The sequence below is a fragment of the Vitis riparia genome, chromosome 3 (genome assembly GCF_004353265.1).
Source record: "Vitis riparia cultivar Riparia Gloire de Montpellier isolate 1030 chromosome 3, EGFV_Vit.rip_1.0, whole genome shotgun sequence".
Lineage (NCBI taxonomy): Eukaryota > Viridiplantae > Streptophyta > Magnoliopsida > Vitales > Vitaceae > Vitis > Vitis riparia.
The window spans coordinates 12,106,299-12,178,387 of NC_048433.1; the positions used below are offsets into that span (position 1 = coordinate 12,106,299).

Sequence of the window (72,089 nt, forward strand, 5' to 3'; positions counted from 1 at the left end):
CTAGCTATTTATCAACTTATCAATCTCAATTCTGGTTTTGGTTGTAGGATGTGTATGCAATGTGGAACACCCAAGACATACTCCAGTGCGCGAGGAATGGTCTGATCGCCCACTTGCAGATGCAAATAAAGAGACTGACAAGAAGAAGGGATCAACCATCAAAGAAAAGGAGAAGAACAAGAGGATGAAAGGGCAGTCATCTCATGCTTCTTGGAAAAGTGAGACAGAGATGCAGCTCCGGCAGCAGTATGATTAGTAGCAGAACCTAAAAGAGTAAGCTGGATCATGTAACTGAGTTGAATTAGCAGAACCCAAGCGCCCTAGGCACATATGTAATGTCTTTTAACGTTGTTGCCTTCTTTGTGTGGATTTTACTAAAATCTAAACTGGTGCTTTTTGTTGTTTTTGTTTTTTTTTTTTAATCATAGATCAACAATGATGTACAATCAAATTTTAGACATTGCTGGAGTTGAAGTTACCTAGCTTGGTGATTGAAGGCTTTGAAATTTGGTTAAACACCTAGAGGTGAAACAGTGCTTGGTCAACTAGAAAAGTTTGGGTACTCAATCTGTTTTGTGTTCTCCTTTTCTCCTTTTCTAGGAGTACGATCATCGTTAGTTAGGCATGTCTGTTTAAACTGTTTCCTCTTACGAATTATATTAGTCTATCAAAATAGGAATCAATGGGCTTCTAGGGTTGATTATTGAAGACCTTTTTTTACTGTTAATTAGCCATATTATTGGGTAATGATACTCAGAAACTAATGAGACTATTTTCATTTGGTTCTCAACCCTAAGAATATTATTTTATAAGAGTTTTACCCTAAAGGCGTGTTTGATACGAGGAAATAAGGAATAGTAATGGATATCTTATTATTTTTCTCATTCATTCTCATGTTTAAATAACTTAAAAAGTATAAGACAACACTCTATCTAAGGCTAATGTTATTACTGGTCTCAAGTATGTCTCGTTGTCAAAACTTGTCATAGGAAGATGATTGATCAATACCTAGAAAAGCTAGATTGTTTATTTAGAAAGTTAAATGAACTTAAGGCTATGTTTGATTCTTGAAAATTTTGAAGGAAAAGAAAATAGAGAGGAAAAATAGAAGAAAGAAACAATAAAGAATTTTTTTAAAAAAAACAAAAATTAAAGTAAATAAATTATTTTTATATGATATTTCAAATTTATTTCACTTATTTTAACTCCTCCATATAAAAATTAAATAATTTGAAAATACATAAGTTTTTAACTTATTTTAATTATATACATATTTTCATATTTTACATGGTACAACCAAAAAGGAGAAAATAATTTTCTTTAACATTTTTTTTTTCTTCTTTTCTTAGTATTTTATGAGAACCAAACTAACCTAATGAAATCAAAGGGAACCATTGTTAAGATTGTTTAGTTGAAGTTCAACCTCAAATGGTAGCCAACGCCAAGATTGGAGATCAAATCCCCTCAATAGATTGACCATAGGTCAATATGCTCCTCAACCATCTATAGATCCACCTATTGATCTAATTTTCCAAGATTCTATGAAAACTTCAATTTTTTTAGCTTAAAAACAATAGGGAAAGCCTAAACAAACTCCTTATGATTTTGAAAACGTTTTATACATCAATTACAAAGGTGATTTTCATTTAAAAAAGTTTTTATCCAATTTTGAAATTTAAGGTAAGTTTGAGTTCAATTAGATGAGTTTTGAATGTTTAAATAAATGATATGCAATCCTAACTTAGAATACCCATAATCTTACATAAATGAACCTAAAAATAATCTTGATAAATCTTGTTTTTTATTTCCTCTTCAACTTCATATAGTTTTTTTCTTGATTACTCCAAGGGAATCTTCTTGTCAATTACAATTAAAGAACTTTAGAATCAAGCCTTGTTTTGTTATCCTCATAATATGATATTAACCAAACCTTAGTCCAATGCAAAAAACAAGGCAAATCACACGTATCTAGCTCATAAACATAGTAGAGTGAACTCCAACTTGTAGAAATACAAGACTTCTATGACCAAGAACATGAAGAAATAGTTAGTAAATTGTTGGAAACCTTAGACCTCTCCATTACCATACCTTGATCATAGAGGTGTATGCAAACTACCTTAGGCCTCTAGATCCTATGCAATGGAAGCAAAAAAAAAAAACATATTTTTATGAATCTAGGATCAAAAGGAAAAGTATTAAAAAACTTTACCTTTGATTTGGATGTTCCTAAATCAATTCTGCTCGATGAAAATGAAGAACAAAGAATATGAAAGTCTCGCACACCTAAGATCTTCTGCTCGATGACTCGAACCACAATCTTGACACTCTAAAGTGTGGGCTTTAGATAGAGGAATCCTAAGCTTTCTCTTTTTAAAGGTGGAAGACAATTCTCTCTCCAAAAGTGAAGGAAACCCTAACCTCTAAAGGGGTGTTTATAGGGTTCCCCTACTAAGCTTAAGTGACTTGAGCCTACCAAAGATTGGTCACTTAATTTAATCTAAATGGGTTTTAATTGATTAATTAACCATATAAGGTCATCTAATTAATCAATTAGCTTAATTCAAATAACTTGTTCACATCCCTTGTGTAGCCTTACACAATTACCAAAATGCCCTTATGCACAAGAGTAAACCAAAAGTCAATTTAACCCTCATAAACTATGTCACCATGGTATATGAGCTTAGAATAGGAACTAAGGGGGTCCATAGGAGTATTGGCTCCCTCAAAATCCAATTTTGAAGTTGATTCAACATTCCACTAAAGAGAATCAATTATACTTCAATATCTTATATAAATAACAATGAGACGTACCTTGAGTTTGTGACCTACTATCCACTACATGCAGACTCCCCATGAATTGGTGTCCATAATTTAATAAGATAATGCTATCACCTATCAAGATTACATCTCTAATATTTGAGTTATAGATTTCATTTATTATATGATCAATTGACATACTCTAACTCCAAGTAACATATGCCAAATTTCTATTAAAAAAATGCTATGACTATAGTATTTTAGAGAATATGTCACCTAAGGGAACACACTATCTCAATCCATGAGATATCATGATGCCTTTTTTTAGAATACTTTTCCATCAATTGTGACCCAATACATAGAGACATAAGACTACCTTAGGATCTCACTCATAGGTCAAAGCCTTATGTTGACTTTGGTATAAACTCAATATCCTCTCAAAGTTAAGAGTCCATACAGTATAGTAGCTTGGTGAATCATGATAATTAATAACCTTACGTCATGATTCATCGTAGGTCCTATCCAATGCGCATTACATACACTAGTGCACTCACCATGTAAAAACCATCCTAACGGCCAAGACAAATCATCCCTCTAATTAGGAGGTAGTATACTACAGTTTCAGATGGATTGCCCAAATCCATAAACCGACAATGAACAACTCATCACTCTACAAGGAACCTATGATTTGAATCTTCTGTGCAACTCCTAATACACCCAAACTATGTACAATGTGAGTGATGTGGGGCATGAATGCTCAAATAACCAATTAATGCAAATGGGTTAATAAAAGGAAACCAAGAAACAAAAATAAATAAGTTTATAAATACATATATATCTATTACATCATGTTATCCTTTTTAGGGCTTAATTCCAACATAAATATTGTATATATAAAAAATATCTAAGGGTCTATTTGGCCTTTTTTTAAGAACTTATTTAATATATATATATATATATATATATATATATATATATATATAAGTTAAAGAACAAAAAACAGTCTTTTGGTATTTTCTAAAAATAAAGGTGTTTTTTAAAAACATTTTTAAAGAGCAAAAAATAAAATAAAAAATTGTTTGGATAATTTTTTGAGTTTTTTTAAAAATAATATTTTCTATTTTGATTTTATAAGATATTAATTCAATTTTTATAAGATTAATTAAATTTAATTCAAGTCTTATTAAAAAAAATTGTAATTTCAAATCGATAAACAAATAAATAGTTTTTATTAAAATGTGAATATTAATATTATAATAAAATAAAAAATTTATATATATTTTAAAAATATATTATTGTAGTATATATTATGAAATATGAATATTAACATCTTCATAAAGGTATAATTGATTTTTTTTTTTTTGGTTAATAATTTTTTATTTGAAATGTATTGAAAAAAAAATCATAATTTCTTAATATCATATAAGCCAAGTTTTATTTAAAAACAAGAAAATTTTCAATTTTTTTAATACCTAAATAAACCAAGTTTTTTTTATTATATATATAATTAATTAATTAATTAGGTCAACTTTGCGAACTCTAAAAATTAGTAGATCCATTAAAGAATTGAAAGCATTAAGTCTTACTTGATTTGGTCTCATATGATTTAGAATCTATTTGCTTAGTAAGAAAATTTGAAAAAATATAGTTGTGTGTAGAAGAGAAATATTAAAGACACAACTTTTTATGAACTAGTTTTTATGAATCCCAAATTACTTTGTTCTCAAGCCTTGAATCTCATTTGGTGTATGCAACTATTCCTAGGGCCACTAGATCCCTATGCACAACGGAAACAATAACATTCAAAACTTAATAGGAACTAGTATTACGGGTTAGAAGTGCTTATCGAAAATTTGAATGTTCCTAGAATTGATCCTTGCAATAAAGAACGTTGTCGAGTGCATTGTAGTAGTTGAAAGTCTTCTAAACCCACTAATTTTCCACCCAATCATTTGTCCTTGAGCCTTAGCATTGGATGGTGGAGATCTTTAAAGGTTGGAGGCTAGGATTCTCTATATAAACATATAGGAAAAAATGGAAGAGGCATTAGTCTAAAGCCCTAACCCCTATGGGGGAATTTATAGACTTCCCTCTACACTTAAGAGACTTGAGCCTACCTTGGGCTTGGGTTATTTAATCGAGTCTAAAAGAATCCTAATTAATTAACAATCCAATAGGAGACTAATTAATCAATTAGCCTAGTTAAGAGATATTGTTCATTAATTTTTGTGCAACCTTTCACAATCATCAAAACACATTTATGTACATAAGTGAACTAAAAACCGATTCAACCCTCCTAAATCATATCATCAAGATATATGAGTTCGAGCAAGGACCATTAAGACCCACAAGGATAGTATCGATTCCCTTATAATTCAATTTTGAAATTGACTCAACATTCCACTATAGAAAGTTAATTGCACTCTATTAACTTGTGTATATTACAATGAGACACTAAGTGCTTGGGTCTATGACCTACTTTCCATTGTATATAGTCTACCCATAAACTAGTGTTTCTAATTTAATAAGATGAAAGCTATTAGCCTCTTAAGATTACCTATACCATTCTTAAGTTACAAATTCTCTTATTATGTGATCAACTAACATATCCTAACTTAAAAAAACATATGTCAAATTCCACTTAAAAATTTACTATTGTCATAGTTTGTTGACATCTTAAATCTATGCAACATAAACAATGTCAAACTCTTTTTCAGCTCAATAATAGCTTATAGAGATGTTTGGGTAAATTGTACCTTAGCTCAAAATAAAACTTAATATGGAAACCAAGACAAGTATTTTTATTTTTTTTAAATTTATCTAGGAAGTTGTTTAGTTCACCTTTCATAGCTGATGTTAAAGTCTTCTCTGTGGGTGTTCATTTGAGACTTCTTTGACACTATTTCATCTCTCTCTGGCAGTCTTTTGACTCTGACAATCATGCATCCATGGTCTTTCAATCCCTTTGTCTTAATCTAAGTCCATTGTTTGGTTGTTTCTCCAACTTTCATTTGTGGATATTCTCATAGTAGAATGTTTAAGGGATTTCTTATTGCTTTGGGGAATTTGTTGTTTTTGGTTCCTAGTAATGCTAGATCTAGCCTTTTATTTGTTTATTGTGAGTGCATGAAACATATTTTTCATGTCTCCAAAGTCCAAGATGGCAAATCCTTGGCTTGGAATTCATTTCTATAGTAGTAGAACACCTTCTCAAGGTTTTGGATTAAGCCCTTGTAATGAGAGGTAAAGGAAAGTTTTCCTTGTTATATCTATTTTCATAACTCCTAGAGCCTTTGTTAAGTTTCCATAGGTGGTATTCCATATTTATGCTTCTTAGCTTATGCTAGTAATCTATGTAGGTTTTTAGTCATGACCATCTTTGATACACTTTAGTTAGTTGCTTGGATAACATTTTTCCCATTTGCTAAACACTTTCTTCTTTTTATCATATTGCCATGTGTATGTTGGTGATAATTGCCTCAGGTATATCAATTGATTGGCTAGTTTTGGGCTTCAAATGAGCTGATTTGATCTGTCATTGTGTATCTTTGTTTGGGGATATAAAGTGTTTGTTTGAGCACTCTTTGATTCAGATCTCTACATACATAGTAGGCTATATGTCTCAATATTCTCATTTTTCTTTATTGCTTACTTGTGCATATTATGGATATGATATTGTCAATAAATGAACTTCCCTTTTGCTTTTTCCTAGGATAAGAAAGGGGAGAAGGATATTTACTGTTGTTAAATTATTGCATTGTGATACTTGTTTTATGCTATTGATAGGCCACGACGATCTGAGAAGGGCCATAAACCAAATCCCAAATATTTGGGTGAGTGGGAACGTGAAGGACCGTTGGACTTGGACTGGGTTGTGGCAGTTGAGAGTCCTACATGCAGAAGAAAATGGGACTGGGTTGTGGCAGTTGAGAGTCCTACGTGCAGAAGAAAATGGGTCATCTGCAGTGAGGGTTTTCCGTTATTTTATTTCTGTTTGTTATGCTCTGTTTTAAGTGTATTGGGTTCCATTTGTTAGCTGTTAGTTTCCCTTTTATTTCGGTTCGTTTGTACGTGGCTTTGCTTATTTAAAGCAGCCAATGCTTTCGTTAAAGGAGGTATTTTTCTTTGCAATCAAATTGTGGTTCGTTTCTCACCCGAAGAGAAAACAAAGTATCTTAGACTTATACTCTGAGTTTGGGACCTATCATTGGTATCAGAGCATTTCTTATGGGAACCAATAAGGAGCGAATTGAGCACTTGGAGACTGGACTAGGTGTAGTTCAGGAAGAACTACAACGAATGGAGTAGGGTATGATAGACAAACTCCACCATCTGGAGGAAGCTCTCAATCGACTTTCGAACGTGTTGCTCACTAATCCGGAGTCCTCAAATCAGGGCAATTACCACCGAGAAAACCAACATGGAGGTCGGCAGATCGTCTCGTCCAAATCAGCCAAGCTAGAATTTCCACGCTTCTCTGGAGACGATCCAACGGAGTGGTTCAATCGGGTGGAACAATTCTTTGACTACCAGAGCATTGCAGAAAACCAAAAGGTTCCCATGGCTACTTACCACCTTGAAGGGGAGGCCAACCAATGGTGGCAGTGGCTTCGCAAGACGTTAAAGGAAGAAGGACACATGATTTCGTGGGGGAAATTTGAAAAGGAATTATGGGCTCGCTTCGGACCATCAGGATGCGAAGACTTTGATGAAGCTCTCTCAAGGATCAAGCAACTGGGAACTTTGAGGGACTACCAGTACGAGTTTGAAAAGCTCGGCAACAGGGTCCAAGGATGGACTCGGAAAGCATTGGTGGGGACATTCATGGGTGGCTTGAAGGCTGAAATAGCGGATGGGATCCGGATGTTTAAGCCACAGTCACTCAAAGAGGTCATTAACTTGGCACGAATGAGGGACGATCAACTCGCATGGCAAAGAAGGTTCATGCGGTTACCACCTGTGAGAGATCCAATAGCTCTTCCACAAGCCACTCGTGTAGCTCCTGCTATACCTTCGAAACCCATTAAGTGTTTGTCTCGGGAAGAAATGCAGAGGAAGAGAGCACAAGGTCTCTGTTTTAACTGCAATGAACGTTTTACAACAGGCCATAGATGTCAAAAACCACAGCTCTTACTCTTGGAGGGGCATGCGGGTAACGTGTATTGTGGGGACGGTACTGATCAACAAACATTGGAAGATGACCACGGTGGAGAGGCAGCAGAGGTGCAGGAACATGAACCTAAACCAGAGATCACCTTGCACGTACTAACAGGATGGACAGCACCGAAAACCATGCGGGTAACAGCGAAAATGGGTCCCCATGAAGTAATGGTTTTGATTGACAGCGGATCGACACACAACTTCATCAACAACCATTTGGCAAACATGCTCAAGTTGCCAGTCATACCTACGGAGACATTCCCTTTCCGGGTGGCCAACGGAGAAAGACTAACGTGACAGGGGCGTTACGATAAGGTACGGGTAGAATTACAAGGTACCGAATTCTACCTCACCCTTTTCTCTCTGCCCTTATCAGGTCTTGATCTTGTCCTCGACGTTCAATGGCTTGAAATGCTGGGATCTATGGTTTGTAACTGGAAACAGTTGACCATGGATTTTATTTGGGAAAATCAAGACCGAAGGCTGCAAGGAGTGGACGTGCAAACCATTCAGGCCGCTTCACCAGAAGAAATATTGAAGGAGTTTCGCCAAGGACATGCGCTATTTGCTGTGTGTTTCCAACCAACCATGGAAACCGCATCAGCTGATGCACCAACTAAAGTTACCCAGCAAAGTATGCAGAGGTTGTTGAAAGAGTATGAAGACGTGTTCCAGGAGCCCTCAAGTTTACCACCTGCACGTGAAGTGGATCATTGTATTACGCTAAAGGAGGGAACCGAGCCAATTAACATCCGGCCATACAGGTATGCCCACTTTCATAAAGCAGAAATCGAGAAACAGGTCCAAGAAATGTTAGATTCGGGGCTCATTCGTCCAAGCACCAGTCCTTTCTCATCACCGGTACTACTAGTGAAGAAAAAATATGGTAGTTGGCGATTTTGTATAGACTACCGTACACTTAACATCGCCACCATCAAGGATCGTTTCCCCATTCCGACAGTGGATGATATGTTGGAAGAATTATATGGTGCCACTTACTTCACCAAATTTGATCTGAGGGCCGGCTATCATCAAGTAAGAGTAAATCCTTCTGATGTTATTAAAACTGCTTTCCGTACTCATAACGGTCATTACGAATATCTCGTAATGCCTTTTGGCCTTTGTAACGCACCCTCGACATTTCAGGCCATCATGAACTCAATATTTCAACCCTATCTTCGAAAATTCATTTTGGTCTTTTTTGATGATATTTTGGTGTATAGTCCCACTTGGGATGAGCATATGGTGCATGTTAGACAAATATTGGAGACCTTGCGACAACACCAATTTTTTGCCAAGGCAAGCAAATGCGTGTTTGGCCAACAGGAACTGGAGTACTTGGGGCACATTGTCACACATCAAGGAGTGAAGGTTGATAACAATAAAATTGCAGCCATGGTCGCATGGCCACACCCCACTAATATTTCTGAGTTACGTGGTTTTTTAGGCTTAACGGGGTATTACAGGAAGTTTGTTCAAAACTACGGCATCATAGCGCGACCCCTTACCAACCTGCTCAAAAAGGGAAAGTTTGGCTGGAATGATGAAGCCGAAGCAGCCTTTCTGGCTCTCAAACAAGCAATGACAACCACTCCAACGTTAGCTATGCCTAATTTCAATGACTCCTTCACCATTGAAATTGATGCATCTGGGGAAGGGATTGGCGCAGTTTTATCACAGCAAGGCAGGCTTATAGCGTTTATGAGTCGAGCATTGGGGGTTACAAAAAAATCTTGGTCAACCTACGCCAAGGAAATGCTTGCAATTGTGGAGGCCATACGCCTATGGCGTCCTTATCTACTGGGAAAAAATTCTTCATTCTCACCAACCAGCGTAGCTTGAAATATTTCTTGGAGCAGCGTGTATCTACGCCAGAACAGCAGAAATGGGTAGTCAAGCTAATGGGCTATGACTATGAGATTATTTACCGCCCAGGCCACGAGAATTCAGCAGCGGATGCCCTCTCACGCAAGTCTGGTAGTCCAGTTCTTCTCCATCTTCATGTGTCAGTGGTGACCGTATGGGATGAGATTAAAAAAGCTTATGAAGGAGACTCTTACGTCCAATCTCTAACTCGATTGGCTAATGCTCAACTAGAAGGGCCGTATGCATGGCGTAATGGGCTGCTCTTCTTTAAAGGGAGAGTCGTCATTCCTTCTCATGCTGCCTTATGGACGAAACTACTCCATGAAATGCATGATACAAAAATAGGAGGACATTCTGGGGTCTTGCGGACATTCAAGAAATTGGCCCAACAATTCTACTGGCCAAAACTGTACCAAGCGGTGCAAGAGTATATCAAGAAATGTGAAACTTGCCAGAAGGTTAAGTCTGAAACAATGCCTCCAGCTGGGCTCCTGCAGCCGTTAACCATTCCATGTCAAGTGTGGGACGACATCACCTTAGACTTCATTGAGGGACTACCAACATCCCACGGGAAGGACACGATCTTAGTAGTTGTCGACCGTTTGAGTAAGTCTGCACATTTTCTAGCCTTAACTCATCCTTTTACTGCTAAAATCGTGGCTAAAAGGTTTGTAGAAGGAGTTATTAAATTGCATGGACTACCCAAGTCTATCATCAGCGATCGAGACCCCATCTTTATCAGCAAATTCTGGCAGGAGTTCTTTCAAATGTCGGGAACCAAGCTACAACTTAGCTCCGCCTACCACCCCCAGACGGACGGACAAACAGAAGTTGTCAATCGCTGTGTTGAGCAATACCTCCAGAGTATGGTTCATCAGTGGCCACGCAAGTGGAGTAACTACCTTCCGTGGGCTGAGCTCTGGTAAAATACAACGTATCATGTGTCCACAGGAATGACCCCTTTTCAGGCACTATATAGACGTCTACCTCCTCAAATTCCCATTTACCATAATGGGATGTCTTTGGTGCATGAAGTAGACCAAAGTCTAGAGGCTAGAGATGAACTACTGCGTCAACTCAAAATTAATCTGGAGACTTCCATTAATCGCATGAAGCAAATTGCGGATCAAAAACGTCGGGATGTTTCCTTCGAAGTTGGTGATCTGGTGTTTCTTAAATTGCACCCCTACAGACAACAGACAACCTTCAAACGAGCCCACCAGAAGCTAGCTAGTCGCTTCTATGGACCATATCCAGTGGTACAAAAGATTGGGGTCGTCACATACAAACTTCAACTGCCAGAAGGAGCCCGCATTCATCCTGTTTTCCACGTGTCACTCTTAAAAAATTTCGTGGGAGAACTTGCAGAACCTTCATAGGAGCTGCCGCCAGTTAATGATGAAGGGGCTGTTATACTCGAACCTCAGCATATACTGGACACTCGCTGGGTCAAATGGGGGAATAAATTTGAAGAAGAAAATCTGATCCAATGGAAGCATCTACCAGTCGAGGACGCCACATGGGAGACTAACTAGTCTTTGCTTGAACGTTTTCCTCCTATGGACCTTGGGGACAAGCGTCCACTTAATGAGGAGGGTATTGATAGGCCACGACGATCTGAGAGGGGCCATAAACCAAATCCCAAATATTTGGGATGAGTGGGAACGTGAAGGACCGTTGGACTTGGACTGGGTTATGGCAGTTGAGAGTCCTACGTGCAGAAGAAAATGGGACTGGGTTGTGGCAGTTGAGAGTCCTACGTGCAGAAGAAAATGGGTCATCTGCAGTGAGGGTTTTCCGTTATTTTATTTCTGTTTGTTATGCTCTGTTTTAAGTGTATTGGGTTCCATTTGTTAGCTGTTAGTTTCCCTTTTATTTCGGTTCGTTTGTACGTGGCTTTGCTTATTTAAAGCAGCCAATGCTTTCGTTAAAGGAGGTATTTTTCTTTGCAATCAAATTGTGGTTCGTTTCTCACCCGAAGAGAAAACAAAGTATCTTAGACTTATACTCTGAGTTTGGGACCTATCAGCTATACTCTAGTCTATGCGCAAGTGCTACTAATTGTGTACCTGTTGATCATTATTTGCAAGGTTAATGGTACCTAGTTTATGAGGTTGATTAGGTGAGTACTCCTTGTATGAGAGTGGATGAGGTATGCTTGTACTTATTTGTGTTCTAAAGGGTTTTGTACCAAAATAGTCAAAAGGGAAGATTGTGAGCATTTTAGCTAGGTTGACAATTATGGATAACAATCCCTAAGTGTACTTTCAAACTCAGGTCTTCTGAGTTCTCCCAAAGACTACTTATCTAATGATGATCAAGGTGTTGAAAGTGTTTGAAAGTTTAGATATGCAATCGAGGTGGTGGATGGATGAGATCGAATTAATCAGATTTTTTTCAAATTAATGGTTATCTTGGATTTCAGAAAAAAAAAAACTTTGGGAGTAACTGGATAACTCTTTTTGGCTAAGTCCCTTTATTTATTTATTTATTTTATTTTATCCTTTTTCAAAATAGATCCAACCTTAAATAGGATCAATCCAACTTCACAATGTGAGATATTTCCAATTGTTGGATTGAATTTTTTTCTCCCTGCATAAACCCTAATTATTGTTTTCGAGTTGGAGAACACTGGGCAACCATGACACACTCCATTGAACTCCTCTTCCCTTTCAAGCATGGGTATGCTTGTCTTCCAAGAAAATCCAACTCATTTTGAACTTCAGAACAATTTTGATTAGATTTATTTTAAAATGAGCTTGATTTGTTTGGCTCTTTCATCATTATCTTTTATTGTTATTAGATCTTGGTAAAACTCTTTTTTTTTTATTGGGATTCAAGAAGAGGTCAAAATCGAACTTAATGTAAACTCTAAGTATACTCTGGAAAATGTATAGCTTAAGTTGAAAAATACTACTCAAATAGTCTAGAAAGGATTGATGGACTTAAACTAAGTAAATCTTATAGGCTGCTTGTTTTTCATCTCTTTGGAAATTTTCTATATCAAGACTTGGTATAACTCTTTCTCCCCCTTTCTTCTTATAATTATTTCCTCGTGTTTATCTAGTTTTCAAAAAGTTACACCATTTTAATGAGTAGATTAGTTGAGAATTTGAGCTAATATTTAATTATTTAATCCTTGAAATGGTTTGATAATTTCTAGTTTTGTTTTTAAAATTAAAAGATATTTGAAGTTGTAATTAGAGTAGCTAGAAGTTGAGGTACATCTTGATTATGAAGTTGTAATTAGAGTAATGAATTAGGCACATAACCAGAATAGCAAGTAAAATCATTTTGTCAATAAACTTTAGTAACTGCAAAAGTAAACCTCTGCAATGAAGGTTGCACTAAAAATTGAAACTAATACCCAAATCTAATAAAGCAACTACTACCACAGATCAGATGAAATCTTGAAGCCAATTTGATGATCTCAAAGCCATAAAGCTGGTCAAGTTCATTACATGTTCAAACATAAAGACAAATGCATCTAATTGGGGTTGACACCTAAGAAGATGGGTAGATATTAAAATGAAGAACTCAAAACAAGAAGAAACTCCATACTAATAAATGGTTGATATAATTAACATGAAGAGGTTAAGATGCAAATAAAGATCTTGCCTACAAAACAAATCTCAGCAATGACATCCAAGGCATGCAATTAAATCCGGCATCCATGCTGGGGCTTGTTGAAATGGAATTTATACATAACTATTTGCAACAACTCAAAATAGACATAATTTCATTGTATTTATGCCAAAGTCAAGGATTCCTCATTATTTTTTGTCAAGATCAGCAACATTTTTATATGAACCAGCAGCATTTTCTTCCAGACTAACCAGTTTCTCAACCACTACCGGCGGACTGGTGATAGAACCTTGCATCTGTAAATACAATTCAAAGGAATCAGTCATATTGGCAAAAAAAATCAAATCATTTACAAAATAAATAAATAAATAAATAAATCTAATGCAGATTGAACTGGTTCTCAAGGGTTAGCAAGAAGAATGGAGTTCATATTGACACATATTCCACCTGCTACATCTTTAAATTTTTTTCGAAGTTTGAATTACTATAGTAAAAAAGGGGGGACAAATGCAATATTTTATTATCTGTTTGAAAGTCAAAACTACTAAAAATTTATATAAACTCTAAAAATAATTAATTTCCAATTTTGGAATTCCACATATGATAATTAATAAAATGCAAGATTAGTGGTTTTTACAATTAAAACCTTTTAACTCTTAATAAAATGAGGGTAACACTCTACAATTAGTGCAAATCATGAAGCAACTTTCAAAGATTTATAGTGTGTGAACAATTATTGAGAGGAGAAAATATCACATATCTCTTAATCCTAATATTATTTTGGGAAAGTTGTAATATGACAACAAAATGTCCTAATATTCATTTAGTACCCACAATTAAAGAAACCTTAAAAAGCTTGCCCTAAAGTTAAAACATGCATCCCACAAAATGCTAAACTTGCCACAACATAATTAATGTAGTCATTAATAGAGACTTGATAGCAAGTTTGAATAGTCAAAGGTTTGTATGGGAAAAGTTTGTTATTAAATAAGAAGTCAAAAGATCGGTTTTTTTTTTTTAGTTTTACTAGAACCATAGTAAATGAATATATAAAGGCTACTAAATGCATTTCGGAAACCATGAGAAAGTAGTTGAGGCTAGCATTATAAAAGGGAAGAACCTACTTATTGAAAGAATTTATTTTATAATTTTCAAGAAGAAATATTTCTGGATAAAGCTTATTATGCAAAGGGTTTTTCCTAGATTTTTTCTCAAGAAATCTTGGCTTTGAAGTTGTTTGGAGTAACATGGTTGTAGTCTACTTGGATAGTAGTTATAATAACTTTTTTTTTTAATCAGAAAACAAGAAATACATTGATTGCTTTAAAGAAGTTCAATGAGAAGGATGAGAAATCCTTCCCATAAATACACAACCTAATGAAGACAACAAACCTAATCTAACCATCGAAAAAAACCCCTCCTCTAAAAGGAGATCTGTACAAAAAAATAGAAAAGAATATACAAGTATTACAACTCCTCAAACACCAGTAGGCTCATCCACAAATCAGCCCACCCCTTTGGGCATACATACCAAACTCCAACTTAGTTGAATGACATTCAAAGGAATGCCTTTAAAAGCATCAATGCAAGAGGCCCAAAAAAAAAACCATAGAAACAAACTAAGTCCCACATCATCCCAAGAGTCTTCCATTTGTCCTTAAAAGATCCTAGCATTTCCCTCTCTTCACACGATCCAAATCAAAGTGAGACAAGCAATCCTCCATAGGGTCTTGCCTCTAGTGGAGTCCCCAAAACACATAAAAGAGATAATCATCATGTCACTTAAGCTCCTAGGCTGAACCTACACCATTCCTGCCTCTCTAAATAGTTATAATAACTTTTCAATTTTCATTAATTGGTATCAGAGCCTCTGTTTCAGATTTATGATTGTTTTGAATCAATGGCTGGGCTGGGAATCATTTGAATGCTACATTATCAAAACTAGTAGGAAAAGGTCCAATTAGAGAAAAAAATTTCAAACTTGCAATAGCACCTTAATCAGTTATGTGCTAGGTTGCAGCAAGCTGGTATTTTTAGTGCTCTGAATTCCACCATTAAAAGGCCAAATAAGTCAGAATATTTGAACATACAAGTGGAAGAATTTGAGAAATCAACCTACTATTGAGGAGTTCCAGCAAATAATAGGGGACTTTTCAAATGAAGATGGTCGAGTCTTACCTTTGGAGAGGCAACAAACATTTCATCATACTACAAATTGTGATCAACATTATTTTACAAAATGCAGACTAGAGTATAACTAATTGAAATGAATGTGTAGATGATACAACATTATTTGATGGGATTGAGGCCAAATGTTAGAAATTTGGTGGAGCTACAACCATGTTGGACACTAGTTGGTGCTATTCAGTTAGCCATGAAGGTTGAAGGTCAGCAAAGATGGCTTAACAACCACTCAATTAAACGTGTGAGGGGGCCTAATCAATTGGAGGGTAATAGGCATCAAGGAGATATCAAGTAGAAATCAGTGGCAAAGACTGATGATTTACAGAATTTTAGATCAAACACTCACTTCCAAGCTTGCAACCAAGGCCAAGGTTGTGCAACAATGAAAAATAATAAAAGTGGCTATTGCCATATTAGGACTCGAGAAGGTGTTGAGTGGAAAACAAAATTCAAAACTAAGCATGGGCATTATGAATGGACTATGATGACTCTTGGTCACCCAACACATTTATGCATTTGATAAATGTTTTGAAGCCATTCATTGGAAAGTTTGTGGTGGTGTATTTTGAAGATATACTTATTTATAGCTCATCCAAGGATTGTTGCCTATCAAGGTCTATTTATACTTTCCTTTAATGATAGTTGAGAAAATAAATGCTATACTTAAATGAGAAAAACACCCAAGAGAGGGGTGAATTGAGTTTGTCAAAAACTTTTTCCGCACAACAAATTCAAGCACAATATAATAAAAAATAAAGAGATAGAGTTAGAGAATTCAAACTAGGATTTTATAGTGGTTCGACACTTTCTTACCTATATCCACTCTCCTCAATCTCCTAACCGAGTGCGGGTTCCACTAGCTTGAAACTTCAACCAAGCTTCCAATCCTTTACACTTGGATTCCGGCTCCAATGGGCTCTTACACAATCTCTTCAAGATTCAAACTTTTTGAAGGCTTTAATACTCAATTTTTACAAGAATGAATCCCTCAACCTATCTCAATGATAGCTCAAATACAAATCAAAACTAGGATAACTCACAAGGGTGCACTAAAAGAGATGCAAGTGAGGATTTAATGCACTAAGAAAGAAATGAGAGCTTTTAAGGTAAGAACAAGTTGGTAGACAATTGATTGCAAGTGTTCTCTATATCATAAATGAAGTGGAGCTCTCAATTTATAGGTTTCTAAGCTCAGGAGCCAAGAAAAGCAAAAAACAGCCTCAACTGGTCAAGCTAGGGGTCGACCGGGAATGAGGGAACCTCAATCAGGAAGAGAAGGCTACTAGAAGAGAGAAAGTGTTTTTGACACTCCTCGACCTGACCTCGACCAGTCAAGGGTAATCGGTTGATTGGTTCCCCAACCGGTTGAGTCGGTTGGCCAGAGCCTCAACCAATTCAACCTTTTGGCCCTAAAAACCTATCTTTTTCACTTCTTTTCTTTTCTAACACTTAGGCAAGGTCTTTAGGTAAATTAATATGCCAATTTTGAAACGTTTTGCCTAAGGTACATTCGATAAAACTTGAGTTTTAATGAAATCGTAATTTTAAAGAATAAACCGAGTTTTCAAAGATGCATGGAAAGATATGAAAAACCTAAGTGCACCCATGCAATCATCTTACATTTGTTTCATATGGTCAAAAGTCTTCCAAAAGTCTCGATCTTGTATCCATTTGGTCATTTGATGAATTTTCAAATTTATACCTGGGATTCTTTACCATTTAAACCAATTAGTCACTTAACCATGGTTTGTTATCATCAAAACCTGATTAGGAGAATCATTGGGCTAACAATCTCCCCATTTTTTATGATGATAAACCTTGGTTATCTAGGAGAAGAAAAAATCTCCCCCTCAAACCAATCATGGATCAATCAATCAAAATTTATCAATTTAAAACCAAGATAATCAAGACATGCTAATTTTCAATAGGAAACAGTGTAAGTCATGAAAACATATAGCATATTAGATATATGGTAAAGTCAAATGTACACGAATCATAAACATATAACCTAATCCAAATAAATGATATGACAATGATATGCATGTAGGTCTCCTAGATCCTAAATATCTTTCCCTATTTGGCAACATAAAAAAGAAACGAATGGGGTCTCTGTGAAATCATGGCTGAGGAGATGGAGGTGGAAACATGGAGCTGAGGTAAGCCATCATCTCCTCATGCCGACTCTCCTGGCGACTCTCAATGGGCTTAATCCTTTGCTGGAGATGATCAAATGCAGTCTGCTGCTGATTCATGTGATCCTCCATACGCTCAAATCTCTACTGTAGATACTCAAACTGAGAAGTGAAGCCAATTTGATAGTGATCCATGCAATCTTCCATGGAGTAGAATCAAGTATCACTGACTACTTCAAGCCCCTCCATGCAAGTGTCAAGTGAGCTAATCTGAGCAAATAAATCCATCCAAGGCGCATGATCAAGAGCGTGAGGTGCCTGATGAGGTGATGTCTCTATGTGAGGAGGCTAGGTGAATGATGGCTGAGAAGATAGTCTCACTGTGTATGTCGGCTCAAACATCATTGGCTCTGAAAATGTGGCCTCAAACTGAACACCCTTTGACTGAAGTGGAGGGATGTCAAGCTCGGGCTCTCTCTACTTAAAGCCTCTCTAAGGGTCTAACCCACCCTCCATCTTTTGAATCTCTGCCTCCTCCTTTACTTCGAGATGCACCTGTACCTGTCCCCGGGCCTGTGCTGGTGGTCGCTCTGCTTTCCTAATCCAGGAGCCATCGAGGGCCTTCTCAAACTTCATCCGTCCCAAGGACTGCTCATCATAAGTGTCGTAAATGCTGGAGGCCTCAAAATCTTTCTCTGCTCAAATCGACCCTAACATCCTTGAATACTCTAGTGATGAAGCAACCATAGGGGAGCACGTGGGTTGAGCTCTCGCAACATGAAATCATGTGCATCATCATCAAATACCCCAAGTGAATCCGTCTCCCCGTCAGAATCGAGTCCATGAGGCCTCAAGGTAAGAGACCTCGTCTTGGTATCCGCCTCGTCGTAGCAAGATGAAGCAGATCATGTGGTGTAGTACTCTGCTAGACACGGTCAGGCTGTGAGCTAATGGTTTGCCCATCCCCTGGGTGTCTGCCAGTCCGTACATCCTCTAAATGGTCTCTCTAGGCTCGAAACCAGGCAAAGTAGGCCAAATATTGGACTCGTACACCCTGAGTCCGACTGGAGCAATGTAAAAAATACGGTAGATACTCTCCGGGTCCAGCTGAATCTCAACTCTTCTAATGGTGGAAATAAGTGGGCCACCTAGTCCATATGTGGCCCTCAAATAGAATGCACGCACCAGAGTCGGGAAAATCGGCTCCAAAATCGTCACTACTGGCAGCCAACCCATCCGACTGAAGAGACCCTCAAACCCGAAATGCTGTAGTTGGGAGAAATTGATATTTCTCCCTAGAACCACTTTCCTCTGAGCGAACTTCTACTTGTACCTCTGATAATCCTCCATGGTGCTGAAGACTGCCGTGTCAAACCTCGCCTTTTGGCAAGTAATAAAATGAAAATTCAAGATTGTACTTCCAACTATGACAATCAAATTCACACAAAATAGGGATTAGTTGGCTAGTCCTTACAAGATCTTATGTCCATACACTGATGGAACTCACAAACTTATTCTTGTAGACCAGAGAACCTTTTTTCCCATTTTTGAAATTAATACTGTATATTTATATTTTCTTTTCTCTTCTTCCCATCAAAGAAGACTTAGGGTAGTTTTCAACCGAGTAATATGTCTCACGTTTGAAGACATGGGTGGTTACTCCATAAGAGATGTGACCCCACATTTCATTTATTTTAGGTAAAATAATATTTAAATGGGCCACAATTTTTTTTAAAAAAAAAAACTTTTTATTTTATTTTATTTTATTAAAAACACAAAACGGTTTCTAATAAGATTGATGTTTGACAATGAAAGTGGAAAGTAATTGAAGGAAGAAGGTGAATAGTTTATCAGAGTCATTTCAATCTCTTTTCTTCCTTGGGAAGTTTGCTATATTTACATATCACCCATTGGATTTTAGAGGTGCCATCACTATATGTTCATTAAAAATGTGAAAATATACTGGAAATTCTTATGGGTAGTTCTCACTCCATGGAATAATATGTGAACTGATAAACATCAACATGTTATAGGGGATTTTAGTTAGGTGGTGTTTGTTTCTTTAATTTAATGTTAAATCTAATTTGTTTTCAAACTTTAGATTATCTGTTTTTTTTTTTTTTTACTTATTATTTATTTTAATTTTTTTTTACTAAATAGAAATAGACAAAGTATTTAGTTTTTTATTGAATCGTAAAAACTACTTTTTGAAACAATTAAAACATAATCTTAATATAACTCTCACCCTATTAATACTTAATAGAAATAAAATAATAAAAAATAACTTAATACTATTAAATTTTATTTAGAATTAAGTTAAATTCAATTTTATTTAGAATTAAAAAAATATAAAATAAAAAAGCCACTACCTTACAAAAAGTGTTCTATTTACATAAATAAGAGGAAAAGAGAGTTAAAAGAGTGTTTTCTTCATCAAATAGGCATTTGACTAATTTTTAAAAACCACTTTTTAAAAATTTAAAGAATTACTTCAAGTAAATTTGGAATTCACACTCCTTTATGCAAAAAACACCATTCAATTATATAATTCATAATTTGACTAGTTTTAAAACCAACTTTACTCTTTGCATGAAGTTGAGGCTTATTTGAATTACTTAGTATTTGATGAGACTAAAGAAATTGTGTATCAATTGGAACAAAGGTGATCATGGTCAACAATCCACTTTTCCAATTTTATATTAAACCCAATTGTAGACCCCTCATATGGGGAAGACTTCTTTGGTTTTTTTTATTTTTTTTATTTTCTTATTTTCTTATTTCCCACTCTTTTCTCTCGCTTACCACCCCGAGGTTGAGCCGTTCTTAGGCAGCTAAAGAGGATTGAAGGTGAAGGAAAATGGCTGACGAGTGAGCTGTTCTTGAGCAGCCAAATGGGATAGGAAGCAAAAGGAAAAAAGAACACAACTATTTGAAAAGAAGGGGACACAACTGAACAAAAAAGAAAAGCTGCTGGAGAGGAACGGGTGGCTAGGACAGAGAGAGCATGTCTGTTACTGAGAGAGTGAGGAGAGTTTTTGGGACTCAAGGGAAAAGAGCCTGAACTTAGAGGGAGACATTTTTTGGAGAGGGGGAGTGAAGCTTGCTGGGTGGATTTTTTTAGCCAGCAGGGGTGGGAGCTTGGAAAAGGAAAAGGGAAGTTGGTTTGGAGCTAAAAAAACTCTGGCTTGAAAGAAGCATTACCTGGTAAGGTTGTTTGGGGTTCCTCGTTCATTATGTCATCATCCTTCTTTCATCTCTTATTCATGTGATCATTTTACATTGTTTGTGAGTTTGCTTTGATCTGGTTATTGTAGTTCCATCTCCTGTTTCTCCATTTTTTTATTCAAAGATGATCTAACTATGCTTTGAGTGGCTGTTTCATATTCGAAAATCTTCTCGTATCTTGGTTTTTTTTAGACATTTTTTGGGTTAAGCCACATGCATTTGAGTCCACTGATTAAAGCATGAAGTGTGATTTTTAATGGTTCATCTCATTTCCTTCATTTATGCCCTGTTTTCACAATTTTCTCTCTGCTCTTGGTGTTTACGCATTTTTGGATTTGGGACCACTGATTACTACTCAAAAAGTGCTATTTGATAGCTTTTAATTAATCCTTTTAAACACTTTTGAGTAGTAGTTAGTGTCTTTTAACCCAATTAGCATGTTAAGGCCCCTTTCAATCAGTTCTAATCAAATTGTGTAAGTTTTGGTGTTTTTGTTAGTATTTTGATCACCAAAGCATTATGAGATCGAGGAGAGTTATTTGGAATCCTTGGCAAGCAATGGGAAGCTTAGAGGCATGAAGAATTAAATCTTTGAAGCACTTTTGTCATAGCAAAGTGGAAATGCAAGGAGGGGAAGCAAAGAGAATCCAGCCATGAAGCATTCTTGATGACAGTCACTGCAGCCACTTTTGGAGCACTTCCTGATGTCCAATTTATGCATGCTATATGTCATTTGAAAGCTTAGGAAGTCAACAATCCAATGCTTCAAACCGTGTGCAATTCGGAGTTGAAATGAGGAAGTTACAGCCTTTGGAAGATGACTGCTCCAAGCTGAAGGAAGGATTCAGAAAAGTGCTGCGGAATTAGCCTTTTGTTGCGGAATGATTTCGCAACACTTTTGTACAGTGCTATGGATTTCCCCTGAAGCTTCACGCCGCGATGGAAGCCAAACACCACAAGATGGAAGTCCACTTCGCAGAGGTGTTGAATCAGCCTTTTGCTGCAAAGAAATTTCGCAGCCCTTCTTATGCACCTGCGAAATTTCGCAGACCTCATTATGCACCTGCGAAATGATCCTTAGTGCTTCCCGATATTTGTAACCGACACTTGGAGATATTTTTCATTAGATTTTTGTTGCCTAAATGCCCAAATTCTCCTTGTATCCCACCAATTATAGGATTCCTTAGATTTTAAGTTAGGAATTTGGCTAAAATATCCATGTAATAGCTGTAAATGTAATTTTGGTTTAAATAGAGCCCGAGGAGCCTGTTCTGAGGGTGTTGAACCTTTTGTAAGTTTCAAAGGAAGTAAAATTCGGAGCTTGAGCTCTGCTTTACCTTCTCACTTTGATTGTGTTTTTTATTTATTTACTAAGTTATGCACTCTCTGAGGAGTTTTCCCCAGAGAATGAGTAACTAAACCGTTTAGTTCCTTGGAGTTAAGGTTGCCGGGAAAGGTTCCAAGTGCAAGAATCAGAAGCTTTGTGGTTTCAGCTATGAATGAATAGAAAGTGTGTCCCATGAATGGTTTCTACGTTTTTAGTTAACTTAAAACGCCTTGGAGTCACCTGGGCCAACACTTGGTAAGGCAAGTGATCTCTAACCATGAAGATGCACTAGTTTACCCCTTGCGAGCCTCTGGTAGGTGACTTAGAGGTAGGATTTGCTAGAATTGCCAACACTTGGTAAGCTTTTGGACTCTAAGGAGACATCCATTAGTTATCTCTTGCGAGCTTATGAAAGGAAGTCCAAGGTTAAAGATCACCTTGAATGGTAAAGGCTAGTGAGAGGCTCAAACCATTGCAAGTTGCATCAGTGAGAGAATTAAAGCTGAAATCTAATTGAGGGATGCATTTGTGCAACACCTATTAGAGAATTGACTTTATGTTAATTCTCTAATGTGAGGAATTGAACCAACTGACCGGAGCTATGCTATTGCATGAGGAACCTCTCCTGTAAACCTGAATCTCCAAGGAATGCTTTTCTTCTTAAGTAATTTTCGTCACTTGCTGTGTTGTTAATCTAAGTCCAAACCTTTTTCAACCAAAGTTTGTGTTTTATTTCTTAAGCTATTCTTGAAATGAAACAGCACCAATTCACTTTGAATTGGTATCATTTTTAGTTTGAGTACCCTTCCCAGTGAACGATCCTAGAGCCACTATGCTATAGTAGCTTTTTATTTGCTACCGTAGCTTTTTATTTGCTACCCTAGTTCATGGTGTTGTAGGTTATAAATTTTGTTGATTACTTCCTCAATCAAGGAGCACCAGCTGGACATGAATCAGCTGAGACACCAATTAGGCATGAATCAACCCTGGGATACGAGACCATGGGATGGCAGTACTGACGAGAAAGAGCTTGAATATGTCATGAGCATGGTGGGGATCAAGGAAGTTCTTAAAACAAATGTAGTTATGATGGGGGTTTCATGTGGCTGCATTGAATGGGTGTTTTGATTGTGTACAGTTCCCATTCGATGTCCATGCAAACATGTCAGTTAAGGCTTTTCATTATGGGGCATCAAATTGAATAGGAGCAGGAAACTCTCTTTTACAATATGTTGTTTGTGGGATGAAACTTGAAGCCAGGTGGCATGACTTCATCCATTTTGTCAGCACCATTCTAACTCACCCATTGCATTCACCACCATTCTTATCATCCCAAACCCTCCAACCCACTCCATCCTTCACCCTTCTCTTACCCTTTTTCTCAATTTATCATCATGCTCCATTAATCACTCGTCACGCCCCAACACACTCATATCCGTACCCATTAAGCCCATTCCCTCCACCTTTGCATGACCATGCATGGCCACACAAGCCTTTGCAAATGTCTCCACCATTCATCTCCATCCCACATGTTCCATTATGCCCATCACCATGCCCGTAACCATACCTACCCCTAAGCTCACCACCTCATCTTTCCTAACCTTCTGTGCATATCACCATATCTTTAATACTCTCTAACCCACTTCACCCTTCATCTCTCATCCATCCTATCCTCCATCAAACCCATTGCTTCATACCCACCGTACCTATCATGCCCACTTTCCCTCACACCATATCTACCACCTTTCCCATTCATTCCCCATTCACCTATCTCCATACCCATCCTTCATGCCCCCTATGCATTTCCATTTTTTCCCATACCCATTTAACCTATTTTTCTCACTTTCTCTCACTACCCGTGGCTACACTTAACACCAATTCCATGCACGCGGTCGCCTTCATGTTCACCACCTTTCTCATCTCACCACCCTTCCACCTTCCATGCCCACCATCTAGCTTCCTTTTGGTTCCTTTCCCTCCCATTCTCCACGTGCATGAAGTCCCAAGTGCATGACCATCTCCATTTTTTTTTCATCCCTCATACCCATCTTTGCATTCCCGTCACCACTCTTCTCTCTCTAGAAACATAAGATGGGTCTCTTTGTCGTTCACAAACCACATCCCAAGTATAAGATTCACTCATTGAATATGCATAAAAAATGGGTTTATGATGTGAGTATGATAGATATATGCATTGGAAAATGGCATGTTGGTGTGGGTATGATATTTTTTTCAACATGAAAATGGGTTTGCTACATACTGGGGCTAGCACAATAAAAATGGGAATAAGCTTTAATACATGGAGAAATGAATTTTGGGATGGGGTCCACAAGCTTGATTTGAGTTTGATATTGTAAAATAAAGCACACGTTGGAGTGTTTGGCTATGCATGGCCACCTTTCGTCAGGCCACGTATCATCCTCCTAAATCGCCTCTTATAAAAATTTCATTCTCAAAATGATTTTTTAGGATTCCAATTTTCGAAATTCAATTTTCCGAAATTCCATTCCCAAAATAATTTTTTAAGATTCCAACTTTCAAAATTTAATTTTTCGAAATCCCATTCTCATGATAAATTTTCAAGATTTCAATTTCTTTAGTTTTTCGAAATTCCATTCTCAAAATAATTTTTCAAGATTCCAATTTTCGAAATTTAATTTTCCGAAATTCCATACCCAAAATAATTCTTTAAGATTCCAATTTTCAAAATTCCATTCTGAAAATAATTATTTAAGATTCCAACTTTCGAAATTTAAGTTTCCGAAATCATATTCTCATAATAAATTTTCAAGATTTCAATTTCTTTAATTTCCTGAAATTCCATTTTCAAAATAATTTTTCAAGATTCCAATTTTTGAAATTTAATTTTCTGAAATTTCATTCTCAAAATAATTCTTTAAGATTCCAACTTTCGAAATTTGATTTTCCGAAATCCCATTCTCATAATAAATTTTCAAGATTTCAATTTCTTTAATTTCTCGAAATTCCATTCTCAAAATAATTTCCCAAGATTCCAATCTTCAAAATTTAATTTTCCCAAAATACCGTTCTCAAATAATTCTTCAAAATTCCGATTTCCGAATTTAATTTCCGAATTTAATTTCCAATTTCCGAATTTAATTTCCAATTTCCGAATTTAATTTCAATTTCTGAAATTCCAATTTTTTGCATTTATTTATTTAATCATTATTATTTTTGTTATTATTATCATTTTATTTATTTTTAAAAAATTCCATCTTTAAATAATTCTTCAAAATTCTGATTTCCAAATTTAATTTCCAATTTCTGAAATTCCAATTTTTTAATTTCTAAATTTAATTTCCAATTTCTAAAATTCCAATTTTCACATTTACTTATTTAATCATCATTATTTTCATTATTATTATTATTATTTTATTCATTTATTTTTAAATTTTCATCTTTAAATAATTCTTCAAAATTCTGATTTCCAAATTTAATTTCTAATTTCCAAAATTCCAATTTTCACATTTATTTATTTAATCATCATTATTTTCATTATTATTATTATTATTATTATTATTTTATTTATTTATTTTTATTTTTATTTTTAAAATTCCATCTTTAAATAATTCTTCAAAATTCCGATTCCTAAATTTAATTCCCAATTTCTAAAATTCCAATTTTCATATTTACTCGTTTAATCATTATTATTTTCACTACTATTATTATTCTATTTATCTATTTATTTATTTTAAATTCTATCTTTACATAATTCTCTAAAGTTCCAATTTCTAAATTTAATTTTTTTTATAAATTGTTCCATTTTCAAAACTCCAATTCTCAAACAATTTTTTTTTTTAACTTCCAATTTCTTTCAAATTTAATTTCCAAAACTCCAATTCTTAAATTTAATTTTCACAACTCCAATTCTCAAACAATTTTTTTTAACTCCCAATTTCTCCCAAATTTAAGTTCCAAAATTCCAATTCTTAAATTTAACTTTCAAAACCCCAATTCTCATATAATTATAAAAATTCCAATTCTTAAATTTAATTCTCAATACTCTAATTTTCAAATAATTTTCAAGACTCCAATTTCCAAATAAATTTCAAAAATCCAGTTTTCTCTAGAAATAGTTTTAATTCAACTCCGGTTTTCAAATAATCTTCCATTTCTTTCGGTTTTTTATAAGTAAGAATGAATTTTTTTTTTCATAATTCCAAAATAATGAAATTTGTGAGACCAATTCATGCAAGATAAATTGGGCTTTAGTGGGGGCCCTACATATGAGATTTCTCTTCTAATTGTTAATTGCTATGCCTAATGAATATTATTTGGTTTTTGTTCTGATCTTTGACATGCATGGGATATATTTTATATTTGTTATTGCGCACTAACTATGTTTCATGATAGCGCTTTATTACATGCTACCAAGGTACGCTCTCGCTCTCACTTTGTTTATTTATTCATTGTCATGACTTGCTTTTAATTTGTGATAACTTTGGTATCCATTGATTTTCTTATCAATTGTCATGTTCGTTTCACCTTATTAGTAAAGACCTGTTTTTAGGGACTTAGAGGGGTGCTATGGTCTTTACTGTACCTTCCTAATAAGTAACCTGACTCCCGAACCCCGACTCGATTTTTCACATACCTGCTTTTCCAAATAAGGAGTACACTTAAGGTTTTTCTTTATTATTTTGTTTCCCCTTTAAAAAAATAAAACAAAAATAAGTGGCAACTCCAAGTCTTTTTCTAAAAATCAAATTTTTGCCAAATAAATGAAAAAAAAAAAACAAGTTTCGCCATCGAGTGGGAATACATTGAGCTGAAATACAGGGTCCACACCAATAGAAAATGAAGCTTCACACCAACTCTAGCCAATGATCTTGGCTCACATTGTCGATTTTCATTTTGAAAACATTTGGCCAATCGATGTCCTTCTTTAGAACAAACCCACTTTGGAGATATAATACCTCCATTCTTATCACGTTTCAAATCATCTTTCTAAACACTAAATTCGATCGCTTTAGCATATATGTTGTAAAATGTTTTTGCTTCATCTGTACAATTCAATTCCTATTTGCACGCTTCTTCATTTGACATACCATTAAACTTTTTCATAAATAAATCGTGAATCATGGTTAGAGCTACCATTGATATATGGATCCTCATGAATTTCATCTTTAAGATTGATTACAATTTCACAATTTTAATAATTTTAAGCTTTTTTTTTTTTTGTTACTTGAAATGGCAATAAAATAGTTTAATAATAGGAACTAAGTTAGAATTGACGGAAATTAAAAATAAAAATAAAAATAAATTGGAAGAGGGTATGAAGAATTCTCACATTTTTTGTTCATTTCTCACATTATTCTTCATATCTTTCTCATTTTACATTCTTTTACTATTGTTATAATTTTTCATATGAAGTTATAATAAAATAAATTAATAATCGGTATTTTGTGTTATCTGGCCTTCCCAATATGGGATTGAAAGTTGGTCCAATGATTTCCTTAAATATTGAAAAAATAATATGATTTAATAAATAAATTTTCTTATTTTAACAATTAAATCTTCAACTTTGGAATGTATTGATCACCACAAAATTCTTCAAATTTCTCATTCATCACTCCATTCTCAAACCTTCCTCTTTGATATCCTCCACTCAACTTTGGTATGTTTTTCATTTGTCAAACTATGGTTGATAGGTGAGTTAAATACTATTTTAAATTTTTTGTCACGTTTAGCCAAAAAAAAAAAAAAAATCTTAATTGGTATATAAATACCATTTTTGGTATATTTTGGTGGGTCACAATAAATTTGAAAGCTTAATAAATAAAAATTCATTTGTAAGGAATACAATAAAGTGAGAAACATAGGATTGCATCGATAATACTATTTTCATTTATATTTTATAGAAATATTGGACAAAATATTTTCACATACATTTTGTTAAATTTTTTTTTTTTTTTTGTTTTTAAATTGAAATACCAATAAAATAATTTACATTTTACATTTTCTATAATTTTAAGATTAATTTTGTAAACTTCAAACACAAATATATATATATATATATATATATATATATATATATATATATATATATATATATATATATATATGTAAATTGACATAAATTATGGAAAAAAAACAATTAAAATGGAAATAAATTCCCGGAATCATCACCAATGGGAATTCCATGTAGTTTGGAGTATCATACAAGTAAGCATCGGCATAAACCTCTTTCTTTTGCTTTGATTTCCTTCCTTTTTCTTTTTCTTTCTTTGATGCTTGTCCATTTCCTTACACCACAAGAAATTCTCTTCATTTGAACAAGAAAACCCTTATGCCGATGGAGATTAGGTTTTTATAGCCAAAATGTCAGCAGATTAGGTTTTGGACAATTAACCAAAATATAATTTTTTTTAAAAAATATAATATTAAAAAAATTATTTTGATTAGATCAATAATAAATATAATTTTATTAATTTAAATAAATTATCACAAAAAGTTGTCAAACAATTTTTTTATTGAAAAATTGTAATCTTCATCTTAGACTTGCCCATTGTCATCCCTAATACAATCCCTAATCCCATAAAAAAAATCATCCTCCAAATTCCCAGCATCATCACCAATGGGAATTCCATGTAGTTTGAAGTGTCAAACAAATAAGCATCGGCATAAACATCTTTCTTTTGCTTTAATTTCCTTCCTTTTCTTTTCCTTTCTTTCTACTTCGGATTCTTGTCCGTTTCCTTATACCACAAGAAATTCTCTTCATTTGAACAAGAAAAGCCTTACGTAGCATGTGTGTACTTGTCCAGTCTCTTAATTGTGAGAGTTGGGAGATTAGGTTTTTACAGCCAAAATGTCAGCAGATATTCTTCAGTTTTTGAAGAACAAATTCATGGATGAATTGGAAGAAGCAGAGGAGGAACACCCTCCACCTCATGACATCCCCCATCATTCTTATTTTCTACAAATTCGAAAGCTTCTGGAAACTAAAAGCATCACGCCGTCGACAGGAATGAAGGATTGTCTTTACGACCTCAGCATTGCATTGACCGACTGCGTTCTCTTCCTGGAGAAGCGCAAAATGAAAATCAACAAGGATTCCTCACATGGGCAAGAGCAAGAGCAAGGGCAAGGGCAAGGGCAAGGGCAAGGGCAAGGGCAAAGGCAAGGCCACTACTCTCTGCCTGAGCTGTGGTTTCTGTGCAAAACAAAAAGGAAGCTGATTCACATCAAGAAAAAGCTGTTTGTTGCTACAAGCCACCCGGTAGTACCAGAGCAGACTTCCCTTTCTGCCGTCACGGATGTAGCCACAACTTCTTCTTCTTCTGGCTCTTTATCATTTGATGGACCAACGATAGACCCTTTTTCTTCCTATTGGTTTACAGACCAAGTCATAAATATAGAAAAATTGGTTCTGGGTACAAGTGAATTGGATGAAGAAGGATTTAGTAAGGAAATTGGAATTGTGGGGATTGGGGGTTGCGGTAAGACCCTTGTGGCCCGAAGAGTTTTCAACCGAAGTCGTATGGCCCGAAGAATTTGGATCAATTTACAAGCGATACAGAAAGGAGAAATAGATTTTAAGAAGATTCTCAAGGCTATGCTGAAGCAGTGTGATGATGGGCAAAGAGATTTTGTGGATGGTAGTGTGGAGGTGGAGGAGGAGGAGCTATTGGAGGCCCTCTGCAAAGCATTGTGGAGTAAGAGTTATTTATTAGTGTTTGATGGAATTTGGGATATCAACCTGGACTGGTACTTCAGGTTAAAGGAGAGACTCCAGTGGTGTAACAAATCAAATCAGAGTAGAGTCATCATCATTACAACCAGACTCGATGGTGTGGCTAAGAGGATGGTTGGGCCCAATAATTTATATCGTATGCAGCCCTTTTCCAATCAGGTTATTTGGGACCTCATTACGAGCATTGTAAGTTATCTTCCGGAGGAGCATCCCATTGTGGTGAAAATGAAGGATGAAATGATATACCATTCTCATGGTCTCCCGTTAGCTGCAACAACGTTCTTCACTATTATGCGGAACCAAACCTATGGAGGGGAGTAAGTTTCTATGCTTTCAGCTTGATTTTTACATGTGCATGCCTCAGCTTTGATTTTCACATTTTTCATATACTAATCACATGTATATCATAATCACATTGTTGGTATATATATATATTTAAGATTTTTTGAGATTTAAATAAGAACTTGTTTACAGTATAATGTATTGATTAATACTCTAGATTTTATATATAAATAAGCAATCAATTACCAAATAACGTATTAAAGGAATGAGTTAAATTATGTGTAAATGATGCAATTATCTCTTTCTTCCTTTAAAAATAATAATAATACAAAATATATAAAAAGGAAAAATTAAAAAAAGAAATATCATATTTTAGATTATTTTATTTTTCAAAAGTGATTTCATTAGAGTCTATTAATTTATAATTTTAATTAATTTCATTTTATTTTTGTAATTGTTTTTATTTAGTTAGTTTTTTTTTTGAGTTTGTTCTTTGATTTTTGAGAATTTATCGAAGCCCAATGGGTTTTTTTTTTTTTTTTTTTGTTAAAAAAAAAAAACTTTTGTTCAGATTTTATGGTGATTATAAAATTTAAATAGGAAAAAAATTATAAGATTGAGGGCAAGTATTTTTGAATTTTTTTCATGTAGAAAATGGAGTAAGAGGAGATGAATGAGTAAGCTAAGAAGGAGATTGACACTTTCCTTAACCAGTTTTTTTTTTTTTAATCAATGACTTATATTGAATGTTAAAAGCCAATTACTTATATTAAAATATAGAATTTTGCTTCATTGGCATTCACAATGACGACATATATTTTTAGTTAATTATGAACATTATTATTCTTGAAGATGACTTAGAAGTGTATGGGTTTACAAAAGAAGTAATTAGAAAAGGTAGAGAAATAAAGTTAAATAGAATAAATTTTGATTGATAAATAATATTTATTAATTTTTTTATTTTCTTTTTATTTGTAGTGAAATAAAATTAAGAAAAAGAAAACTTAATCATGAGAAAAAATGTTTTGTTTTACATTTAAATAAAATAAATAAAGATAATTTTAAGGAAAAATAACTGATTTTTAATTTAGATAGCATAATATATATATATATATATATATATATATATATATATATATATATATATATATATATATATATATATATATATATATATATGACTAATTAAGTCCTTATTTTATATTAATATTATTTTTATTCTTTTTTTTTTTTTTTTCATTCACGTGCCTATCATGGTTTTCTTTTTAAAAGATTATCCTTATTTTATTTTAAACATTTTTAAAAAAAATTCTAAATGTTTTGAATGGAAAATCATATTCAGGTGGCAAAAAGCACTCTTGCCTAATTTTTTAATCTCTGTTTGGATTACATGTTTTTTTTTTAAAGGTTTTTATACTTTTGTAACTTTTTATTTTTTTATTTTTTTATCATTTCTTAGAAATGTCAAAATAACTATTTTGATACATTTTTTCAGTATTTATCTATAATTTTTTTTTAAAAAAAATTATCCTCTCAATAAAAAATATTTGATTATTCACATACGTATTTTTTTTATAAAAAAAACTATCTATTAAATTTTTTTTTTTATTTCATTTTTCCTAAAATTTCTAAGAATTGTGTTTACATACATAACAAAAGAATTTTTACCTCTTTTGTTGAATTTTGTTTTGAATTACTTTAATTTATAAATAATATTTTAAAAGTATTGAATTTGAAAATTTACCCATTTATAGTCCAACGGTTGAATTGTGATTGAATAGATGATATTATAAATATATAATTTATATTTTATTGAATTAAAAATATTTTTTTAGAAAATTAAAATATATGTAAAAAATTAAAATCAATAATATTTATTTTTTGTATTAATATTTTAATTTTATATTAAAGTAAATAAAATATACTTAATATTGATATGTTAAAAATGGAAGATATATATGGCGTATTATTTAATAAATTTAAAAGATGTTAGATTGTTTTAGTTATATTATAAGAATTTTTTATAATCCTTAAGATAAGTGAGGGATTCTTATGTTTCTTTAAATCATCTACTCTAATGATCCTGGGGATTAAAACCCTCATTCAACCATACTCATGGCTTTCCAATTCCTATTTTCATACACTAAACGTGTATTAACTGTGGCAGTTTCCAGCACATACTTGAGTTACTACGAGAAAGGAAAGAAGTATTTTATGTAATGATCAACCCCAAAGACGATGCCAATCAGGGGAACGATTTGCTCCTATCTCTTCGTAGCTTATGGGGCACAGAATTGGTTAGATTTTAAAGCACCCTCAAGATTGATTCAGAGGATTTGTTATAGTGCTGCTTTGAATAACTTTACTTTTCAGGTTTGTGACATTTCAGAGGTTGTTCCTCAATTCCCATTACATCACATTCTCTTGCCTTTCGGATTGATAAGTGATTATGTCGTTCTAGACAGAGTGAGGATATTGGTAAGTTGAGTAGTTGTGATATTTAAGATTTAATCTTGTCTCAAATTTCAATTATAAGGCTTCCTTTGTAATTTAAGGGCGCGTCATTCAACGGCCTAAAAGCTTTCCCCCAACTTTCTGTTTGGATGTTGAGCTCTTTTATTAAAATTATTTGAATAATGATTAAAATGACATAAGTGATATAAGTAAATATGATACGAGTGAAATTAAAAATGGAGAATTCTCTCTAATTGAATAATAAAATATTAAACAAGTTCATTAATTATTATATCATTTTTTTTTCTTTTATTCTATGCAATAATCTATTAGATTGTTTAAAAAGAAAAGAAAAAAAATCATAAACCTTCTAGATGTACTAAAGATACTGGTAAGTGGAGTACTTGTAAATGTTATTTTATTATAACATATATAAGATATATGCAGTTGGGTTTCTCTCAATTAATTCATCATAATGACTATAAATGTATGCTTCACCAGGTTTTTGGAGGCGATGCTACAACAAATCGGGTTTTACAAGCATTCTGTGATATGGAACTCCATCCGACACCACTAATTGGTGTGATGCCTTTGGGAACACAAGTCAACATTTCAATTTCTCTTGGATGGGTAATACAATAATTATCATCTTTTTTCATATAAGTTGGTAGCCTCATCCTATTTATATTACATAAAGAGATAAAAGAGATGGTTTTTTTTTTTTCTTTTTTTTTAACGCATAATTTAACTGCTTGACAGGGAAATCAAATTTCTGATGCAGATTGTAAGCCTTTTTTTTTCTTGCCTAAATTAAGGGATGCTGAAGTGATATTGATAGACAGGTAATAAAGTTTCAATGTTACTAACAGAATGCATAATATATATATATATAAGCATTACCAATTTCCTCACTGTAGTCCTGTACCTTTGAGCTTCAATGTGGTCAACAATTAACAAAAAGCATTACTTCCTTGGTTGAGCATTAAGTACATATTCAAATTTATATTATGATTCAATTCTTCTTAATCCACCACTCATGGTCTCAAAAGGATTAAATATATATATATGCTTCCATTGGTTGCTATTATGTCTTTGATCTGTCTTCTTAGCGCCTTCCATTTTGGTTGGTAATCATGCTTCATATGTTGACCAAAAGGGATAATTATTTGAACCTTGATGACCCAATTGCTTCATCTTTAGTAACATTTGTCTATCTCCTCATCATTGTGGCTAGACATCCGTTACATTAACCAAATTTTAGTTGGTTCTAAGCTTGGCAAATTATAGCTAGTTCTTCGCCTTCAAGCCAAGTCTATTGAATTCTTAGCTAGAAATGGAAATTTAACTGATAACTTAATTTCAAGTCCTAATTGCAAGTTCGGATCTAATGAACCTTTTAAAATCAATAAAATAATTAATATTTCACCTTGAACAAAACCTTAGCCAATCCGCTTCATTTATATATAATCATTTGTATCTGACTCTAAATAATTCCACATTGAGCATCCTTCAAATTTGAGCACCATTTTGGAGGGCTAGCCAAAAGTTCTTTTTGATTCTTGAAGTGCTCTATAGTGTTCTATATTGCACTCAAACTCCAAAACACTTTCAAGTACAAGATTTTGGAATTGAAAAGTTCTTTCTAGTGGGAGCTCATGTAGGATACTTTTGTGGTTTTTAATGAGCTAGGTTTATTTTATTTATTAAATACTACTCTCTTATTTAGATAGATCACTTCACTAGAAGTTACTAAAATTTATAGTCGTATACATTATAAATGCTTTTGCCTTAATATGAAATTGTGGATTTGTCTAGAAATTTCTCAACCAAAGAGCATTAAAATCATGTAAAGAGTGTGCTAATTTTCTTTTTCTTTTTTTTCATTTGATGCAATGTACAAAGCATATTGGCTTTCTTTTAATTAACTCAAACACTAATCTAGTACTAACTAGAACCATCTTAAAAGGAAATCTGAACTCTTTATCATCTTGATCAAATTCTATCAAGTTTATCGTTTATCTATCTTTGATACATACTTTAATAAACATATGTGAATCAAATCCTTACTCTATATCATAACTTCCATTGTGCGCCACACTCCTAAAATATCATTGTTACCCTTGTGCATCACAGTCTTGTCATGTGCCATGATCCCGTCATGTGCTATGGATTTAAATCATTCAAACACTTCATCCTTTCTAACTTTTAAGATGGAATAAGTGTACAGGAGAAGCTATGTTTATCTTGGATAACGAAAACACATTTCTTGTATCACATTTTGATGAGAGAACAACGGACTCTACCTTCAACTAAAATTCCTTTGTAATCTTCTTTTGTGTTTTGGTCTCTTTGCTTCTTCTAGAATTCTCAATTTGAGCTTTGACACCAATTTGTCATACTAGTGAAAGCTTTACTGCTAATATATTAGTGTTACTTTTGTAACGACCCGCACTCAACCATGTAGATATTGTCCGCTTTGGGCCCAAGGGGGCCCTCACGGCTTTAAAACGCGTCGACAGGGTTAAGAGGAGTCTTTACATATATAGCGCCAGGAACATTCTCCCCTATCCGACGTGGGACATTACAAACACCCCCCCTCCCCCATGCAGACACAACGTTCTCGTTGTGTCCCATGGGATTGCGGGGCCAAACAAACAAACACCCCTTACGGGGCCAACAAACCCCCATACCGGGGTCAAGGATCGGCTCTGATACCATTTGTAACGACCCGCTCCCAACCATGTAGATATTGTCCGCTTTGGGCCCAAGGGGGCTCTCATGGCTTTAAAATGCGTCTACTTGTTAAGAGGAGCCTCTACATATATTGTGATGTCCCACATCGGATAGGGGAGAATGTTCCTGGCGCTATATATGTAGAGGCTCCTCTTAACCAAGTAGACGCGTTTTAAAGCCCTGAGAGCCCCCTTGGGCCCAAAGCGGACAATATCTACATGGTTGGGAGCGGGTCGTTACAAATGGTATCAGAGCCGATCCCCGACCCCGGTGTGGGGGTTTGTTTGGTCTGGTCTTTGTCTGTTTGGCCCCCCAATCCCATGGGACACAACGAGGACGTTGTGTCTGCATGGGAGGGTGTTTGTGATGTCCCACATCGGATAGGGGAGAATGTTCCTGGCGCTATATATGTAGAGGCTCCTCTTAACCAAGTAGACGCATTTTAAAGCCGTGAGAGCCCCCTTGGGCCCAAAGCGGACAATATCTACATGGTTGGGAGCGGGTCGTTACAAAGATAAAATAAACAACACACAAAGGAATAAAAGGTTTTAGCATAGTTTAAAAACAATTCCTATATCTACTAATAAGAGAAATCATTCTACTATATTATAGAGAATATTATAGATCTTGAACCTTTGTTCCTTATATACGAATGTTAAGTCCTAAAAAATCTCATATTTCTTTATTCCTTATATCTATATTGAACCTTGAGCCTTCATTTCATTAGGTGTCTTCATTTCATTAGGTGTCTACATGTTTTAGCATGTAGACAAACCCATTTCATCTTATTTCTTTTTCCCCCTTATGACCTAGAATATTTATAGAGATGTTCCTAGTAACTTTCCTTATCCTATATAAAAAAAAAAACTATAATATTGTAATAACATAGCAACATAGGAGATCTTCTATATAATATTCTTCATAGAAGTGAGTATATATTAATTAGAAATTTGAGTTACTTTCCAACACTGACTAATGTATACATTTCATAATAGAAGATTACTATTATTACACATTCTTAAATAATTGATATTTGATTAGTCAGAGTACTTTGTTTTATGGTAATTAAGAATTCACATTCTTGTTCTAATTCTTGTTGGAAGTTTCCAAGGGCCAAATTTAAATGATTTTAGTTTGAATCTATTCCAGTTGGAATTTTGTAATGAGGACATCAATTCCAGATTGTCTTGAGATACCAAAGACTCTTCGCGTTCAACATGTTTCTGAAGACGACTTATTGCTCATGGTAACATTTTGTCATATAACATTTTTTTAATTTACAAGAGAACAAATATTTTGCTTGCAAATTGAGAACTTTGCTTGCAAATTGAGAACTTTGCTTTTGCACAAATAATTAATGCATTAGTTTTTTACAATGCATATGTTTTGGGATCATGATTGTTTTTGTAGTTGTATCAATATTTTATAGTAAATTTATTAATTTATAGCATAAACTTTGTCATTTCCATATTCAAGTTTCTATAATCAAAGTAACAAAGCCAAATAAAAATATGCTTGGACCATCAATCAATGGAGTTAAAGTAACATTAAAAAGTTTAATATATATTATAATATTTGTCTCCACAATTAATATAAAAATCAATTAGCACAATGGGCTTACTAAATATTCATACTTTTACAAATATGTCAAAAATTTAATCGTGAGTACCAAGGTTCTTCAATTCCACTTACTTCTTCATTATGCATTTTTTTAAGAAAGGATATCTTTTGTCAATGTTTTTGTTTTGATCATGGAACATCATATTTTTTGCCAATGTAGAGGCTAATTTATGGTCCATTTAGATCTTAATTGGTTTTTCTTATAGTATGTTAAGCTTTTTTATTAAAATTTTGTCAATTTACCTAACAAACACATTGATTGATGTCAAATATTGTTGGGACAATAAAGTAGAAATCAAATTTTGTGTGATATTTGCATCAATTATATTGTCTAATCAGTCAAATTTGTGCTACATTTCATATGCTCTAACTTTCTTACATTTTTTTCTCTATTTTTTAAAGTCTTGCAACTATTTTGAGTGAATGAGTGCATGTAAAGGAGCTTAGTCAAAGTATTGAAATGGAGTGAGAAGAGTACAAGGACATGAAATAGGAATGGGAAGGAAGGAGGGGGAGGGAGGGGGAGGGGGGAAGGGGAAAGGGAGGAGGAGAGAATGCACAATGTCATTTTCCATTTTGGGATGATGACCCATGGTGCCCAAATTTGCAACCTCCCCTTTGCTTATTGCCACTTTGAGTGCAATGCTTTCCTAAGGGTGGCACCATCTCTATTAAAATAATTGTTTATGCTTGGACACATTTTTTTTTTTTGGAATTTTTCTCATATCCTTTAGATCTTTGGGATTAAAAATCCTCAACATGTCTCCACATTAAGGCAACCTTGGAATGGTATAAATATCCCATTTTGTAGTTGGAGAGGGGTTTGTCTTAAGGCCTCTTTGATATATTTTTAGGGTTTAGATTTCTTCATGTTTTAGTTTAGATTAGTGTAGATCCCTTTTGATGTAATCTTGATTTGGATGTTTTCCTCTATCTTGCACTTCCGTGCTTAGATAATTTTTGGTAAAAATCAAGTATTTCATATATTTATTTTCTTTGTGTAAAGCACATGGTCACAGGATATTTAGTAAGAATACTATATTGAAAATATCTATCAAAATACTATTCCATGATCTTGACCCATTACTACTTGAAGTTATACAAAGCTTTTGTACAATTCAAAACTTTATTTTTGTTTCCTTTTACTTTATAACCCATGATTTGTTTCATATATAATTTTTCTTTATGACATTCATTTAAAAAATTGATTTTGATCACACTTTTAGTAAAATTTCCATGTATTTTAAGCTATGAAAGAAATTATAATCTTATGGTTTCTATAGATTGTAACTAAAGAAAATTATGACATCATGATCAAGGATTAAAATATCATAAATTATGAAAATATCAATAGTTAAGTTTTATAGAAATATTAGGAAATATAAAAAAATTGAACAAAAATTTGGAAAAAAATCTTTTTAAGACAAAAAATTATGAAAATTACATAAATATGAAAAAAAATGGTAAAATGGATAATAATAATACACATTGAAGTTGGTTTAATACATACATACATATATATATATATATATATGTGTGTGTGTGTGTGTGTGTGTGTGTGTGTGTGTGTGTGTGTGTGTTTCTCTTGATTTTAATTTAGAATTTCACATGGTATCAAAGCTTTCTCTGGTTTCTTTGTATGCTTGATGAAAACTTTGAGTGCTACCTATCCTTATTTGAAGTTTTTTGTGGTGTTTTGATTTCTTGAGTTTCATTGTTGATTTATTTATTATTCGTTTTGTCTCCATTCATCACTACTATTATGTTTGAAATATTGAACCATACTCCTGCTACCAGAGTTCTATTAAGGCGACATTCAAAGCGCTGCTAAGCTAAACCACGAGGGAATTGTAGAACTTCCAAGCTACTTAGCACCTTATTGAGAAGAATTATCTTCAATATTCTTAGTTAGTGTGAACCTCCCTAAAGGGTAAAGGAAAATTGAACCATTTAATTGGCAAAGGACTAAAACCTGGAAATCTAAAATTTTAGAGTTGGGATGAAAAGGATTCTATGATCATGTCTTGGTTATGGAATTCAATGTCCCCTAAAATTAGTGGAACATGTATGTTTTTTACAACAACTAGGGAGGTTTACAAAGCCATTCAACAAACCTATTCAAAGATATGAGATTCTACTCAAATTTTCAAATCAAGGTGAAGATTTCAACTATAAAATAAGGAACTAGATTTGTAATTAAACTTGCCAATATTATGAAGAATTTGTGATAGGAAATTGAATACTACCATAACATTCAAATTAAATGTCGTGAAGATGCAATAGTGCTAAAAAAATTATAGAAAAAGAATGAATTTTTGAATTTCTTGCTAGGCCCAATTTATAGTTTAACCAAGTATGGGTCTAAGTTCTAGGAAAAGAGGAGCCTCTAGCCATGAATGAAATCATCTCCATCATTTGTGCTAAATAAAATCAGAGAGGTGTGATGTTTGAACTGTATTTTATTCATGGTTTTTCCATGGTTGCTATAATGCCAAACAAATTCAACTTAAATCTTGCTAGAGAAACTGGACGTCTTGATAAGTTGAAAATTCTCAATCGTGAAGGACTTTAGTGTACTTACTACTAGAAGCCCTAAAACACCAAAGAGAAGTATAGGAAACTTAATGGAAAACCTTAAAACTTGGATTAGAATAGGGAAAATAAAGCATGGAAAAATCACAATCAAGAAATTATGGCAAATTTTGAAGGAGGCCCTCAAGAAAAACATAGTTTCAATAGTGAAGAATTGGGAGAACTAAACAAAGAAGAGATAGAAAGGCTAAGATATTTTTTTGGTACTCTGAATAAATAATTATGTGTTCTTTGGCACAAACAAGTAAGTCTTCTATTTCTCATACTTTAAGGGCCTCATATTTATCCTTCATTGGCTCTTGGGTCATTGACTCAGGAGACATAGACTACATGATCTAATCTTTTCCTAATGCCACAATGCTTGAATTAAACCAGTTTTAAAAAAAAATGAATTGGATCCTTCTACTAACATTAGTCTAGAAACTATTGTTATAAAACCATTGTAAGTTTACTCAACAAGAAGAACAATTATCATTGAACCCATGTATACTCAAGAGTCTGAACTAAGGCTAGGTAATAGCTCTATCTCTCCTAGTACTTCAAATGTTGACAATGATCTTGATTTAACCATTACCATTAAGAACATCTGTTGTCATTATTTATGTCTTTTGATAACTTCTTCCACTCCCATAAAAATTTTCTCACTCATTTGTACACCATCATCACTCCACAAAACCTTTTCGAGGCACTAAATAATGAGAATTAGAGACAAGACATGAGGTTTAAGATGGAGACCTTAGAGAAAAATAGAACATGGGAAATAGCAGAGGTGTCTTAGAGGAAGAAACCATTTGGGTGTAAATGGGTATACAGAATAAAGTATAACTAGAAAGATATAAGACTAGGTTAGTAATAAAAGGCTAACACAAACCTATGAGGTTGATTACTGAGCAACCTTTGCTCTCATAGCTATTATAAATATCATAAGGATGTTATTATCATTAGTAGCTAATTTTGGTTGGAGCTTACCACAATTTGATGTAAAAAAAAAATGTATTTTTGCATGAGGACTTAGAAGAAGATATCTATATGGAAATTTCTCTAGGATTTTGCAAAAGTCTTGGTGGACCCAATGCTTGAAAATTAAAGAAAGCCTTATATGACTTAGAACAATCTCTAAGAACATGGTTTAGGAGATTTTCTAAAGTGATGTTTGCCATGAAATACAAACGAAGTCAAGGTGATCATACTTTGTTCATTAAGCATTTGACTTTAAAGAGAGTGATAACTTTGTTGGTGTATATGGATGATATTATTATGATTAGTAATGATCCAGAGAAAATGAGGCTCTTTGATAGTATTTAACTAGAGAATTTGAGATTAAAGAACTTGTTAGATTAAAGTATTTCCTAAGAGTCAATGTGGCTCATTCCAAGGAGGGTATCTTTATTTCACCATCAAAATATGTTATTGATCTTCTTAAAGAAACCAAGAAACTTGGATGCAAGCTAGTGGACAACCCCAAACCATAAATTAGCAGAGGCCTTGGAGGATAGGATTGTAGATTGTGCCATGTATTAATGACAAGTGGGCAAATTAATTTACTTAACACATATTAGACTAGACATTGCATATGTTGTGAGCATTGTTAGTCAATTTATGCACAATCCCAAATACACTCATCTTTAAGCTATTTATTGAATCATGTACTACCTTAAATGAATATTCGATAAAGGTTGTTATTCAAACAAGCTATGAAGTTGTGCCTGAAAGCCTACATGGATCCAGATTATGTTGTATTAATTTTAAATAGAAGATCAACCTTAGGGGACTATACTTTTCTTAGGGGATATCTTGATACTTGGCAAAGTAAAAAACAACTAGAGGTCACAAGATCTAGTGTTGAGGTGGAGTTTCAAGTAATGGCTCATGGAATTTGTGAACTATTATGGCTTAAGATTATTTTAGATGATCTTAAAATCAAGTAGAGACACCCTATGAGACTTTACTGTGATAACAAGTCTGCATTCAACATTACTCATAATCTGGTATAGTATGATCAAATAAAGCATGTGGAAGTAGATTGACATTTCATAAAGAATAAGCTTGATAGTGGTCTTATTTGCATTCCAGGTATTGAGACACGTGGCTAACTTGTATATGTTGTAACTAAAGATTGACTAATACGACATTTTAAGGAATTATAGGCAAGTTGGGAATAAAGAATCTCCATTCACCAACTTGAGGGGAAGTTTTGCAAGTTTGGGTCTTATAATTTAGGATTTTTCTCTTTTTAGGACCCTTTTTATACAATTGTAAATCAGTTAGGACTTTTTCTCCTTTTAGGACTTCTCTTGTATAATTATAAATTAATTAGGGCTTTTCTCCTTTTAAAACACTTCATGTACAACTATAAATTAGTTAGTAGGAGATTTGAAATTGATTTGAATTACTATGTATAAAAAGGAATTTTCCTAAAATAGAGAAGGATATATGTGTGTGTATATGTATACATATGACAATAATATATGGAACTTGCCAATATATTTTATACTAAAATAGTAAACTATATAAAACATGATGGTATAAGTGTAATAATGTTTTATTAAAAAAAAATATTTGTAGTTATATCATAAATTTATATTGAATTATTTTTGATATCATGTATTTTATATTTTTAATAATGGATAATGAGTTCAATGAAATTTGAAAATTGTATAGGTATAATTATATACATAATTACAAAAAATGTAATAAGGGTAGTCTATCTTTTGAGCTAGATGCTTGCCATTCTTGCCATTTGAATTCTTACCAAACATGGCACTAAATGGTGAGAACACGACACACAATGAGCTAATTTCATGTGCGGTAGTGAGTTATTTGAAGAATTTCCAAAATATCAAGAAATAGGATGATTTGTAATTTTTTAATCAATTATCATATGAATATTTTTTCATTATTTGTAACCTTTAGCCACTAATATTGCTTTGTAATGGTTTTAACTCCCATATATCATTTGTTGATAGCATCTCTCCATCTCTTTGTTTTTCATTCCTTCTTCAAACCTTATTGATTGGTCATAATAAGAAAATAGATAAAAAAAAACAATAGATTTTTTATTTATTTCTTTTTACCTCAAAACATTTTTATAGGCTCTTGTAATATTATGCACTTTTATTTGTACTTTTCAATAAAGACGATGGAGATGAGTCTTCATAAGTAGATGGTGGTGATAGAAGAGGAGTAATGATCTCTTACAACTCTTTATTCGCTTGTCTTCTTCTTAAAAAAAAGGAAAAAAATTCATAGTCATCTTCTTTGACATACGAATCCCACATTTCATCAAACTTGCAATCTCTACTAGTCTTGTAATATTTAGAGTATGAGTCATAGCAAATAAAAATAAAGTTCACTCTTGATATCTAACTTTTACTAGTTTCTTTCGGCACATGGGCACATTCAATACTTTAAAAAGAATTCTCAAGTGAGATACACAATATTCTTTCACTAAGACAATCCTATGTTATGTAGACTACATGTAATCAACCTCTTTGGTTTAAAATTTATTAGATATTTTCTTATATTTTATCATACTTCAAGTTATGTCAATAATAGATTTATTTTTTCTTACTCTTTATCATGCTTCAACTCATGTCAGGAATAGATCTATCTATTTCATTTTATTGTGAAGAAATGATACTCATACTTTAAAGGTTATAAGTTTAGTAAAAGATACCAAGTTTAATGAAACATAAAATTAGGCTTTCGAAGAAGATAGCTATGACTTTTTTCTATTATTTGAATGAAAATATTAGATGAATAAAGCATTGCAAGAGCTCTCTACTCTATCTCTATCACGACCACAATTTTCTTAGGAAGACCTATGCTTTTAGTAGATTTTACAACAAAGTTTTTACATGAATAAATGAAACCAACTTAGTTGTTGAAACTCTTAGTCCTTGAACCAAAAATAAAAAGAACTAATAGCTTGTATAGTAGTTACCTTGTCTCCATAGGGACTTCTACTTGAGAGTAGCAAAGATAAAGAGCAAGAGGTATGAATGTAGTTTAGGAGCTCAAATAGAATTGCTTCTCTTGAAGTCATGGGATAAAACATGAAATTTAAAAACAAAAAACTAATAGAAAATAGACTTTAAGAGTGGAGATCCATTGAAATCACCATTTCTATCTATAATTCTCTTACAAGGCGTTAGATTAGTGTTTGTGACTCTAAGTCTAAGCCAAGGGTTTATACCAAAAAGTATATACTTAAGAGGAATGGGAACCATCTTAAAAAGGCTTAACTCACTCTAGTTGCTCTTGTTTAGGTCCTTGCAACTAGATGCTTTTGTTGGGTTTCATTTCAACTTAGTAGGTTTGTGCTCTACTCAAGGAAATCAATACTATGATCCCTTAGGCATTCTCCTAAGGTTTGTTAACTTGCAACCCTCACAACCATGACAACATACACTTGTTTTGCATGGTTACTCCTTTTGGTCAATATAACCACTACAAAAGGCTAGCTTTACTTGAGTCTTACACAAATCAAATCACTAGAGATTTGAACTGGGATATGGAAAAATCTTGGCTTTACTTACCCTTTGAAGTGTAAAACTAGCTAAGTATGATGAAAATTAAATGAAAAGCAAGAACTGTATAGGCATCCTTTACTCTTAGTTATACTGAGTTCCTTAGGTTGGATTGTGGGCAAACTTCATTCTTCTAGATTTAACTCATTGCTTTAATGTTCCAACATTTTTTTCAACATAAAGGAATACAAACATTCTCATATCCTTGTTACTTAGCCTATGAATCCCATACTAGTCTGTCTAAGGAATTGAGTGATAAAGCACCCCTGAGAACCTACAACTAAGCTTCAAGTGGTGGAAATGGATTTCTCAAGTTTTTTGCTTCGCTAAAACCTCATACGGGATGCAAGTGGCATTAGATCTTTTTATTAATCTTCGTTTCCTTTATGCAATATATCATTCTTTTCCTCAATTTGCCCCAACTTCCCTTCCTTGGGAACTCTAGTATTTTAACACTAACGGATGTAGTGCGCAGTGTGTGAGAATGATTTAAGGAAAAATTCTCAACGGGAATACTTTTTTTTTTTTTTGTTTCTCCAAGTACCTTGAGATTCTCATTATATGTTAATATTGGACCATGATTTATGCAATAAGAGTTGGAAATGAGGTTAAGATATATATATATATAATAATTTTGTAAGTCTTTTCTACTTAGATGTTCCTCTAATTGAACACTATGTTGGGTTGTTATGATATTACGACTAGCATGGTGACTGGTTCAACCACCTTGGCTTTCATAGATTGGCTTGGTCATTCATTTGCAGCTCGCTTTCTTCTCTACCTTGTGCTTGACACTTAGTTCTCACCCTTTTCAAAGTTGCATGCTATGCTCTTGTGTATTCTTTAGGGTGCATACAATGGTAGTAAAAATTCTTCCATCTTGTCTAGTGAATATCCCTAAAGTGCGCCATCATTGTTCTTCAAGGTGTGCCAATTGGTGAAGATGACTAGAAGCATGCATAGGATGTTGGAGAAGATGGTGTGCAAAGGTGGTAGTTGGAGGAGTTCCAAGTGTGAAGAAGGATGCAAGGTTGGTTTTAATGAAGGTGAGTACTTAGTTGGAGGAAAGTGGTGCATAATTTAAGTGAGTTGGGGTGCATAAGTTAAGTGAGTTGGAGGTAGTGCATAATTTAAATGAGCTTGGAGATGTGAAACTTGAGTCATCTAAGTGATGAACAATTTACCTAACATATTTGAGAGGTGTGTGGCCTCAGTTTGACGCGCCTCTTAGATGTGTCAACTACTTTAGATAGCTCTTCTCCAATTCTTAAGTTTTCTTACTCTTTAAGCTTCATTCAAGTCCTCCTAAAAAATTCTAACACACTTTAAAATACCTTGAAGACCTACATAATTCTCACAAAAACATCAAATATAAAAGACTAAGGTATTAAAAACAAAAGTAAGTAGTGGATCAATTATAAGTTCCTCAACCATACTAAAATAAGCCTTTTAGAGCCATTAGAGTGTTGAGTTTGAGTTCTAATCACATATCTCTATCATTTGCTTTGAAAAGTTCAAATGAAATGAGACAATGCTATAAAACTTACAAGAACATTTCGAGGTAACAAAAAATCCAAATAATTAATCTAATTCTTTTTATCTATTCTTTTATTGTTATCAACAAATAGGATTTGAATAATCCACAAAAATAAAGAAAAATAGAGAAATATTATCTATTGTGACATTAAATTTAATATTTTTCATACCTTGCCCTCTCATTTCATTTTCCATTGCTCCATATTCTGTCCTTCTATAGAATTACAATATTGACTTTTTTCATTGTTGAATGAATTGTAATTATGTGTTCCACATTTTCCATGTCTACCATCAAGATTACTTTGACTTATTTCATTACCATAAAGTAAGTTGATTTGAAGGAGTTGCTCCAATTTTCTTTCTTCTTTCATTTTAATATTATTCATGGACTTGTAAAGATCCTATGAGTTAATCAATGGTCATGGGATCATGATTTTTGGACTTCTGAATAATGATAACAACATAATAACTTCTTGGATTAAAAGATGAAAGGATCTTTTCAATCACTTGAATACCATTCAAACTTTCAATATTTCTTTTAATTGATCCAAAATTACTAATACTCTTGAAAAAGTAATTGGAAATTGACTTAGATTTCTTCATATGTAAAACTTCAAAATTCTCCTCAAAAAGTATAAAGCTAAAACTTTTCTTAACCTTTTAACTTTTTTAAAGAGGTTTCCATTATCTCCAATGCATCCTTCATGGCCTCACATATTTCTTGAGTAAGGATTAAATTTTATCATTTATTGTAAAAAATTATTGTCATTTATTGTCACAAGTTTTTGGATTAATTGTCGATCAATGGCTAAAAAAAGTTTTTAGCCATTGGTATTTTTTTTACGTGTCACAACATCAATAGTGCCCCTAAAATATAAAAATCCCTCTTGTATGGAAGCACCTTACTGGTGGGGCAACTTTGCCCTTGTTATAATATTTATGACTTAATATATAATATCTATTTGTGATATATCAATGATATTTCTCATTTGAGTGATTATTGAAAATATAAAAACTTAAATACAAAATAAACACAAATATATATTACCAATTTTATCATACATATATTATATTTTCAATAAAATAATTTTATATGTTATTATTACTTGTTTGATGATTTCTTGGAATTTTTTAAATATTTTTTTGAGTCTTAATTAATTTCCTTCCTATTGAGATTTTTTTTTATTACTGTCAATATTATCTTCCTTCTAAAAAAAAAATCCAACCATTAATATTTCATTAATTCCTGAATTTTGATCCTTGATTTTAAGAACCAAGTAAAGCCTTCATTTTGTTTATTCAGTTCTTGAATTTTTTTTTCTTTAGTTGAGACTTCAAATGGAAAAATACCTATGCAACATCTTTGCCTTTTATTCATATATATATATATATGTGTGTGTGTGTGTGTGTGTGTGTAGAATCAAATTTCTTAAATTCTATGATGTGCCTATTAGACAAAGTCTATGGTCTTTCATAACTAAATATTCCTAAGTGTTTGATAGCATTTAACTTTCTAATATTACAACACAAGTTTTAAATTTGACTCCATTATTAATAAAATACATTAAATCTATTATGGCTAAACAATCACATTTAATTCCAATAGCCTATGCTATGGATAGATATATTATAATTACTAATATTGACATTTTTTTTAAAAGTAATTCCATTAAACTAGTAAATTGGATCAAAAAATTGACTTTTTTTTTTATAGCAAATATATTAGGGACACTATAAGATTATCCATGCTTATCATGAGTAGCTTGATAATGGAATAAGTGAAATTAACATCAAATGTGGACTTTATTTGTGGATTGCAAACTTATTGGTACATTTGTTGATCAATTATGAGATTATATAGGGATTAGATACCAATTCAAGCAAGAAGACAATAATGATTGGTTAATGAATTGATTGATATACTTCAAACTCTAGTACTCACTATGACTTTCATGTAGTTTTTCATGCATACTTTAGAGGGAATTAATTCTAACATAATTTAAGTTTGCCTAAATATTAATTGGTTAGTCTTTAGGGTTATAGACATGAAAATTCCTACATAAGTAGATTGGGAAAAGGTAGTAGTGCATAACAAAATTACATTAAAATATCACACCTTTAGAGAAGTGGGCCATTTAAGAGTGGAGGCATATCCTAGAATCTATAAGGTGCGCAAAATAAAACCATAGTTAGTAGTGATGAAATGCTGACATAGTTAATCAATATATTGGAGCTATCTATAGAAATTCTTTAAAGACCAAATTGTCATGCCAATAATTAGGCATGACCTAACCAAGTTGCTTCTACAAAGGTTCTTCTTCGCTACACTTTGGTGCACAACAAAACTATCTTATATTTTCCATTCAACTTGTTTAGCTTACCTCAACAATTGATAAGGTTTTATGAACTTCTCTAAAATACTACTTTAAGGTTAAAGAAAATTTATTTTAGTAAATGAAACACAGATTTAGTGAGTGAAGACATTTATGCTACTCTCTGCTATTTCCTATGGTACTTTTACTATAAAATATATTTGCGTGTCATAGGTACATACTCTTATTTTCATAGTAATCATATAAGTACAAATAGTTTATCGAGCATTATTTTGAGCAAACACCCATAAAGGTGGAACATATATTTCAATGGGTGAAGACACTTTCTCCTACTTTTTGCTATCTACCATTGTGCTTCAAAATATATCTACATATCATACATGTGTACTCCTATTTTTATAGTAGTCACATTAGTATAAATAGTTGATTGGGCATCATTTTCAGTTGACTTATGAGGGTTTAAACTTGCTCCACCTCTTTTAATTAAATAAGTTTAGATATTACAAATTATGTATATGGGAGAGAGATTGTGATCTATATCATATTAGTTAAGTAAAAAATGTATAGTTCACATTTTCTTTACTAGCTACATGGTAGCATTTTCTTTTATTGGTAAACTTTTTTTTTTCCTTTTTCTATTTTTTCCTGGTGGGACTCCAACCTATAATCATTTGGCTTTGCTAAGTGAGCAACTCTCCTAAAACATCCATAAGATTTAATTTCTTCTAAGACAATATTAAATTTAGAAGAATTAATTAATTAATTAATAATTCATTATTTGAATTAATGCTTGAAGTGGATAAGACTTTTTAACTTATTAATTTGTACTTCTAATGATGATATCTTACCAGGAAGGTGACAAAGATCTTTGTGGGAGATTTTGGAACTATCTTATAATAGGTATGGTTTAGCTTGCTTGTACTTTTTTTTTTCATAAATATTATGCAATTCATTATAATATGAATGTTCTTAGGAAACATAAGTTGAAAGAAACAAATCTATACTCAAGAAACCTAAACCCTAAATATGAAGAGTTTCCAATTTTTATATCTCTTTAAAATCAAGGCTTTTGTAATTCAAAATGTAATTTGAAACTTTAAAAAATAACAAACTATTTGAATGACCCTCTTATCTATTTGAACTTCCACTAAGTACATTATCCAATTTCACAAGTTTCAAGCTATTTTCAATTGCCTTTTCAACACTTTTGCATATAATTACCATTTAAAAAAACTTTACCATACCAAAAATACATCATTTCTTCAAATTTGATGACTTTTTACCTTCCTAAACCCAATCCTATGGTACCTCAAAGTTTTTTTAGTTGTTAAGACCTATAAAGATAAGTTCATCGTAATTAATAAGAAATGGAAGAAAATTGTCAATTTATATCTCGTAGGATCTCCTTCCCCAAGATATGCTTTGCAATACCCAAATCCTTCATGTCAATTGTCTTTAATAATTCCCTTTTTAGTTTCCAAATCATATCTGCAACTTGTCCTACAATCATCATATCATCAACTTATGATAAGAGAATGATGAATTTATCGTCAAGGAATCTCTGAACATATACACATGGATCCGCAACTATTCTCTTGTACTCTTGACTCATCATGAAAGAATCAAATTCATTGTACCATTTTGATGGTGCTTGTTTTAATCCACATAGGCTTTTCTTTAACCTATAAACCATGTTCTCCTACCTTTTAACCTTGAAGCTTTCTGGTTGCTCCATAAAGATCTCTTCATCAAGATCACCATGCAAAAATGTAGTATTTATGTCGAGTTGCTCCAATTGGAGATTCATACTTGCTGCTAATCCCAGTATAACTCAAATTGAACACATTTTCACAACAGATGAAAATATTTCATCAAAATTAATACATTGCTTTTGACCGAATCCTTTGACCATTAATCGAGCCTTGTACTTTAACAACTTCTTGTTGTCTTTCTTTGGTTTGAACACCTATTTGTTCTTGAGTGCTTTTTTCCCCTTTGGTAGTTCTGTAAACTTGTATGCATGGTTCTTCCACAAGGAATTCATCTTTTCTTGCATGAATTTTATCCAATAGTCTTTGTCTTTGTGAGATTGCACTTCCTAGAAGCTTTCAGGTTCTCTCTCATCAGTAATTAAAATATACTTAGAATTGGGATACCTTGTAGATGATTGAAGTTCTCCAGTAGTTTATCTTAATTGAGGTTCTTTTTCTGGTGGAAGGGTTTGCTCCCCTGGTTAGCACCTCTTGTATTATTGTCGTCTACATTTTTCTCATCCCCAATGGTTGGTTTTTCCATTTTTGTTCCTTGTTCTGATCCTTACATATTTGTTTCATTTGTAGTACCCTCTAATGAAGTCTGCCTTGGTGTTAAATTTGCAACACCTTCATATGTGAGTTTTGCACTACCCACGTTTTTCTCCATATCTTCAATGGTCTCGTGTTTTTGAAACACGATGTCCTTACTTCTGACTATCTTTTACTTTTCTAAATCCCACAGCTTGCATTTGAATTTCTCATCCTTATATCCAACGAAAATACAAGGAATTGTTTTATTATCAAGCTTTGATCTTTTCTCCCTGGGTACATGTAAAAATGCTTTGCATCCAAACACCTTCAAGTGAGAGTATGAAACATCATTTCCAGTCCAAACTCTCTCAGGAATATCAAAGTCCAAAGGAGCTAATGGTGATCTATTAATTAGGTAAATAGCGGTGTTGATAGCTTCACCCAAAAATAACTTAGGAAGTTTAGCTATTTTCAAAATACACTAGACTTTTTCCATAATAGTTCGATTCATCCGTTCAGCAACGCTGCTGTGCTGTGGCATACCAAGAACCGTCTCCTCATGCTTGATTCCATGCTTTGAGCAATATCTTTAAAGATGTACTATCCACCATTATCTATTCGAAGAAGCTTTAGTGGATTTCTCTCATCTCTCTACCATGGCATGAAATTGTTGAAAATACTGGAATACCTGATTTTTTTTTGTACACTTCAGGTATACCCACATTTTCCATGAAGCGTCATCAATAAAACTAACAAAGTATTTGTTATCGCCCAACGAGTCTATTTCCATGGATTCACAAACATTAGAATACATTAATTCCAATTTCTCCAATTTTTTATTGGAATTCTTCTGGAATGAAACTTTGTGATGCTTTCCAAATATACAATAGTCATAGGGGTTTGATTGCCTTTGACCATAGGAATGAGGGACTGTTTGGCCAAAAGTTGTAACCCTTTCTCACTCATATGCACCAGCTGTTTGTGCCATAAATATGGAGAAGCATCATCTTCAACTACATTTAGTTGACTTTCACACACTTTCACGTGTGTTTTGTACAATAAGCAACATAATTTACCTCACACCACCACCAAAGATTCTTTGGTGAGTTTCCAATTGTTGTTACCAATAAAGTGGCTATATCCATCCTTGTCTAGCATACATATTTAGGTTCAAACGTAGACATAGAAAGTGTCACACATTTTTTAATGTTAATGTGTACCTCGTACTTATTTGTGTGCAGATGTCGCCAATCTCCACAATATGAGAAACCCTTGTGTTTCTCATTTTCACAACATCAAAGTCTCTCACTTTGTATATGGAAAAATATTCTATTTTTAATATAGTGGTATGATGCTGCTGAGCCACTATCCACTCGTCATCTTGATCTGCTACATGAAAACAATCTTCTTGGTTGTAGAGTAAGGTCACCTTGTTGTCACTGGTAGAGGTGGTAGTAGTGGTATTCCTATCGTCTACCCGCTTCTGGTTCTTGTCTATTCCCTGTTTTAGAAATTTACAGTTCCTTTTCATGTAGCCTATTTTACCACAATGATAACATTTTATCTTCTCTTTAGACTTTGATCTACCTCTTGATTTGTTTGCCCATAACGTCCTTTGCTTCTACTTCTACCCCTGTTCTCCATGACAAGGGCATGTGTGTCATTGCCCATCAAATCCTTCTTTTGAATTTCCTCATTGAATATGCTATTTCTAACCATACCCAATGTGACTTTTCCTTCTAGGGCTAAATTTCCCATAGTACCACCAAAGTATTCTAGCTGTCGGGTAATGAACTGAGTAGCAAGCATGCCTGGGTCTCATCATCAAGAGAAAGGCCTGCAATAGGTAATTGAGTGATCAAACCTTCAAAATAATTCAAATGTTCAACAAATGATCATCCTTCTTTAGCTTTAAATTTATCAGCTTTTGCATTAATAAAATTTTTGTTTGTGCGTTTTTTTCTCATACATGCTCTCCAAATTCTTCCAAAGAGTTTGGGGATCCGTCTCTTTGGCAACATGGTTGTAAAGACTAATATCCACCATTGGAAAATACAACCCAATGTTTTCTTCTTTAATTTCTTTCTATCTGCGTCTGGCATTTCACTTGGCTTAGCATTATCTCCCTCAATATGATCATATAAATCCTTGCAATTGAGGAAATCCTCCATCATGGATTTCCAAAATGAGTAATTTGTAGTTGTAAATTTAATCATGGTACCCAAATAATTTTCGGCCATGATTCTACCCGAACTTGAACTTCCTAATCACGCTCTAATACTAGTTGTTGGGAATGCGTGTGACCTATTAAACATTACAACAAGTAATATTTGAGTGGCTTTGCCAATCCACCATAATTGTCAATTAGTAATTAGGTGGCAATGCTAATCCATAGGAAATTAAATGAATAAGTTGGATGGCTATGTCCACCTTTAGAAATTTAAGTAAGCAGTTAGGTGGCTATGTCAACCTTCAGAAATTTAAATTAGTAAATGGGTGGCAGTGCCAATCCACAGAAAATAAAAGTGACAAAGAAAAAGGAACACCTAATTTACGTGCTAAAACCCTCATAATGAGGGAAACCTCCACTGGGCAAAGATGAGAAAAGAATTCACTATGTGATAAAATTGGGACAAAATATTACTCAAGTATTATCCTTACTTGAGTTTAACACACCCCAGGATATGCTCGTAATCCTCAAAATTTTATCACTTAGTGTTCTCTTTGTCTCACTTTTCTACACAACTCTTAATGGTTGGAATTTTTTGTCTCACCAAATGATCACTAGAAGCTTGTTATTTATATGCAATAAATGAAGGCCAATGATTGCTTCCATTAGTTGAAATATAGGTAGGCTCTTATTGGAAGAAAAAATGCAAGATTTTATTAGTGTAAAAATGGGAATTTGGCAGTGGCAGCATGGAGCAAATAAAAACCAAAATAAAATTTGGTTTCTTAAGATGGCAAATTAAATGGCTACTTACTGTCTTCATAATAAGGATGGACCTTACCAATTATCTTCACTTTTAGTTGATTCTATAGACTCATTATCATTAGACTCGAAATCACTCTAAGTCATTTGCAATGTTTTCTTTTTCTTTTTAGGTATAGGGAAATCTAAATGAAAGTGCCCTTTACCTCTATAGTTAAAACACTCAACTTGAGATAATTTTATTGAGTACTTTTTATTTTTTTTATTTTTCTTAGAGAAATTTTTTTTTTCTTTCTTTGAGCCATCTCATGTGTTTGTCTCATTTTGTATTCTCATGTACAATGATAGTGAATGCGAAACCAAAATCATCTTTAAATAATATTGAAATCTATTTATTATTACATCAGGTCATGTTTTTAAGGGATTTATCCTAATAGAAGGCAAGTAAATATGTCATCATGATTAAAGTCCAATATGAAGAAATATGTTATCAATCCTCTTAAAGGAGATAAGAATGTTAACTTCATAAAGCTATTGATACCTCCATTAATATAAAGATAGTGATGACTTCCATATTGATACCAAACATATTAGAGGCTTCTAAGGAAAGTTTATTAGCATTTTGCATAGTAGGCTCACACATTGCTTATACTCAGGAGGGTTAGCCAATTTATATATGCACATGGAAGGAGATCTATGGATGATATATACTTGATTGTGAATGAGAAATTTAACCAATTATAAAGACTAACAAGAAATTAGATATGCACATATGTGTGTATACATATATACAAAATGTGGAGTTGTCAATAACAAGGATAATTTTGGATATGATACTTTTGTTGAGAGAGACTAAGTTGCTTAAAAGAGAAATTTAATTAGGTTTCCCTTAATCCCAAGTAGATTATATATATATTATATATATATATATATAAAACACTCATGAAGTATGTAAGACATTTTGTTTGAGAATATTTTGTGGTGAAAGAGCTTCTCAACTAAAAGTATGATGTTTTTGTGGTATTGAGTTTGTCTTACACATAATCTAATCTAGAATGGTTGAAATAAGCATATATATACTAATAATTTGTGACCTCATCTAGAATAAGTTAAAACTTGATTTGATTTGGTTTTCATTTTTTCACGTTAGAATCAACTTATTGGTGTCTTAGTAAAAAAGGCAAGAAATTTTAATTTTTTTTTATGGTACTCTTAAAAAGTAAGATATGGATGTTTCAAATTCATTCTATATAGGTGGTCAAATTTATGTGATTATTCTACTTGGATTTTCACATTGTTTAGTCATCACATTTTTATCATCTATAGTATATAACTTGGTCTTCAATTTTAAACAAGTGCAAAATATGATTTTAGTAATGAACAAATCACATTAAGTCTTCTACATGACTTGAATGCTTACATTTAAGTAATCATTTATCACGCTTACCTTTATTTTCTTTCTCCACATATTTCTAACATTTTCCACGCCAAATAAATTTAGGAATGTTTACAGATTTAGGCACAACAAGGATACAAATAATATTTAGCTCCTTGTGCATTAGATTACATGCAATAAGAATAGGATGATTGTTTGTACCCTATGCTTTAACTATATGACATTATATCTTTCTTATATTTGTATTAGGGTTGGATGCTCAAGAATGTTTTGGTGATTCTCACTTTAAATCATGGCCAAGGTAACTTTTTGATGTACAATTCCTATCATTATGATATTATTATAGTACTATTTTTAATTAATTTTCTATGTTCTATAATACTTTTCCAATTTAGTGTAATAATCAAGGGGTAGATGTTTACTATTTTGGAATACTTTAGGATATATTATTAACTTGCTAATTAATTTGGATGGAATGTTAGCAAAAGGTAAGAGTGCTTTTATTTTCTATAAGGACTATACTACTATTTGAAATTTTAAAATAAGTGAAAAATGAACTAAAAATATGCGAATAAGTGACTGTATCTGTTGCCAACAATTATTTTATCATTAATATAGACTTACACTATAATATATTACTAAGAGAAAATATAACAATGTAATAGCCTTGAATTTTGTTACTTCAACTGAAGCTTGAGATGAATGGGTACAATTGATTTCTTGAAGTTTGTTTAAACCATAACATGATTTATTAAGATTGATTAAGGTTGTTCAAGCATTTCTAATTGGTTATGGTGTAGATCATGTATTTTTCCCATAATCATATTTAAAAGTGTAGACTTTCTTTACTATATTAATATTATTATTTTTATTATTTGAAAAAATATGAGAAGAATAACTTCATTGATGCAGGAACATTACTTTGCCTATAATTGTTAAAATCAAGGATCAACAACATCAATGGAAGAAGTTAAAGTTACCTCGAAGGTAAAATAATGACATTATTTTCTATCAGTTTTGTCTTGAGGTTGAAATACATTGTAACTTCCATCTTTGTGTCACATCATCTTTATTTTTTTTAATTGTTTGGTGTCACATGCATATGTGCCTCTAAGATATAAGACAAGGTTGAAAAATTATCTTAGAATAAATGATGTAGATGTGATGAGTATTCATGAACCTGCCCTATTTCCACCATGAAAATGAAGAAACATCTTACAACATAGAAAAAAAAATGATATAACAAAGAAAAAGAAATGAGTTTAACATTTTCTTTAAGGATGGGTATTAGTCAAGCTTTTCATCTAGAGTTGGTTTTCTTTTAAATTTAGGCTTAAAGAATGTAAAATGCTTGAAGAATAAGTAAATTTTAATGAATATTAGATAAATTAGTGGAGCTTAATGAAGATTTGACAACAATTATTAAAAATCGGCTAAAAGACTAAAGTTGAGTGAGGATAAGGAAGACCAAAGTTATTTATAGAAAAGCAAGACCTAAAATTGTTTAATTCATCAATAAAATTTTAACTCAAAAACTAAAATGGATTATGACCATCCTTAAGAAAATCCACACAACAAAGTTGATCTCGTTGTGGATCATTTTTCATGGTCAATAATAAAAGTAAATGATGAAATGATTTTCAAATGCTTTTTGTTGTATACTAATTCTTCAATACATCAATACTAGATAGCCTCCTTAACATGAATAAGAAATATATTTTCAGGTTTATATATTTTACAACAACATTCATTGAAAATGTCATTCTCCTTGACATGACCATACAAAATTTAATTATATTATATCTTGCAAGGCTATTTGTTGTTTTTTTTTTTTTTTACTTTTACTTTTTGCAATTGATCTATTGTTAGCATTTAGTTCTCGTTTGAATGAACATTAATAATATTTCTAATTGTTTTTTTTTTTCATTTGTAGCATAAGATCAATTGTTTGTCTTAACATGCCTAGTTTCCCTGGTGGACTAGACCCTTGGGGCAAACCAAATTTTAGGAGAAAAAAAGAGGTAAGCTTTTGAATGTTTTGTTTTACATCAAAAGAGATGAAAAATAGAAACTTTATATATATATATATATATATATATATATATATATATATATAGTTTCATTCAAGCTAACTTTATCTTTCTTTGTTTAACAGTTTTATTATAAAATTCTAATGGGATTGTAATTTGTAGAGAAACTTTACATCATCTTTTGTGGATGATGGACTTCTTGAGATTATAGGATTTAGAGATTCATGGCATGCGGAAAAGTTTCTTCCTTTGAATTGCCATGGGACTCGTCTTGCACAGGTTAGTTCTATGCATGTATATTTTCCTCAATCAAACCAAGCTTAAAACATGTTTAAACATTGATCATATAATTTTTGTTACAACTATATGTTATGCTAAATATTGATAAGTATTTGAAGTTTTAGTTTTGATTTACAATAGTGGTAGTGATGATGAAACCAACATGTTAATAATATCCATCTTCAAATGTCCAAGTATAGACTAACTTCTACTTTTTGTTGCTGTTCTTCTTGTTTACTTCTCAATTCAGGTGCACCAAATTCGCTTTGAGCTTTGCAAAGGGATAGCTAAGCATATTTACATGAGTTTTGATGGGACGAAATGGAAACAACATACCCCTATTGATGATGACAACTACATGATCGAAATCTCTTATTCATCTAAAACTAGAATGCTTGCAACTTCAACTTCAAAATGCAAACACAAAGCTAAAAGTCCTACATCTATTGAATATTCTCAATAGGGTTGAAATCTTCATTGAGGATTTCCTACTAAACCTTTATATGTGGATAACATGATAAAATCTTTATATGTATGCATATACAAGCAAAAAGATTTGATGGAGGATATTGATGAAATCATATTTCACAAATTTATAAACTATAAACCTATTTAGGTTTCCTTATATAAACTTCTTTGTTATGGTATTGATTTAGATATTCGATTGTACAACCTTATGATGGATATTTTAGTGATTACATAAAAATCGAAGCAATTACCAAAATGAGAGAAACTCTAATAGTCAAGGTGAAACTACTATTGTACAAATTTATAGAAAGGCCAACTTCATAACCATATGATTGACAAATTAAACTATAAGAAATCTTGAATATGGGAGAACTCTACATAATCAAGATGTTATTCACATAACCATTTGTCATTGACTTCGATTTCTTATATTCAATTTCATTTGTCACATAACCAAAGCAATTAGTAAGTTTGAAAATCCATTTCACATCATTGATTTTATATTCTTTTGTAATATCAATCACTTTTCATAAGCCATTTTAACAAGGTCTTACATAAAATTGTAGATTTGGTTACTAAGTTCAAGTTTTTATTATTGAATTTCATGCATTTAATTTGGTAGATTATCAATTGTGGAGATAGAGTCCTTCAAAGTATGACATGACATATTTATGAGTTTTTAGATTCACTTTACCATCTTACTTTTACATTATGGTTTATTTTATCATTCAGGATTGCATGATTGTAATATATATAACTTGGGTGTATTAGGAGTTGCACAAAAGATTGGAGTTATGAATTCTTTGTATTTTGACGAGTGGCTTATAGCTAGTTCATGGACATAGGTAATTCATTTAAGGTTATAGCACACTACTTCCTAATAAGAGAGATGACTTACCTTTATCATTAGATAGGTTTTCCATGTTGAGTGCACTAGTGTGTATGATTACACATTAGACAAGATCTATGGTGAATTGTGACCTTGACTATCATGTGATCATGATGTCATCATGCTACTATGTCATATAGTCTCTAGACCATGACAGAATACTATGCTAGTGTTAAGGTATTTATATTCCCTATGGATTAGGTCACTATTAATTAGTAGGTAGCTATAGGTATTCTTAAGACATGTACCATGATATCTCATAGATTTTATTTTAGATAGTGTGTCATCTTAGGTTATCTTAAAGACTTGTTAGCCCAAAATTCGGGACCATAGTAATTCCTTTAGTAGAGCTTGACTCATACTCTTTGTGAGATATATTATGTCAATTTGATCATATAATAGGAGGATTTGAGACTCAAGGATGGTAGACGTAATCTTAAGAGTGTAATAGCTTTCACTATGTTAGATTATGGACCCTAGTTCAAACTCGAATAGATAAAGGTCACAAACTTGAGAAATTTATTAAATTGGATTTAATCAATTTTCATCTTAGTGTAATGTCATAGGTTATGAAAGTGCAATTGACTTTCTTTAGTGGAATATTGAGTCAACTTTAGAATTAGATTCTAGAAGAAAATATTTTCCTATGAGTCTTAGTGGGCTCCACTCAAGCGCATAGTCTTTATTAGCTAAAGTTTTAAAGTTTTATGGAGAATTGATCATTTATGTGCATAAGGACATTTTGATAGAGTGAAAGATTTCTTAAGAATTAAAATTAATTATTTTAAGTTTTTCTAGATTGAATTAATTAATTAATTAGAGTTCATTAAGGGATGGATTAAGACCTAAGCCCAAGTTGGGTCAAAGTCACTTGAGCTCACAAGAGAGTATATATAAACCCCTTGGGTTTTAAGATTAGACTTTACCTTTCATACTAGTGGTCTTTCAAAAAACCCAACCCTCCTCTCTCTATCTCTCTCTCGCTCTTACTCATTCTCTCACTCAAACACTCCTTTGTACAACAACCAATACTAACTTGTTTTCTAGATTTTAAGGGTTTTTGTTTTTACTAACCGTAATTTTTGTTATAAGGGTATCTTGGTAAATTTGGATTTTTAAATCCCAAGAAATCTTACCAAGTATGTGATAGGATCCTTAAGGCTGAGGGAAATTATTTGAATTTTCTTTTTTATATTTTTTATGCCTAATATGTATATTTTTCCTATTATATATGTTTTGCAAAAAAAAAAAAAAACTTAGTAATCTGATGGAAATAAATTTTTGAGAAAATTGGAGTCCAAAAAGATATTACTTATTAAATTTATGAATACTATATATTAAGGAAATAAATTTTGTTAAAATAAAATTTAAATCAAAAGGCAAAATTTTCTTTTTTAAAATTATTCTCAAGGATTTTAAATATTTTTATTAAAGTTTTCCTTATTGGATAAAGTGTTGTCTGGATTTTTATTTTTTATTTTCAAATTTTAGAAATTTTCTTATTGCACTATTCCTCAATTAAAAAAAAAAATTGAAACTTTGTTTAAAATGCATAATTTATCTTTAAGAATATTATTAGAATTTATAGTTATAATCATTTTAATGAAATAAATTGGTATGCAAATTAGATTCCAAATCTAACAATATTTATTAAATTGAAAAGGTATAGAAATAAGGAAAGTATGTTTTATGAGGAATTTTTAATCGTGAGAGCTAAAGTTTATTTTTTTATTATTCTTAATGATTTTCAAATTTCTTAAAATATTTTTTAGAATCTTCCAAAATTACATATTTCCTTATCGGAGATGCTCTCAAATTTTCATAAATTGAAGTTTCTTATTATATTAGAGTTCCCAATTTGGAGAATAAATATTTTGGAAAATTTCAGAGGAAGTAATTTATCATTAAAGGACATTACTAAATGATTTAAGGAAACTTAGTAATTTGATGAAAATAAATTTCTTTGAAAAAATTTCCAAGATAAGATATTTATCAAATTGGAATTATGTAAATGACAATTTTATGAAAATAGATTTTAGAATTTGAGAGCATATTTCTTATCAAATTAAATTTTCAATAAAATATTCTGATGAAAATTTTAAAAGTTCACATTGCCCTATTACAAAATGTTTCTAATTTATGAAATAAAAATTTTCAAAATTTTTTAGACATAGAAGATAATTTATTCATCATCGTAATTACAAAAACCCTAAAGCTCTTAATCAATTCAAATGATCAAGTAAGAGTAGTTCATAGGCAAGCCTATAGCCTCCAATATTAAGCCCATTCTAGGGTATGAACTTTCATTATCATCTTAAAGTCCATCTCAATTCTCGGTCATTGCCAATTTCAATGGTGGTTTGGGCAAAGGAATTAAGGAATGAGGATTTTCCTAAACATAAGACTAGATATTTTAATAGTAAGAGTGGTCAATCCTAAAATTGGAACTCTTCACATGATAATATTGATATTAAGGATCTTTGTTAATTTAGATATACAATAGTTGAATCACCTAAAGTGGTCCTACTTGCGTAGTTTGAGAGCTGAACTTAAAAAGTATGCTAATCTTGTCTTAGGAATTTTTCATGTGTATGTTAAAATCTTAGATTTAAGCAATGAAAACAATATCAAATTTTCAAAAATGATTTTTTAGGGTTAAAGTACTAACCTTTAGGTTTAGATGTTCCTAAACCTTAAATTCCAAGTATTGAAGATGACCTTGAAGTTGTTGGCAATCTCACAAACCCACGAGCTTCTACCTAATGACTCAACCTTGTTTTTAGCACACTTTGAGTGGAGAGGAAATGAGGGTGGAGGTTATGACTCTCTTTCTCTCTGGATGGTGGAAGACAAAAGGTTATGGAAACCTAACCTCTATGAGGTATTTATAAAGTTTCGAACTAGGCTTAGGTGACTTGAGCACACATGGGCTTAGGTCACTTAATTTAGCCTAAATTGGGTCCTAATTAATTAACCAACCCAATAAGGCCTACTAACTAATTAATTAGCCTAATCCAAAGACCTTGTTCATTTACCCCTATGCAACCATGCGTAATTACCAAAACGCCTTTATTCACAAAAGTGAACCTAGAGTCAATCCAACCCTCATAACCCATGCCAACAAGGTATATGAGCTTAGAGCGGGGACCATTGGGACCTATAGGAGTATTGGCTCCCTCATAATTCAATTCTAAAGTTGATTCAGCATCCCACTATAACGAATCAACTAAACTCCAGTATCCTATGTAATTAACAACAAGACTATGTACTCAGGTTCGTGACCTACTATCCATTGTGTTTAGTCTCCCCATGAACTAGTGTCCATAGTTTAACAAGGTGAAAGCTATCAGCCTTTCAAGACTACCTTTACTATTCTTGAGTTATAGATCCTTATATTGTGTGTTCAATTGACATATCTTAGCTCTCAAAGAGCTTATGCCAAGTTCCACTTAAGGAACTACTATGACAATAGTTTCCGTGAAAACACCTCCTTTTGATCACCTAAGGGGACACATTGTCTCAATCCCATGAGATATCATGGTGCCTCCATTAAGAATACCTATTGCTACCGGTTTCCAACAACAGTGGCCCAATCCATAAGGAATATATGATTAGCTTACGATCTCATTTGTAGGTCAAAACCACTGCTAACTTTAACACAAGTTTAATATTCTCTCAAGATTGAGAGATGACACAATGAGGCAACTTAGTGAGGTCAAGACTACTTGATAGCCTTAAGTCATGACTTACAATAGATCCAATCCAATGTATAACCATACACACTAGTGCACTCACCATGGGAAATCCATTCCAATAGCCAAGACCAATCATCCCTCCAATTAGCAGGTGGTGCACTATAGCCTCTAATGGATTTCCTAGACTTATGAACCAGTTGTGAAAAAACCATCTATTTGCAAGGAACCTATAACTTGGATCTTCCATGCAACTCCTACTGCACCAAAATCACGTACAATACAAAAGATGTAGGCAAGAATGCTCATAAAGTGTATTACATGGAATAAAGATAGATAAAAGTGAAACTAGAATATTAATAAATAAATAATGAATTCCAAATTTTGTTACATCATGTCATGCTTTTAAGGGCTCTATCCTAATAGTTTAAGGCAAAGAGGTTAATCTGAGATGCTCTCCACCTACTAAATATTTTTAAATGACTTTTCAAAAGAAACAAGGACTACTCAAGCAATTAATCCTGCTCAAGTGGTTTTGAGTTCACTTAACCGGTTTGAAGTCTGCTTAAGCAGTCATGAGGATCTTATTGAGTTTAGAAACAAATTTTGGATGAATTTCACTCAAACTCTAATTTGGAATCTTAAGATATTGAAGTTGTTTAGGCTTTTGCTTATAAATATCTCCCTAATAACCCATTAAAGGTTAGAGATTTTGCTTTAGTTGAGAGGGTTTCATTAAGAAGATCTTTTTAGAGATCCTAGAGAGAAACCCTAACATGCCATTTCATTCTTGATATCTCATTCAAAGATTTGATATTTGATTATTAGGTTGAAGATTATCATCCCTTTGAAGTGGCTGAATGATCTACTAAGGAGCAATAGGAAGTTACTGCATCGCAGACGTGAATTGAGTTGTAGGTTCTGTAAAGTAAGTCTTTAGGGTAAAGTGGTCAAATAAATATGTGTAACTTGATTTCAAATAGTGGATTTAGATTAGTAGGTCTTAAACCTCATGATTTTTTTATGTCCATTGTTTGTTGGGGTTTTCCACATAAAAATCTTTTGTCTCATTGAATATCTTTATATTTCTACTTATATTCTGATTGATTATATTGAATTCCTTTGATTGATTTGTTAGGTTGTTATTGAGATTAGAGTGGTCATTTTGGTAACTATTATCATCCCTAACATCTCCTGGCATATATTTTAAACATTAATAATTATATTATTTTATCTTTAACTAATCACATGACATTTCTAAAAGGTAAAAATCAGTTTTTTATATATCTAAAGATTTTAGGTATAACTCATTTAGTTAATAGATTTTAGGTATAACTCATTTAGTTATTTGGGATACCCCTAATATCTATTAGGTTAAAAGAATTTGGTATAATATATAAATATTTATTTAAATTTTTTAATCACCCCATTTACCTTATTTGAGTATTCCCTATTAAACTTTCGGTAGTTTTTCAATACCATTTTAAAAAAAATAATTAAAAAGGAAAATTATCTAATAAATTAACTAACTTGAAGTATTTTAATAAACTAATATGCAAAACATTAACTAATAAAACTAATTAACTTGAGAAACTACACACTATCAACCAATATATTTTTAAAGAATTAATGAATAAAGAAAACTTAGCAAACTTGCATCAAATAAATTAACAAACATGAAATATTGAATAAACTAACATGTAATAGGTTAACTGAAAAAAAAAATTAAATAATTTGAAAGATTACAAACTATAAATGAAGGTATCAAAAACTAACCTCATTACTTATCGATCATGAAATATCTACTATTTTCTAAAACCTAAATATCATAAAACAAAAATAATCAAATTTAACAAATGAAAATTTTCAAGGCACATGAACTAAATTACAACAATCAAGAAATACTTAATTATTTTCTAAAATCTAAGAAAATTTTCAAGGCACATGAACTAAATTACAATAATCAAGAAATACTTCATTATTTTCTATAATCTAAATATCATAAAATAGCAAATTCAAAGGCACTTAAACATAAGAAGCTAGAACACAGGCTTATACTAAAACTACAAAACTAAAACATGGGATTTTTGAAAGTATAAAATTAACATAACAAACTACTAAATTCATAAAACTAAACATTGGATTTTGAAAGCGTAAAATTATCTCGACAAACTAATGGAAACTAAGCCTAAAAAAATTTACTAATCTCTAATTAATAAACTAACAAACAGTATATAAAACAATATTAACAAAGGAACCTAAATATAGAATACTAAGAATACAAGCTAACCTGAGTTATAAAACTACAACATGGGGTTGCGAAAGCATAAAACAACACAAATTAAAGGGAACTAACCTACATAGCTCAAGAACATATATGCTAATCAATAATCCAATAGCAATTATTTATATGTGCATCAAATAACAATCAAAATAACCTAGAAATGATAAACTAAATAATGCAAGATAACCTAAACTAATTAAAACTAAACATGGGATTTTATGATTAATAAAATAAACTAAAGGAGACTCACATAAAGGACTCAAAAATATGTATACAAATTCTTAAAGCAATATTTATAACATATAAGTACATCAAATAACTCAATCAAAATAAACCTAGGCATGATAAACTAAGTAATACAAGTTAACCTAAAATAATTAATACTAAACATGGGATTTTTATAAACATGTAATTAATAAAATAAACTAAAGGACACTTGCCTAAGTAATTCAAAGATATACATATATACTAATCAATAAAAAAAATAATTATTATTTATAAGCACATCAATTAACACAATCGAAGTAACCTAAGCATGATAAATTAAACAATACAAGTTGACCTAAAATAATTAATACTAAGCATGGCATTTTGTAATAACTAAAAATTTCTAAGGGAATGAGGCTAAGATCAATAAAGGGGTAGATGTTAAAACTATCAAACATAAATTAAATATCATGGGATCTCAAGATAATAACTAAAATTCCTAAGGCAAATAGACCAAAAAAATCGATAAAAAGGAAGAAGTTAAAACTATCAAACTTTTACAAGATAAGATTTTTTTTTTAATGGCATGGGAAATAAACTAATACAACAAACCTAAAACAAATTAAATACCATCATCAACCTTTGCAAGATAAAATTTTGAATAGCATGGAGACCATCCTAATGACATGAAACTAAGCATGACAAAAACAAGTAAATACTAAATCTATTAAACTTTGTAAGATGAAAAATTGGATAAAGTATTCTAATAACTATAAACTATGAACAATGAATAAATAAACAAGTAAATAAAATAATATTAAAACTAATCAAACTTTATAAGATAAAGATTTAAATAACATGGCTAAAAACAAGAAGATTAGATTATAGGATTGTAAATTGTTCAAAGTGAGACTTTTAAGTGCATGGAAGACAACCTATGCATGAAATTCAAAATGAAGCAATCATGATTTCTATGTCTAGCCTTGATTCCAAAAATCCAATAATCAAAACAAATAAAGATCTAAGAAGAAAAAATCCTTACAAGAACAATGTGTCACCCCATCTTAGGATATGTTGGGATTTTATTTCTCCTGCATCTTCAATAATAAACCGAAGACGTGATTCGGAATGTGGTTCACATCATTCCATCAATTTAGGAACGAGGATTCATGCTCCAAACCACGTTCGCATTACTACCCCATGTTATGTGCACGTTCCAGGTAGACTCAGTGATGGAGAGAGTCTTTTAAAACGAGGCAGAACACTAACGGGAGGGTACCCTAAGCCTGCAATCTCTTTTTAGTTTTCAAAACACCATCTAAGTGGAGATTGTGAAGGCTTAGAAGCACCTGAAACCCGAAAATGGAAAAACCCATTTTAACTTGTAGAATGGCAATGGCGGGAAGTATGTTTTCTGATCAGTCTATAATTCCATTTATGATCTAAGTGCTATTTTATGGCTTTTATGGCATGTTTAGATTATTAATTAAATATCCATCAGTTGGTATCAGAGCATTGTATGCCTTTGCCTTGTTCATTTTACAATCTACATTTTTCAATCAAGTGAGTTTTGGTATTTTGGAGTTTTTGGTTTTAGAAGTTTTTGATGAAAAATATTGTTAGAAATCATTAGGAGATGAGATTTCTAATATTTCGGTGTTTTAAATCATCATTTTGGTGTCTTGAATACCTAGAAACCGTCGGGTTTCATTTCGGGTTTTGACTGTCAATAAATTTAAATAGGTAAACAAGTAATAAGAAAAGGGGTAGTAGCCCAGTTGGTCATAGCCTTGTCTTCATAGCCTTGTCTTCATTCATTCATTGCACAGGTTCGAGTCCTCCTAGCAGCAACTTATAAACTTATTTTTTCTTTATAAAGGGATTGATTTAGCGTGAATTGTAATAATAATAATAATAAAAAAAATCATAAAATTTAGTGTTTTTTAAAATATGTTAATTTATGGATATTTTATGCGATAGATTATTTATTTTTGCTAGTTGAATGCATATTTTTATTTTTAATGGTTTATTGTGCATACAACATTAAATTAAATAATTTGCACATTATATTTATTCTTAAAGGCTTTTATGGTTTTAATTTTAGATATTAATGTGCTTATAATTTATACAATTTCAGAAATTTTGCACATTGATATTGAGTTTTGTGTAAAAATTGCTTATGGTTTCATGCAATTTATATAAGTTTTCTTGTGAATTAATTAAATGTCAAGTGATCCATATAATTTTAATTAATTAAGGAGTAGCCACAACATCTTTAATTATGCAAAATTATATATTAATTGTTTTAGGATCACATATAGGAAAATGACATTAAGGGTAATTAATTATATTTGATATAATAAAATTTTATCCCACAAGAATTTTTTATTAAATTTGTATAATTAATTAGGGTGGAATATCAAATTATCTAATTGAATTAGAACTTTAGCCCACATGCAAGTTTTATGTCACTAGATTCATAATTTTTGAACATGAGTTACATTGGTAAAACATGATATTTGTTTATTAGTCTCAAAATTGAATTATAAGCATGCATGTTTAATTTTTGTGCAGTCATGCAACCTGCGAATTTCTCTAATATAAAATGTGACATTCCCGGATTGAAAGGTGATAACTATAAGGTTTGGAAGGAGAGAATTCTTCTTCATTTGGGATGCATGGACATTGATTATGCTATCAGGAAAGACAAACCAACCATTATTGACACCAGCACTACAGCAGAAAAGGCTCTTTATGAACAATGGGAGCGATCAAATCGCCTTAGTCTGATGTTCATAAAGACCAAAATCTCTGATGGTATTCGTGGTTCTGTGGATCAGTATGACAATGTCAAGGCATTACTAAAGGCTATTGATGAACAATTTGTGACTTCAAATAAGGCACTTGCCAGCACCCTGATAATGAAGTTTTTATCTTTAAGGCTCACCAATGTGAGTGGTGTGCGAGAGCACATAATGCAAATGAGGGATATTGCGGCACAATTGAAAACACTTGAGGTTGAAATGTCTGACTCCTTCCTTGTGCACTTCATTTTAAACACTCTTCCACAATAATATGGACCCTTCAAAATCTCCTACAACACACAAAAAAAATAAGTGGTCAATTAATGAGCTTCTGACCAAGTGTGTTGAAGAAGAGGGAAGGTTGAAAATGGAATTGGGTAAGAATGCATTAATGACAATGGAAGGAAAGGATCAGAATCAGACCAAAAAGAAAGGGAAAGGTAAAATACCACCCCAAGGTGGAATCAAGAAGGTCAATAGGTGCTTTTTCTGCAAGAAGAAAGGGCACATGAAAAAGGGTTGCACCAAATTCCAGAAATGGCTTGAGAAGAAAGGTAAACCAATCTCATTTGTTTGTTATGAATCTAATATGGTTGATGTTATTTATAACACATTGTGGATTGATTTTGGTTCTACAATCCATGTTTTGAATACCTTGCAGGGTATGTGAAACCTAAGAAAGCCAATGCCAAGTGAGCAATGCATTTATTCAGGAAACAAGATGCATTCACATGTGGAGGCTGTTGGAACATGCAGTTTAGTTTTAAGTAGTGGTTTTATTTTAAATTTAGAAAAGACATTTTATGTTCCAAGTTTCTCTAGGAACTTGATTTCAGTTTCAAGAATTGTACCTTTGGGTTATTCCTTTAGTTTTTATGAGACATCTTTCAGTTTGTTTTATAAATTTAATTTTGTTGGAAATGGTACATTGTCTAATGGTCTTTTCTCTATCAATTTGCAAAATGATACCACTAATAATACTATGCATGTTCACATTGGTACAAAACGATGTGTTATGAATGAAGATTCCTCTATGTTGTGGCATAGGAGATTGGGACATATCTCCATACAGAGAATTAAGAGATTAGTAAATGATGGAGTACTTAGTACTTTAGATTTTACTGATTTTCACACTTGTGTGGACTGTATTAAGGGAAAGCATACCAACAAGTCTAAGAAGGGTGCCAAGAGGAGCACAGACATATTAGAGATCATACATTCAGATATTTGTTGTCCAAACATGGATGCGTATGGTCCGAAATACTTCATCTCCTTCATAGACGATTACTCACGATACATGTATATCTACTTGCTTCATAACAAGAATGAAGCATTGGGTGCCTTTAAAGTTTTTAAGGTTGAAGTAGAAAAACAATGCGGAAAGCAAATAAAGATTATGAGAATGGACAGAGATAGAGAATATTATGGTAGATACACCGAGGATGGACAAGCACCTGATCCCTTTGCAAAGTTTCTTCAAGAGCATGGGATAGTTACTCAATACACCATGTCTGGTTCCCAGACCAGAACGGTGTGGTTGAAAGAAGAACCCGAACATTAATGGACATGGTTAGGAGTATGCGTAGCAACTCTAAGCTTCCTAAATCCTTGTGGATTGAAGCTCTTAAAACGGCAGTGTATATATTGAATCGAGTTCCAACAAAGGTTGTCCCCAAGACGCCATTTGAATTCTGGAAATGGTGGAAACCGAGTTTGCGACATATACGCGTTTGGGGATGCTCGTCTGAAGTAAGAGTTTACAACCCACAAGAAAATAAACTAGACCCAAGGACCATTAGTGCGTATTTCATTGGATATGCCGAAAGGTCTAAAGGGTATAGATTTTACTGTCCATCTCATAGCATTAGAATTGTGGAGTCAAGAAATGCTAAGTTTCTTGAGAATGACTTGATTAGTGGGAGCGATCGATTTTAGGACATTGTTTCTGAAAAGTATCATATAGATGTTCAACCATCCACTTCAAGTGATAGATTGATTGTCATTCAGAACGCCCCTCAAGTTCAAACGGGTGATAGACAACCAATCATTGAAGCTCCACAAATTGCTAATGATAATCCAGTAGATCAAGTTGTTCAAGATTCGCTAGAAATTGTTGAACAACCCGTTGAGCAACGTGATCCTTAGGAAAATGTTGATTCAATATTAAGGAGACCTATAAGAGTGAGAAAACCAACAATACCTAGTGATTATGTTGTGTATCTGCAAGAACTGGACTATGACATTGGAGCCGAAAATGATCCTGAAACGTTTTCACAAGCCATAAGTTGCAAAGAGTCTAATTTATGGTATGATGCTATGAAAGATGAGATGAATTCTATGGCATCTAATGGAGTCTGGAATCTTGTTGAGTTGCCTGATGGTGCAAAAGCTCTTGGATGTAAATGGGTCTTCAAGACAAAGAAAGATTCATTGGGCAACATTGAAAGATATAAAGCGAGACTCGTTGTTAAAGGATTCACTCAAAATGAAGGAATTGACTACAAGGAGACTTTTTCTCCTATATCTAAGAAAGATTCTCTTCGTGTCATTATGACATTAGTTGTACATTTTGACTTAGAGTTGCAACAATTGGATGTGAAAACGACATTTCTCAATGGAAATCTAGAGGAAGAGGTTTACATGAAACAACCAGAAGGATTTTCCTCTAGTGGTGGTGAGCATTTGGTATGCAAGCTTAAGAAATCCATATATGGATTGAAACAAGCATCCCGCCAGTGGTATTTGAAGTTTCATGATGTTATCTCTTCATTTGGTTTCGTGGAGAACATTATGGATCAATGTATATATCAGAAAGTCAGTGGGAGTAAGATATGTTTCCTTGTTCTATATGTGGATGACATTTTACTTGCAACCAATGATAAGGGTTTGCTACATGAGGTGAAACAGTTTCTATCTAAAAACTTTGATATGAAGGATATAGGTGATGCAACTTATGTCATTGGCATTAAGATACAGAGAGACAGATTTCGAGGCTTTTTAGGTTTGTCTCAAGAGACCTATGTCAACAAGGTTTTAGAAAGATTTCAGATGAAAGATTGTTCACCAAGTATAGCTCCCATTGTGAAGGGTGATAGGTTCAATTTGGACCAGTGCCCGAAGAATGATCTTGAGCGGGAACAAATGAAGAACATTCCTTATGCTTATGTTGTTAGAAGCTTGATGTATGTTCAGGTCTGAACAAGACCTGACATTGCATTTGCTGTTGGGATGTTAGGGAGATATCCAAGTAATCTAGGTATAGACCATTGGAAAACTACAAAGAAGGTGATGAGATACTTTCAGGGGACCAAAGACTACATGCTTATGTATAGACGAACTGATAATTTGGAAGTGATTGGTTACTCTGATTCGGACTACGCTAGCTGCATTGATTCGCGAAAGTCAACTTCAAGATATGTCTTTATGCTAGCCGGTGGAGCTGTTTCTTGGAGAAGTGCAAAGCAAACTTTGATTGCAACTTCTACTATGGAGGTTGAGTTCGTGGCTTGTTTTGAGGCTACCTCGCATGGTGCATGGTTAAAGAGTTTCATTTCTGGGCTTAGAGTTGTGGATTCAATTTCTAGGTCATTGAAGATATATTGTGACAATTCAGCTGCAGTTTTTATGGTTAAGAACAATAAAAGTAGCAGTTGAAACAAGCACATCGACATCAAGTATTTAGCCCTAAGAGAACGTGTTAAAGAGAAAACAGTGGTTATTGAACACGTTAGCACTGAATTGATGATTGCTGATCCTTTTACTAAAGACATGCCACCGTTGAAATTTAAGGATCATGTAGATAGATTGGGACTTGGTTCCTTTGTGTGATTTTCGTTGTAAGAACGAATGTTATTTTCAATGAAACTCTATTTGTGATGTTTTCTCATATTTGATTTTCTTTGTGTACACTTTTATTCATTAATTGAGAAATATCATTAATGTTTGGACCTAGAATAAACATAGGGTTTATTCATTACACCATATGGGCTAGTGTTTAAGAAACATGATGCATTGTGATACATGGAAGATAATACTCGATATTAGAGGACCTATCGCCATGATTCATGTGTTTTGTTTCTTGCTATGATGAATGATGGAATATATGAACCAAGTGAGAGAATGTTGGGATTTTATTTCTCCTGCATCTTCGGTAATAAACAGAAGACGTGATTCGGAATGTGGTCCACATCATTCCATCAATTTAGGAACGAGGATTCATGCTCCAAACCACATTCGCATCACTACCCCATGTTATGTGCATGTTCCAGGTAGACTCAGTGATGGAGAGAGTCTTTTAAAACGAGGCAGAACACTAACGGGAGGGTACCCTAAGCTTGCAATCTCTTTTCGGTTTTCAAAACACCATCTAAGTGGAGATTGTGAAGGTTTAGAAGCACCTGAAACCCGAAAATAGCAAAACCCATTTTAACCAGTAGAATGGCAATGGCGGGAGGTATGTTTTCCGATCAGTCTATAATTCTGTTTATGATCTAATTGCTATTTAATGGCTTTTATGGCATGTTTAGATTATTAATTAAATATCCATCATTGGTGTCACATGCATATGTGCCTCTAAAATATAAGATGACGTTGAGAAATTATCTAGAATAAATAATGTAGCAGTGATGAGTATTCATGAATCTCTAACATATTTCTACCATGAAAATGAAGAAACATCTTACAACATAAGAAAATTGAACAAAAAAAAAAAATTGCAAGGAAAAAAGAAATGTGTTTGGCATTTTCTTGAAGAATGGGCATTGGTCAAACCTTTCATCTAGAGTTGCTTTT

The 72,089-nt window shown here is 32.7% G+C and overlaps 1 protein-coding gene and 1 pseudogene across 2 annotated transcripts; both read left to right on the forward strand.

The window, feature by feature from the left end:
* Positions 1–286, forward strand: part of LOC117910954 — a 1,624-nt pseudogene extending 1,338 nt beyond the window's left edge.
* A 28,751-nt stretch (positions 287–29,037) lies between these two features.
* LOC117910819 lies at positions 29,038–57,590 on the forward strand. Of its 2 annotated transcripts, none has more exons than XM_034824978.1 (12): positions 29,038–30,270; positions 32,403–32,532; positions 32,609–32,713; positions 33,191–33,319; positions 33,449–33,531; positions 36,572–36,668; positions 45,089–45,209; positions 54,895–54,946; positions 55,558–55,632; positions 56,579–56,666; positions 56,838–56,954; positions 57,205–57,590. In XM_034824978.1, exons 1-12 carry the CDS (start codon positions 29,069–29,071, stop codon positions 57,415–57,417), a joined length of 2,412 nt encoding a protein of 803 aa, XP_034680869.1. In that variant the 5' UTR covers positions 29,038–29,068; the 3' UTR covers positions 57,418–57,590. The 2 variants fall into 2 exon arrangements, with proteins under 2 accessions (XP_034680869.1, XP_034680870.1); XM_034824979.1 differs by lacking the exon at positions 45,089–45,209 and adding an exon at positions 48,884–48,932.
* The last annotated feature ends 14,499 nt before the right edge of the window (positions 57,591–72,089 follow it).

Bases quoted from the DNA above. Each gene is read 5' to 3' on its own strand.
- LOC117910819 (XM_034824978.1), top strand. From the start codon at position 29,069: ATGTCAGCAGATATTCTTCAGTTTTTGAAGAACAAATTCATGGATGAA. The intron at 33,532-36,571 runs GTAATAAAGTTT...AATCTATTCCAG, and splicing joins GAAGTGATATTGATAGACAG to TTGGAATTTTGTAATGAGGA. The intron at 56,667-56,837 runs GTAAGCTTTTGA...TGTAATTTGTAG, and splicing joins ATTTTAGGAGAAAAAAAGAG to AGAAACTTTACATCATCTTT.